The 72,089-nt window shown below is 34.7% G+C and overlaps 3 protein-coding genes and 1 non-coding gene across 5 annotated transcripts; 3 read left to right on the top strand and 1 right to left on the bottom strand.

Moving 5' to 3' along the window:
* Positions 1-13,996: 13,996 nt before the first annotated feature.
* On the bottom strand, positions 13,997-14,103 carry LOC145560991 (small nucleolar RNA R71). The gene has a single exon (XR_014093577.1). It is a non-coding gene; the product is annotated as a small nucleolar RNA R71 (small nucleolar RNA).
* Positions 14,104-22,539: 8,436 nt separating this feature from the next.
* LOC145557471 (uncharacterized) lies at positions 22,540-23,058 on the top strand. Its single transcript, XM_081618651.1, has one exon. The coding sequence runs from the start codon at positions 22,540-22,542 to the stop codon at positions 23,056-23,058; it is 519 nt and encodes a 172-aa protein (XP_081474777.1).
* Positions 23,059-23,103: 45 nt separating this feature from the next.
* Positions 23,104-24,006, top strand: LOC145557470 (uncharacterized). The gene has a single exon (XM_081618650.1). It carries the CDS (start codon positions 23,104-23,106, stop codon positions 24,004-24,006), a length of 903 nt encoding a protein of 300 aa, XP_081474776.1.
* A 4,056-nt stretch (positions 24,007-28,062) lies between these two features.
* On the top strand, positions 28,063-57,397 carry LOC145559588 (DNA repair protein RAD51 homolog 2-like). Of its 2 annotated transcripts, XM_081620994.1 has the most exons (12): positions 28,067-28,260; positions 29,037-29,150; positions 29,245-29,397; positions 31,179-31,282; positions 31,541-31,604; positions 31,685-31,740; positions 36,565-36,645; positions 50,873-50,932; positions 51,030-51,136; positions 52,445-52,561; positions 56,715-56,858; positions 57,087-57,397. In XM_081620994.1, exons 1-12 carry the CDS (start codon positions 28,177-28,179, stop codon positions 57,122-57,124), a joined length of 1,122 nt encoding a protein of 373 aa, XP_081477120.1. In that variant the 5' UTR covers positions 28,067-28,176; the 3' UTR covers positions 57,125-57,397. The 2 variants fall into 2 exon arrangements, with proteins under 2 accessions (XP_081477121.1, XP_081477120.1); XM_081620995.1 differs by lacking the exons at positions 31,541-31,604; positions 31,685-31,740 and having other exon boundaries at positions 28,063-28,260.
* The last annotated feature ends 14,692 nt before the right edge of the window (positions 57,398-72,089 follow it).

Genomic DNA, 72,089 nt, shown 5'->3' with positions numbered 1-72,089 from the left:
GATGTCGACACGAGTCCCGCAGCGCTCAAATGAAATCAGCATACGCCAAGCTGGCCCAGTCATAAGTCCCGATCCGGTGTAGATCGCGGACGACAGGAAGGTAGTAAAGCAGCGCCCTACTACCCTTGTCGGGGGAGAATGTCCCTGACAGAAAAATAAGTGCAAAGATGCGCACCCGCTGCTCTCGGGTAGTCGCATCATCGTCAAAAGTCGCTGCTAGAGTCGAGCGGCGAATCCCCCTAGCGCTGAACTGAGTCGACTCTACCTCAGCTCGAGCCCAAATAGCAATCGGACCCAACAGCTCCTCGACCTCAGGAGAAAAGACGTCGATCCCGCTGTCGAACGGCAATGGCACGGAGCTAAACTCCAGTCTTGTGATGAGACTGAAGTCGGTGGGAGTGACCATCATCTCAACCCAGGGGAAGTGGAAAGTGTTGGTGGTGTCCCAAAAGAACTCCACCAGAGCACGAACTACATGGTGACCCCCACTAGAGGCAACCATTGCCTCGGAGGTCTCAAGCAGCGCAGTAAGACCGCAAGACTCCCATAGAAGTCTCGTCTGATCGTCTCTGGCGATGTACATCTTGTACAGATCGCCCAAGCCGTCACAGCCAGAACCATGACAGCGCGTCCTCCCAACAGTGATGCCTCGTCTCACCCTCTCAGAGATGTGGTGGACAGGAGAAAAGTACAAGGTCCGCTCATCCCACTCGGGGAGTCGACCAAGCGAAGTGGACGGTTCGGCATCGTCCTCTACGGGCTCGTGCTCCCGTCGAACGTCTCGGGACCGTGAACCCAAACCTCGCTGTCTAGCCATGCTACATTGTGCAGAATTATCACAAATTAAGGTTCTATAGTATCTAAGGTTCGCCTAGCCGCATGATACTATGTTAAAAAAAAAAACAGAGTACGTAGTACTAAAACAGAGCACAAATTCAAATTGAGCATGCACGGCATTTTTCAAGCAATCAAACAATTTCTTGCAATACTATAGTAATTATTGTGACAAATTGGACAAGACTTGCTAGTAAAAACATCAAGAACAAGCCACATTATTTTCCCGACCTTCATAGGTCCAACAATGGCAATTTGTTCATTTCTTCACCAAATTGAGTCAAACAAGTCTCAAATTACTCCCAAGGCAATATATAAACATAATCAAGCAATTTCATGGCATAAAATTTGATAAACAAAGAGAATTAAGCATTCTAAAATTCGAATTTTCAAGAAATTCGAGAATAACCACATGCAAAATTCATTAAAACCGGTGTAAGTTTGAAGGAAACTTACATAGATTGGGAAAATGGATGAAATAAGCTTTGATTTGCAAAAAAATTTGAGCGAATTTGGTTGAGAAACAAGCAAGAACGGATCAAATGAAGTTCTGGAAATTCTCGAGCAAGAAACACGAGCAACAGCAGCGGAAATGAAAAAGAGAAGGGTATTTAAGGAAAACCCAACTCTAGCGCCAAGCGCCAGACCTTGGCGTCAATCGATAAGCTTAGCGCCTGGCGCTAGCTCCAGCGTCTGGCGCTACAGCTAGATAAGTGGCGCTGACGTTATTTCAGCGGCGCCAGAACATTCAGCCACTCAGTACGGTTGTTCCAACTTTTTGCAACATATTTTGGGTTCCTTGGTACGCCAGTTAGCCCCTCTGAGCAATTTGACACGATTTTTAGTAATCGGCTTGATTACATAAAGTGATCGACCTGATGAAAGATCGTCTCACTTAGCTTAAAGCGCCTAAACATTGGCTCATCGCAAAAGGCACCGACATACTGGTTCATTCGGAAAGGCACCGACATATTGGTTCATAATTCAGCAAAAGGCACCGACATATAGGTTCAAAGCAGCAAAAGCACCGACGTACAGGCATAGCGGAAGCAAAGTTCAAGCGAACTTTTAAAGATCGACAAGCGGAGGTCTTCGGTAATTTCCTTTGGATAATTATCGCAACAAATGAGGGTAGTTTCAAGCGAGGATATCTTCGGCAGCGTTCCCTAGCATGCGGAGGTTTGTCACAAACAACTGAAGGTGATTTCAAGCGAAGTTGTCTTCGATCGTGTTACCTAAGATGTGGAAGATAGTCACAAAGCGGAAGATGATCGTTTCAAGCGAAGCAATCTTCGATAGTGTTCCCTGGCTTGTGGAATATTATCATGGCGGAATTGGAAGCAGTTACAAGCGTAGCAATCTTCAAGCGGGATGGAGTTCTCTAGCTTGCAGGAGGTCATCAAAACAAAAAGGATACAGCAGCAATTCGGTTACTTTCAGAGACGTGTGCTCGACGGTGCAAGATATGCGTTTCTTAACTCTTTTATCTGTTTAACTAACGCTAGTTTGCAAGTATCGGTGTTGCAAGAATGATTTAGGATCGCAGAACGTTCTGAGTCATTCTCCGTCCCTATCGCTACTTTGACTTTTGTTTACGAAACTTGCGTTTCTCCATACTCAGTCAAAGTGGGGGCTTCTGTAGACACCCATTTCTGTCTCCCCAAAACCAAACCCAGTGATGAGTGCCTTTCACGTCGAATCATAATCGAATGAAGTGAAAGTGTGGAAAGTTTAGTGTTGCGGATAGTTTTAATTTCTTTTCTCTTCTCTCTGTTTTTGAAAACCTATTTTTAATAAAACAGCCAATATAGTTTGGTTGGTCCATGATATGGATCCAATAGTAGTGTAGTTGGATGGGGCTTGAAAAGACCTTTCCGACGATATATTATAAGCCCAATTCCGATGAATATTGAGGAAGTTATGGCCAATTTACCGAACTGGGCCAATTTGAGCCTCATATGCGGCCCAATGATCTAGAGGAGGGTCTAATATAGATTTATCATTCCTAATGCAATTAGGAATGGTTTTAGTCTTCTAGATTCTTCTAGAAGGTTCTTTTCATTCCTAATTCAATTAGCATAGATAAATTGACTTTTGTTACTTTTAGAGTTTTAATCAGAATAAAAAAAGTTTTTGAGGAAAATACGATTTTATCCTCCCGTACGGTCAATTTCTATCTGATTTTAAGAAAACGCGTCAATTTCTTAGTCAGCGCCAAACGCCAGCATTAGCATCTGACGCTACGCTTGGCGCCTGGCGCTGTAGCGTCAGGCGCTAGCGTTAGCGCCTGGGCGCTAATGTCTGCGTCTGGCGCTAACCTTGGTTTTACGCGTCAGAACTCTGTTTTTGATTTTTTTATCTTTTTGGTTGATTTTCTTTATAAATAGCCTTTCAAAAAATCCGTTTTCATTCACCAATTCTCACCAACTCTCATCAAGATTCTCTTGATTACTCTATCTCTCTCTCTCTCTCTCTCTTCTAAACTAGCCTTCTCTCAAATATAAAAATTCCGCACTCATTAGACTTAGATACACCTAGCATTATTCGAAGTTGTCTTCGCCCTAGACTTGAAAGGTTTAACTTATGAGGGTTTGGTCCCAAATCTCTCTTTCAATTATTTAATTTAATTGTTGTTTATTATTTTCCTTGAAGTTACTAACGTGTGTATTTTGTTATTAGAAAGAGGTCTGAGGAATCCAAGTAAGTACCTTAATGGTTTTTATTGATGTTATTATGTAGAAATTATGCTTAGGTTGTTGTTATGATTCCTAGTATCATGTCTAGGGTAACTTTAATATCAAGTATGATTATTATGATGCCTTTTATGTTCTTTCTAATATTTATTCATGTTAGTATCATGTTAGGGCTAAAGCTTTGATTTTTAATATTTAGTGACATGCTAGGGTTTGTTATTAATCTTGTTAGTATCATGCCTAGGATCTTGCTATTATTATTATGCTTTATTATTAACATGATTATTTTTATAATTGTTATAATGATTATTATGATGATGATTTATTATGTTGCTTGATGCTTATTTATTGCTTGATCACGCCTTTTATGCATGTTTAAAGGGAATTTGTATTTGTAATCACGCTTAATAAGATAATTAATAATCTTGTTTAGGCTTAATTTTGATTATAATTCAAGTGATCGCCAATAATAGATTTATTTGTGCATTAATATTCAACCAACATAGATTAAACAGGTTTAGGGTTAATTCTAATGATGGCATGTTAGTCAAAAAGCGCACATGAATACGATCATAATAAAGTAGAGGCCTATTATTAGGGCAGATTCAATTTCTTTTAGGTTGGATTTGTACCTTCATCTCCGAACCCTATTTGGTTCAAGACCTTATGGAGTTGACGATATCTTGGATCGTTAAGGGTGAAACCTTCACTTCGTGAACGGTTTACAAGTTCCTAAAAAACTTGTTGGCGACTCTTTTTCTCTATCTTCTTTCCCTTTGGACGCCACCGTACTTTAGTGTATGATCACAGTGGGGTTCAAGCTAGGGATTAACGCTTGAAATATTCCCTACTGTAGATATATTGATTCAATAACAAAAACATAAAGAAACTTAAGAGAAAGGGTCAGAAATAGCCAAATTTTCAGAATTTGACTATTTCTAGCCTATGAAACACTTTTTAGAAGAATCTTAGAGAGAAAGAATAGAGAGAGGATAGCTAGGTTTTTTTTTCATAGTCTCCATTTTACTTTTACTATAATAATTTATTCACTCACTCACAATATTATATTACTATCCTTAAACTCCGTGTCTCCGTGCATTCCCAAGTCATGCAATAAAAATTTAAAAAAAAAAAAAAAAAAAAGGAGGGAATACTCCAAACACCTTACTTTCGAGGCGTGATAGGCCGCTACCCGGTATGGTCCATACCAAGGGACGAAAATAGTATGAAAATCAATAATAACAGTATAATAAAAAAAAAAAGCTCTTTTCTCTTTTCCACTTTCTTCATTGAAAATCTCGCTGGAATAATAACAACATAGAATAAAAAATAACAGTATAAAATCAACAATAACAACATATTTATCAATAATAACAGTATAAACAAAAAAAAAAAAAAAAAAAAAAAAAAAAAAAAAACCTTGCTACGGACCATACCTGGTAGTGGGCTATAGTTACTCCCTTAGGGGTGAAAGTAGTTTGGATAAAAACCGAAAACCGATCCAAACCGAACCTAACTAGAAATTCGGTTCGGTTTTTTCGGTTTTCGGTTTGGATTCTTCGGTTCCAAAAACCTGAAACTGAATTATTTCGGTTTGGATTCGATTTTGGATCTTAAAAACCGAAAACCGAAATCCAATCCGAAATGTTTAAGCCCATAGAGATTCCCAACCCAATTCCCCTACATATATATAGCAAACCCTAATATCCTCCATTTTTTCTGATTTTCGCCCACCTTCATTCCTCAGTTCCTCTACTTCCTCACCAAAACCCTTCATTTCCTCACTTCCTCCCTCATCACCTCACTCCGGCCACCGTATCTCACCACAATATCTCACTCCGGCCACCGTATCTCAGTTCTTTCCTTCAGTTTCGGTGTCTCCTTGTTCGAATCTTAGTTCCTTTCTTCAGATCTGGTGTTCGTAGACTTCGTACTCCCTCAAATTCGCGACGCGTCACCACCTTGTCAATTTCATCACTCACCACCACCTCCCTCACAACCGCAACAGTCAGTCACGGCCCCTTACCACCGCTCGTCCGTCGTTCTACTCTCACTACAACACTCAAAGGTAAGAGATCGAATTAATTTGCTTATGTTTAGAATTTGCTTGAATTTCGATTAAATTTCTCCAATTTCCTTAAATATTTTCGAGTAATTGCTATTTATTGACTTGAATTAATTAATCTGGTTATGTAGCTAAATTGTGTTTGCTAGTTGCTACTTTGATTGAATTTGGCCTAATTAATCATGGAGTGTTGTTGATTAATTTGGGTCTAGTTGATTGGAAATTATGATTGATTTTCTATGGATTTTTTAGCCCCTCAATTTGCATGTTGTAGTTGATTTTATATTTATGTTTTTATAATTTCTTTTTATATATATATGGATTTGTTCATTTGGAACCTGCATGTAATAGTAATATGTTTTTTGATTGAATTTGTTATTTTTCTTGGTTTTTTTGTTGTTGTACAGGAAGTTGAGGAGCTTGGAGCTGCCAAGTTAATTGAAGGCTTGAAGTTTCCATGTTTACTGTTGTTAAATTTTAAGTCCTTTCTTATGTTTGAAACTTAATTTTAATGGCTGAACAATTTTTTTTTTAATTATGTTTATTTCTTAAATTTGGCCAATATCAAGCCTCAAGACATATTATATTATTATGGACTGAATTTTTTTAAAAAGAAACTTATTATTGACTGGACTATATTTAGGCCAAAAATAACAGGCCAAAAAAAAATTCGGTTCGGTTTGGATTCAATTTCCAAAACCAAATTATTTCGGTTTGGATTGGATTGGATTGAATCCAAATTCGGTTTGGATTCGGTTTCATAAATCTGAAACCGAATTAATTCGGTTTGGTATAAAATCCAAACCAAATACCGAACTTTCACCCCTATACTCCCTTACTTACCGGGGAGTAGGGGTGAGCAAAAATTCCGGGTACCCGGAATTGAAACCGGAACCGGTTAGGAACCGGCGGGTCCGGAATCGGAATTGGACCAGGTGGTTCCAATTCCGGGTAATAAATTAAGGACCCAGTTATAACCAATTCCAATTCCAATTCTCAACTTTTTGGAACTAGAACCAGAACCGGTTGGGTACCCGGTTACCTAATATATGCTAAACTACATAAATTTTAAATAATAAAAATATGTTGAATGTATCTAATTTGTAAATTAAAAAATTATTATTAATATTTAACATAAATATAAATAGCTTAATGCATATATAAATATAAGTATTAACGCTAAAAATGAAACTAACTAAAATAAGAATTATAATTGTATTATATTTTAACAATTACATACATAATTGGGTACCCAGAACCGAAACTGGTACCTAGTGGTTCCAATACCAATTCCTAAATTTTAGGACCCGGTTTAGCCAATTCCAATTTCGGATCCGAATTTTAGGACCCGGTTCCAACAATTCCAAGTCCGGGTCCTAAAATTTTAACTGGGTACCTGGTTTGCTCACCCCTACCGGGGAGTATCCTTCTCTTTCTATCTAACACTCCCTGTCCGTGTAAGTGGTGTAACCCTTTAAAGATTATGGGGTGTTTGGTATGAGGGATAGGGATAAGGAGGATAAAAGGATGAGAAAAGTTTTGAGGATTAGTAAGTGGGATAAAGATAAAAAAAGAGGTTGTCCTTTGTTTGGTAAGAATTGAGAATTATATTGGGATAAGTATGAAAGTTACTTGACTACCCTTGTTCAAATTTCTCATCTTTCTTCATTCTTTCTTTTATTAAGGGTAAAAATGTATTTTACCTCATGTATTTTGTCCCCAACCCTTATACCATCTCCCTCTAGTTATTATTTTGGAGGGATAACTTGTATTTTTGTCCCTATCCTTCTCTCTTGGTTATCCTTATCCCCCTAAACAAACAAGAGAATATTTGAATCCCTTTCCTTTTTATCCCTATCCTCCTCTTTCTATCCCTCCAAACAAACACCTTCTTAGAGTAATACTTCCTCCGTTTCTTTTTAGTTGACACGTTTCTTTAGTCACGTTTGCCAATGCATAAATCTAAACGTTAATATCTTTGGTTATAGATAAGCAAAAATTATAAAAAAAAAATTGATATTTAGAAAATATATACCGTGATTAATTTAACAAGACCCCACATAATTATATTTTTATATTACGTACAAATCACAAAATACGGTCAAAGTGGATTGTGTGAATAGTGCTAAAGTCAAAACGTATCAACTAAAAAAACGGAGGTAATAAGAAACATAGATAGTATTAACTGCTAATTTGTTATGATTCCTTTTTTCCCATTTCAATAAAATAATTTATTTGTTAAGAAACATACAAACATGCATGATTGAATTGAATTTCACATGAAGTAATTTGAGGCTAATGTAAATTTTACTAAGTACAATTATTTGCATGTAGTACAATAATGTATATTATTATATTCATATATTTTGGCTATATAAGAGCAAGTTCACGTATTGTGAACTAAGTTAAAATAAGAAAGAGTTTTCTATCATTCTACTACTTGCTTCCTATCTTCATCCCTTCACAGATAAATACCTTATCATCAGTAAAAATATTTAACACGTTATCAGCACCAGTTTTCAGTCAGGTATAGTTATATCTACTTCCAAAAATCTATAACAAGTAATACTATCTACTTCTAAAATGTTTTGAGGAGTATGCTCTATAGTTGCCCATGTTTGGGATCCTCTATACCAGAAACTCAAACATTGACTATATATACACCACAAAAACGACGATGGAAAATTCTCTTACTTATGAATTCATTACTATCTTCCATTGCTTTATTCTTGTTATATTGGTTTTGTTTGATTTATGCATGTTACATGCTCATGTTTTACGTAAAGTATTAATTTTTAGTTATTATAATTGCTTATTAGTAATTCTACATGCATATTATTAACAAAATTGACAAAAAGATGCAGCCTTTGTATACTTATTATTTTCCTTACTTTTACATACTTTTTGTGATTCTTTCCGTTTTCGAACCCATGATCTTTTTTAGATATTAGGGCTCTCGGACCACTATGGCTTGCATTCCCAGTGTGATAACCCTTTACAATTATAAATATATATATTTGGACTATAATTTTTGTTAGTATATTAGATTATTATATGATATTTTTACAGTTGTACAAAACAGTAACGGATAGAGCTATCATTTTCTGACCCGAACCGTTAAACCCGACTGTTTTGAACTGATCCGAAAATGAACTGAACTGTTTAAACCCGTTTTTTTGGAAACCGAAAACTGACTCGACCTAATTTTTTCCAACCCGAAATTGAACTGAACCGAATTTGTGCAAACCGTTACTAACCCGGCCCGTTATCAAGCCTAATCGTTACAACCCGAAACTGAAAGCAACCCAAACCGATTACGTTTAAACCTGATAGTAACCCGACCCGTTTTAAACCGAAAACCATTAAAACCCGACCTAAATCGTTCCAACCCTTAACCCGTTGTGACCGAACCGGTTATAATCCGTAACCCGTTGTGACCGAACCGTTTACGACCCGTAACCCGTTGTGACCAAACCGTTTAAAACCCGTAAGCCGTTATGACTGAGTCATTTACAACTTGTTACCCAATATGTTTATGATCTAATCTGTTTCAACCCACTACTCGATAAACCCAACTTATTTATGACTTGACTTGATTATAACATGACTCGTTCCTACCCGTTATCTAACTAATTCGACTCGATAATCATCCGACTCAATTTTAACCCGATATGATTTAATTAGAAAACCGCTTCAAATTGGGTAAACTCGTTTTCAAACCAACCAAGTTCAATCTAAACCGATTATAACCTGAAACGATAATGATTGGACCCGATTACACCCGATTTGTTTTGAACCGAAACCCATTTTCGAACCGATCAACCTAGTTAAACCCAAACTGATTATGAACCGAACCAATTACGACCCGTCCTGATTAAGACCCGAACTATTTTTAACCGAAACCCACATTAAACGGGCTAAACCCGTTTTCAAACCGACCCGGTTCAACCCAAATTGATTATGACCCGAACCGACTAGAACCCGACCCGATAAGGACCCGATCCGAATAGAAACTGCAATTAAAAAAAATCAAACCGAACTGACCCGATAATTTTCAAAACCGACCCGCTTATTATTTCAACCCATTATAAACCGATCCATTATAACCCGAAACTGATAAACTCAACCCAAACCCAAACTGTTTAACCGGATTGACGCCCCTAGTAACGGATAAACCTACCTCTATAAAAGGCGGATTTTTCCCCCGATTTCACCACAAATCCCTTATCCCTTCCCACTTTTTATCCAAAAATCACCTAAAATTTTTATCACCCCCTTCTTCTCCGATATATCCCCGCCGACGGCACCCAAAACACCCACAACTTCACTTTTGAGGAAGATTTAAGGAAGATAAAACAATATTTCCTTCTAATTACGGCGCTTGTAGTTCTATTAGTATGTAGCAATATAAATTTTTGTCATTATGTATAACTAAAACTCACTTATTTTGTTGTTTTTAGTAGATTAAAAGCTTGTTTTTGTTTTATTATGTTGGCTTGTTGTTATTAATCATCATTGTATAATATTACCGTTATCATTATAATTATTGTTACTACTGTTATTGTTGTCGTTTTGCTTTTTCTTTTTTACAACTAACATGACTTATTTTTGCTTAATTACTCACAATAATATACCAAGGGGGGGGGGAAAGACTATATTATTTATGGTTTATTATTGATAAATTTAATTATTACTTATTTTATTAACCTAACTATAATTATGGAAGGACTAAACATATGTGTTGTACATAAAATTTATTATTATAAACTAATTATTACTTAATTTGCTGTAGTTAAAATAGGAGACCTTATGAAAAGACAATTCATTATCTTAAATTTATCTGGAAAGAAATTTCTGGAATGGAATGTAGATGCAATGATGAATTTGAAAGCTCAAGGCTTGGAGCACACTGTTAAAGAAAATAAAAGTCCCTCTGGTCAAACAACTGATGCTACCACTTCTGCAATGACAGTTGTAAAACTTATTACTGAACAAGATAAGGCAAAAGCCTTATTGTTGTTAAGGCATCATTTACATGAAGACCTTAAAACAGAGTACATGATGGTTGAAGATCTCAAAGAATTATGGGATTGCCTTATGAAATATTTGGACATCACAAAAGGGTGCTCCTTCCTAAGGCATTATTTGACTGGACGAATTTACGGTTCCAGGATTTCAAATCTGTAATTGATTATAATATAACTATACATGAGATAGTATCTTTATTGAGATATTGTGATCATCCAGTCATAGATGAACAAATGATTGAAAAAACACTCACTACCTTTCATGCAAACAACATACTGTTGCAAGAACAGTATCGTGAAAGAGGTTTCAAGGTTTAATGAATTTATGAGTGTATTGCTTGTTGCGAAACAAAATAGTGAACTTTTGTTGAAGAATCATAGTCTTAGACCAACTGGGTCTTTGGCCACTCATCATGAGGCAAATGCAACAAATTCTTATCCACCCGAGTCAAATGCTACACAAAGAGGTGGACGTGGAAATTACAATGGTCGTGAAAAAGGCCGTGGAAATTATCGCGGCCGTGACCGGGGTCGTGGTAGAAACAATTTTTAAAGAAACGGTAATTTTAAAAAATTTTGAAAACAGAAGGGACAGTCATCTGGAAGCCACAAACAGTACAAATTCCTTCGAAAGGAAAAGACACATGTTACAGATGTGGCATGACAGGGCATTGGGGACGAACTTGTCGTACGACCAAACGTTTGGTAGACCTTTACCAGGCTTCTGTAAAAGGCAAAGAGAAAAATGCATAAGAAAATTTTGTTAACAAAGAAAATGCTCCTTGTTCCAGCCTTGACATATCTGATTATTTCATGGATAATGCTGAAATTGAAAATGATTTCATCCTTGGAGAAAATAACAATGCTTAGGTTTCCCATCTACTAATGTAACATATATTATGTTTTAATGTATTTTCTTTATGTCTTGTATTTTAAATTTCTAATAATGTACTTTTAATCCCTATCATCAATAAAACTTTGTATGATAGTATTCTAAACTAATCTCAAATTTATTTTATGAAGATATGGATCAGCCTGAAGTTAGTTCTGAATATCAATGCCTTTTGGATAGTGGAACAACACATACTATCTTGAAGGATAGAAAATATTTTTCACAACTAAAGTTGTTTCAAGCAAATGTAAACACTATTTCCGGGTCAGCTAAATTAATTGAAGGATCAAGAAAGGCTTGTATAATGCTTCCAAATGGAACAAAATTAATAATCAATAATGCTTTATATTCGAGTAAATCTCGAAGAAACCTCATAAACTTTAAAGATGTACGCCAAAATGGATATCATCTAGAAACAATGACAATAGATCAAAAGGAATATATGCCTCACGGCAGAAAAACATGGAAAGAAACATGTATATGAGAAATTGCCAGCATACTCTTCGAGATTAGTATTAGGGATAAAAAGGCAGGAGAAGCTAAGGCTGGCGCCCGGTGACGCGCCCGACCGGGCGCGAGATTAGTATTAGGGATAAAAAGGCGCGCCCGATCGGGCGGTGCCTCGCCCGATCGGGCGCGTGTATTCATTAGTTGACGATTAGCGTCGTTTTAGTTTGTTTTAGTTTAGGATTTGTACGGAGTATAAATACTCCTCCGTAATACGATTTTAGGAAATCTCTTTCCTCTCTCTCTTTTTACTCTTTCTTTACTCTCTTAATTGTTCTCTTAGATTTCTTTCTCCTAAACCTTTGTTCTTAATCTACTCTTAATTCCAGATTTATTTTGGTAACGATTTCTCTTCTCTTAATCTTAGTTGTTTATTTTATTCCTTTCATCATGGCTTATTTTATTGCTTTGATTAGTTTAGTTTTTACCATGTGTGAGTAGTTTTATTTCTAGGGTTTATGGGGATCCATAAATAATATGAAGGGGTAATTTATTGTTGTTAATTATCAATGCTAGATTAATTTCCTATTGATTGATTTAATGCTATGTGACTAGATTAGGCCTGATCTTTTATGCATGAGTTTGACAATATTGATTCGAGATTCGACATATGAGAATTGATGTTTAGGTCTAGTTTCAATAGGCAGATTAATTTATAAATGGTTAAGTCGAGATTCGAGAGATGAGATTTAATACCGGTAGATTAATTCTGTGATTGTAATACGTAGCGAAAGCCCTTTACAATCTGGTTAATTGATGCATTGATGGTTGACTATTATTGATTATTGGTATTGCATGATAATTTCTTATTGAGTTGTTTTAACGTTTTACAATTACGGCTTGTAAAAGTATAGCAATTTTGAATTGATGAATCGAGCATATGTTAATTTGATATTAAAGGCTATTTTCAATGAGAACTTAGATCTAGTAAATTGCGAGAGCCTGTTAGATCTATGTTGATTAATAAATTGCGAGAGCCTGTTAATCATGTTATTTATGCAATGTCAATGATTGATTACTATGCTTTACCCTGGAGTATTATTTATTGGTGAACCTAATGCCCTAGATCCTTTTATATATTATTTTCTCCCTATTCTCAATCTTAGTAGTTTAGTTTCTTATTCAAATATAAATATTGGTTACTTCATAATCTAGATTATTTTAGTTAATTAGGAATAGAAAGACTTGTTTCCCTGTGGAGATCGACCCTACTTCCCTATCTACTTTAGTTAGAGGACTTAGGTATTTACTTTTGATTAGGGGATACGACTTTACCCTGTCAAAATTTGGCGTCGTTGCCGGGGAAACGGTTTTATTTTTATTTATGATTGTTTTTGTAGTCTAGATTATTTTCCTTTTGTCTCATAGAGCTTTAGTTCTCTTAGGCAAATCTCATATTTGCTTCTAGTTTTTGTTTATGCCCAGGTGTTCCAGATCAGGTTACATCCCATTCGATCCTGAGATCGAATGTTCCTTCCATAGACAGAAAAATCTCTACAAGCAAATCCTGGCGGATTCTGGTGATAATAACAATAATCACCGAGACCCTCCAACTGGTTCTAGCGATTCAGAGGTATCATCAGATCCAGAATCAGAGATGACGGCTCCAAAGAAGCTTAGTGATTATTCACAACCAAAGCTTACAGATTTTCCACATCTCACCCCCACTCCGGCTCTTGATGGGGTTCAATTCAAAATTAAACCTCAATTTATAACGATGATAGAGAGGAAGCAATTTAGTGGAGCCAAGGGTGAAGACCCAAATCTTCACATTGCCGACTATTGTCAATATTGTAACACCATCAGGCAAGCCGGGGTCACTCAAGACCAAATCAGGGAGATTCTCTTTCCCTTTTCTTTAACTGGAAAAGCTAAATTGTGGTTTAATGGCTTAAATAGAACTTCACTTGGTATAACTGATTGGGAAACTCTTGTTTTGAATTTTTATAACAAGTATTATTCTGCAGAGAGAACAGTCGTACTACGGAGTGCGATTCAGAACTTTGCCCAAGAAGCCGATGAGTCTTTATATGAGGCTTGGGAGAGGTTCAAGGACTTACAAAGAGAATGCCCTCACCATAATTTAGCGCAATGGCAGTTAATCCAAGCCTTTTATAACGGCATTGGAAATTCCTCTAGAATAATTTTAGATTCTGCAGCTAGTGGGAGATTTATGAATCTTAATATTGATGATGCAGGTCAGGTTATTGAAGATATGGCAATACACAATTCCCAATATGGGAATCCTAGAGGATTTGCTAACAAGGGGAAGCATAGTGTCGACTCTGTATCCTTTTTGCAAGCTCAACTGATCTCTATTTGCCAAAAATTAGATAATCTGAGTACTGCTAATTATTTTGGGTAGACCATTCCTTAACACTGCAGAAGCAGTCATAGATGTAAGAAGTGGTAAGTTAACATTATCAGTAGGGGATGATAAAGTTGTTTTTAATCTGAATAATGCCCTTAAAAGCTCCATGACTGAGGAGAAATGTTTCAGTGTTAATGTGGTTGAAAATTATTCTAACAAGCCCCAAGCTCTTGAAAAAGATCCCTTGGAGGTGGTATCTTGTGTTGCATCCTTTTCAGATGAGATAGACAAATGGCAGAAGGAAGTCGATGCAATAGAAAGAGCGCTTTACACTGTTGGTCTTGGTTTCAAGGATGAACAGGTGGAACCGATCGAGCAAGTTGTGCGAATCGAGCCTACGGTAAGTGTTCCGCCAGATCGAGTTGCAAGTGTTGAACGCAATGACAATTTGAAGCAACCCTCGATCAAAGAAGGATCTTTAGTGCGTAGCATTGAAGATCCCCCAGTCCAAGTCAAGGAGGATCCACCAGATAAGGTGATTTGGCGTCCCACAGGGTATGTCAGGAAGCTGCATCGCAGCCTGAACACCGCTAGACCGGGTGAGAAACCACCCGATCAAGCGTTAGGCTAAGGGTCCTAGATATTGTACTTGGCAAGAAGGTCGTGCGGGACCTAGATAAACCAGCGCTTTGCGGGAGGCAACCCGTATTTTTAATGCTTTTTAGACTAGTTTTTCTTTCCTTTTTCGTATGAGAGGAGAGATGAGGAAATTTAATGAGTTTTATGAGTGTTTTTACAGGTTTGAAGGAAAGAGTTAGCCAAATTTTGGAGAAAAGAAGAAAATAACAATTAGACGATTTAGCCTCGGGCCCGATCGGGCGAAGCTCACCCGACCGGGCGCGAGAGTAAGGGTCCAAAAATAAGTAATTACGCCCGACCGGGCGCGAAACTCGTCGTATACGGACTAAATTGTCCGACCGATCGGGCAAGCCTCGCCCGATCGGGCGCGAGAAGGGCGAAATTTTGGAGCTACAGATCGCCCGATCGGGCGAAGGGCGCCCGACCGGGCGCGAGAGTTGGAGAAAATCGGATCATTAGATCGCCCGACCGGGCGCGAAAGGATACGAAATCGGGTACATTAGATCGCCCGACCGGGCGCGAGAACCTACATGCAAAAATACTCCAGATCGCCCGACCGGGCGCGCGTCCGTCCGCCCTTTTCTTCTTCTTTATTTCCTTCTTTCTTCCTTCATTTCTTCTTACCTTCATAACTTTCTCTCTCTAAAACTCAAATTCTCTCTACCTTCTCTCTAAGATTTCTCCTCCATTTCTCATCCAAATTCAAAACTCTTTACATATTTGTGATCCTCTCTTCATCCTCTACATTTCCATATAAAAATTTTCAGTTTTTATTAAAATTAATTTTCCAACCCATTTTCTACCATGGCTTCAAAGAGGGCTAGGTCCATTTTCGGTAGGAGCTCCGGTTCGAGGGAGGAATACGACCCAGATTTGCAACTTCCATACTGGTCGATGATCCGCATTGCTAGCCGAGAGCAAAAGGAGCGGCTGGAACATTTAATCGGTCGTGAGGTAATCCCTTCTCGGTGGTTACACCGCCCTACCTTGGAATCATTTGGTTTGTTTGATTTTGTAAAACGATTTTTAAATGAAATTGGCATGAGAAAATTTGTTGATATGCACTATCCTACATTCCGAGAATTTACTTGTGAATTCTTGTCTTCTTTACATGTTGTTAGTAGTAGAAATGGGCCAAATTTATTTTTCAAGTTGAACAATAGAAATATTAGTTTAACTTTTGTAGAATTTTGTAAAATATTTGAATTAAATTCTGAACTATCTCACCAATGACATGCGGACTATAAAATGGGTGACATATATAATGCTTTGACTGGTTTGCCTACCCCCGACCCCCAACATGCTAGTACCAAACCTATTCACCACCCTGTCCCAAAAATCTGGCAAAGATTTGCGGGTTTGTGTTTTTTAGGTAGGGCCGAGCCCCATAATGCTCAATCTAACGAACTAGCTGTCATAGGACACTATGTGTATGGGTACGGGAAATTGAACATAGGCAGGTTTATAGTTCACCATTTGAGTAGGCATGCCACGGCCAGCACCACATCCAAGACCCCTATCCGTTTAGGTGGCCTTATCACTCGAATAGCAGTGAAAAAGGTCGGTTTTGCAGTGGACGGACCCCACCAGCTGACCAACTGTGGATCAGATACCTATATGACTGCTAGGTATTTTGAGGAGTTAGGGTGGGTTAGACCGGATAGCGAGCAGACACCCTTTTGGTGTATTCGGACTGGGAGCGAGCAACCTTTGCCCATTTTTCCCCTACCCAGTCCTGACTTGACCGCCTTCCCCCCAGGGAAACCTTCTTACACTTATGATGTTTTAGTTGTCAACGCTAGGGGGCAGGCACCACCACCACTAGTTCCACCACCCCAGCCTCAGCCCGAGGTGGCATTCTCTCCACCTCGTATGTCTCACTCCGTCCCTCATGTTGACTCTGACCCAGTTTGGGATCTTCAGAGTATAGGTCAGGCCTTAGGACGTATAGAGCATTCCCATACTGACCTTAGGAGGATGGTAGGCTCCTTAGACCAGAGGTTAGGGTATCTAGAGAGGAACCAGGGTAGAGCTCTCTACCCTATGTACGATGATTATGCTCGTCGGGGCAACATTCCCAACGACGCTATTCACCCTGATTGGTTTTAGCCTCCACCCCAGGGATACGATAGGGATCCCACTGCCCGTGGTATTTACACTGACTATTCTTCCTTCTACGGGTACGACCAAGACATTCCTTTCGGGGGACCGGCGGGGAGGAGTTTTCATGCTGATTATTTTGCTGGTAGCTCTTCTGGTACAGGTGGTGCAGGTGGCAGTGGAGGTGCGGGCTTCGGTTCGATGGATGAGGATGATCAGGACTAGTTATGCTGGGCTAGTTCCCGAGCCAATGAGGACATTGTCTGATTCTGGCTTGGGGGAGATTTTGGTTTTGGTATATTTCTTTTTCTCTTTTCTTCTATTTTTGGTGTGTTTTCTTAGGTTAGATTTCTTGCTTTCTAGGTTAGTTTTATTGCTTTCTTTTATATGAAAAATACAAAAAAAAAATTGAAAAAATAAAAAAATCCAAAAATACGTTCCAATGAATTGTAAATTATGATTCCTTGTGCCCCTTACTTGAGAAAATTGTTTTGATTCTTGGTATTTGATGATAGGCATTGTGGATTAGTTGATCATGATTTGATGTTTGATTGCCTTGAAATCTTAACATGCGTCAATTTTGTCCAACTACTTGTGAATATAGTGCTTGACTAGTTGATTAGGTAAGGAATGTGTGATAGTTCCATAGTTCCTGGTATGTCAATGAATTTGAGTTTTGGTTTGCAACTATTAGTAATATTTATATGATTCATTATTATACACATTAAGGAGGACGAAGGCATTTGTTCTTTTAGGTAGCCTCCAGACATTGTAGATACATTTGTTCCCTTCTTGCTACCCATGTTGTTGCCTTGACTTTTTGTTGTTTATCAGCCGCATTACAAGCCTATTTTGCCCCATTGGTTACTAGTCCCAAGCTTGGCTTAGGGGAGCTATTAGTGAGTGAGGTGAGGGAGTTTGTAGTGTGCTTATTATTTGCACAATTTGGGTGGGATTTGAGAAAGTGTTTTGTTGTTGATCATGTTTATTTTTGATGAGTTTGAGAGTTATATTTTCTTGAAAAAAAATAAACCATGATATTATGAAAAAAAAGAGAAGTTCAAAGAAAAAAAAATGTGAAGAAAATAAGTGAACTTCGAAAGAAAAAAATGTTCAAATGTTCTAGTTGGAGGTTGATTAAAAGAAAAATAATAGAGCTTCAATGAAAAAATATTCAAGTTTGAAAATAAAGTTTGTTTATTCACTCTACTTCTTCATTATTATATCTTATGAGTGAAATTGTAAGAGTTGGGATTATTTATTATGATTGGAGTATATTTGGTTGATGTTAGAGTTGGTTATGTAGGAGATGTATGATCATTATTTATTTTGATCATGGGTTTTATTAGGATATGGCTCCTTTAAGCATAGCTTTTCTCTCACTTATTCCCAAATTTATCCTACCCTTTACCCTAGCCTTACATTACAAGCTTTAAAGACCTTCCGACCTTTGTGCATAGAATTGTATGAATGTGAAAGTGTTGTTTATCAATGCAAGTTATGATTTGGCATATTTCGAGTCGACTAGTAGGTTGAGCGTTCATTGTTTTATACACACGAGAGTGTGAGTTGGGAGGGCATTGTTCACATAAAGGGGTTAGATGGAGAGCGATCGAGTACATCTTTTACTCGCCACAAAAATGAGAGTTGAGTGCGTGAGCACTAGTCTTGAATTCTATATGCTCTTGTGGTTTGCTCTGTTTGACAATTGTTAGGGAAGATTGGTAATTAGATGGAATTGATTGGTTGATTTTGAAACATGTTTATTTGATTTACCCTGGATCGTTTGTGTTTGATTTTTACTTTTGGGGTGAAGCATATTTATTGATTCATTGATGAGATCTTTGCTTAGGGACAAGCAAAGGTTTGGCTTGGGGGAGTTTGATGTGTCTGTTTTATATAGTATTTTACCCCCGTCCCTTGGTCATAATTACTAGTGTTTTTGGCTCTTTAGAGGCACTTTTATTACTATTTGGTGTTTTCTAGTGTTTTCGTAGATTTGGTTGACTTTTGCAGGAATTTTTGCTTTTAAAGTATTTTCCCGAGATATTTTGGAGCAATCACGAACATTGGAGAAGCACGACCAGATTTTATAGCCCAGGGCCGGTTAGAGCCATCGAACAGGTGATTAAGGGCTCAGTATAGGTGATACTGGGGCATTTGGACCTAGCATTCAAGACCGGAAGAGGAAACCCAGATTGGCCCAAAGAATTGGAGCCCAATCGTAGTCCAAATAGTGGCCCAAGTGAGCCACCCGGCCAAAGAGGCTGGCACCCGGAGGCGCGCCCGACCGGGCGGGAGAAGCTAAGGCTGGCGCCCGGTGACGCGCCCGACCGGGCGCGAGATTAGTATTAGGGATAAAAAGGCGCGCCCGATCGGGCGGTGCCTCTCCCGATCGGGCGCGTGTATTCATTAGTTGACGATTAGCGTCGTTTTAGTTTGTTTTAGTTTAGGATTTGTACGGAGTATAAATACTCCTCCGTAATACGATTTTAGGAAATCTCTTTCCTCTCTCTCTCTTTACTCTTTCTTTACTCTCTTAATTGTTCTCTTAGATTTCTTTCTCCTAAACCTTTGTTCTTAATCTACTCTTAATTCCAGATTTATTTTGGTAACGATTTCTCTTCTCTTAATCTTAGTTGTTTATTTTATTCCTTTCATCATGGCTTATTTTATTGCTTTGATTAGTTTAGTTTTTACCATGTGTGAGTAGTTTTATTTCTAGGGTTTATGGGGATCCATAAATAATATGAAGGGGTAATTTATTGTTGTTAATTATCAATGCTAGATTAATTTCCTATTGATTGATTTAATGCTATGTGACTAGATTAGGCCTGATCTTTTATGCATGAGTTTGACAATATTGATTCGAGATTCGACATATGAGAATTGATGTTTAGGTCTATTTTCAATAGGCAGATTAATTTATAAATGGTTAAGTCGAGATTCGAGAGATGAGATTTAATACCGGTAGATTAATTATGTGATTGTAATACGTAGCGAAAGCCCTTTACAATCTGGTTAATTGATGCATTGATGGTTGACTATTATTGATTATTGGTATTGCATGATAATTTCCTATTGAGTTGTTTTAACGTTTTACAATTACGGCTTGTAAAAGTATAGCAATTTTGAATTGATGAATCGAGCATATGTTAATTTGATATTAAAGGCTATTTTCAATAAGAACTTAGATCTAGTAAATTGCGAGAGCCTGTTAGATCTATGTTGATTAATAAATTGCGAGAGCCTGTTAATCATGTTATTTATGCAATGTCAATGATTGATTACTATGCTTTACCCTGGAGTATTATTTATTGGTGAACCTAATGCCCTAGATCCTTTTATATATTATTTTCTCCCTATTCTCAATCTTTGTATTTTAGTTTCTTATTCAAATATAAATATTGGTTACTTCATAATCTAGATTATTTTAGTTAATTAGGAATAGAAAGACTTGTTTCCCTGTGGAGATCGACCCTACTTCCCTATCTACTTTAGTTAGAGGACTTAGGTATTTACTTTTGATTAGGGGATACGACTTTACCCTGTCAATATTAAATTAAGGGAGATAAAACAAAACATATTGCCCCAAAAATATTTTTCACACATGATCTGCAAAAGGACGAGGAAATAGATATCCAGCAAATTCAATCTTGTGACAATCTTGCTGACCAGTTCACCAAATCACTTCCTTCGAAGAAATTTGAGCAGTTAGTTCACAAAATCGGAATGCGACATCTTCGTGAACTATGCTGAAATCAGGGGGAGTATTATATGTACTGCACTCTTTTTCCCTTCGATAAGGTTTTTATCCCATTGGGTTTTTCCTGACAAGGTTTTTAACAAGACAATTTACCAAAGCATATAATACAATATAGTTGTACTCTTTGTCCCTAGCTATGGTTTTTATCCCACAGAGTTTTACCTAGCAAGGTTTTTAATGAGGCAACTTGTACCCCATTCCATGTGAACGTTCAAAGGGGGAGTGTTGAGAAACATACAAACATGCATGATTGAATTGAAGTCCACATGAAGTAATTTTGAGGCCAATGTAAATTTTACTAAGTACAATTATTTGCATGTAGTACAATAATGTAATATATTCATATATTTTGACTATATAAGAGCAAGTTCACGTATTGTGAACTAAGTTGAAATAAGAAAGAGTTTTCTATCATACTACTACTTGCTTCCTATCTTCATCCCTTCACAGATAAATACCCAGAGGCGGAGGGAGGGGGGGACAGCTATTCCCCCACTTTAAAAAAAAAAATTAGATTTTTTTATTAAAAAAAAAAGGGAAAAAACAAAACTTACGATTTACGAAAGTAACTTACCCAAGGCTCTGACAAAACCAAACCAAAATACAAAAGGAAAGTTTGATAGTGACATGACATACATTATATTAAATAAAAAATATAAACAATAAAAGCTACTAAAAGACAAATAATAATAAAACATAAGAAAGTACAAAACAAATGTAATTTCCACAACTACGCTGACGTACTGCCGGACTCCGAGTCTCCGACAAGGCGACGACTACACTGCTGCTGACGCCGGCGCCGCCACCACTGCACAACTGGCATCCCATATATTGCAAAAGCCAATTTTCTTTGGATTTTTCCCCAATTCATTGTAAGTAACTTATAATTTTAAATTAACCCACCAAACCCTAAATCTTATTTTAATTAAATTGTTTAAGTGCTAATTTTTTTAATTAAGTGTGATTTTTTAATTGTTTAAATTCTGATTTTTTTTTTTTTTAAATGGTTGAGGTTGATTGTTTGTATTCCAATGTTAGGCTAGGGTTCTCAATTCTCAAATTGTTCACTTTATAAAACTATAACTTGTTATTTGTATAATTACATTAAATTGTTTGGTAATATTGATTTGATATGATGGCAATTGAATTATTATTGTTTCATTGTTTTTATTTTTATTCATTTAATTAGGACATGTCAAATAATTCACCTAATTCAAACAATAATTCTAAGGTAAAGGGAAAACAACCCGATCTTCGACAATTCTAGTTTATCAGAATGAAATCTCAAGGAAATGAACCCACTTCATTTAGATGAAATCTCAAGGAAATGAACCCACTTCATTTAGCCCCCCCCCCCCCCCCAAACTCAAGAAAATGTTGAAGAAATTGGTGGTGCAAGTACTAGTAATTTACCACCGGAGGAGGAAGAATTGATATATGATGTTGAACTTCTTCCTCATGATCCGGGAAAAAGAATGAACATAATGGACTATCTCCAAATCAAAGAAATGCGGTGAGGAGAGCTTACATTCTCAGAAAACCTTGCCAACCAAAAACTCACAACTTTCCTTAAAGACAAGCGGGAGGTTTGCGTCGTTTTAGTGTGAATTGGTTCAACAAATGGGATTGACTTGAATATAGCATTGAAAAAGATGCCGCATTTTGTTTTGTATGTTACTTGTTTAAAGGTGAAGTTGACAATAATATGGGAGGTGATGCATTTGTTGATGGAGGGTTTAGGAAATGGAATAAGCCGGAAAGATTTGAGAAGCATGTTGGTGGAATTAAGAGTGCTCATAATCTTGCTTATGAGAAGTATGTGAACTTGAAAGATGGGAAAAATAAATCAATTGTGAACATATTTGAAAAGGCAAGTGAGGTGATTAAAAGCGAATATTATATTCGCTTAAATGCATCTTTAACTTGTTTAAGGTTTCTTTTGGGGCAGGGTTTGTCATTTCGTGGGCATGATGAAAGTGATGAGTCTTATAATAGGGGTAATTTCATTGAACTATTGAAATGGTTAGGAGAAAAGGTTGAGGAAGTAGGTGATCATGCTCTTGAAAATGCACCCGGAAATTGTCAAATGACTTCTCCCTCGATCCAAAAAGACATTATTAATTGTTGTGCAAAAGAAACAACTAAGTGCATAATTGAAGAGCTTGGTGATGATTACTTTGTTATGTTGGCCGATGAGTCAAGTGATGTGTCTCAAAAAGAGTAACTAGCTCTTGTTTTGCGCTTTGTTAATAGAGATAGTGGAAAGGTAATGGAGAGATTTTTAGGCATTGTTCATGTTGGTGATACTACCGCTTTATCTCTTAAAGATGCAATTTTGTCACTACTTGTGGAACATTCATTGAGTCCATCTATGATAAGAGGGCAAGGTTATGATGGGGCTAGTAATATGATGGGTGAAATAAATGGTCTTAAGACTTTGATTATGAATGATAATCCAAGAACCTACTACATACATTGTTTTGCTCATCAACTTCAACTCACACTAGTTGTCGTTGCTAAAAGAAATGATAGTTGTGGTTGGCTTTTTGAAATACTTGCAAACTTGCTGAATGTTGTTGGAGTTTCTTGCAAGAGAAGAGAAATGATTCGTGATAGTCAAGCTCAAGAACTTGCTCAAGCATTAGAAGTGAGGGAAATTTTGAGTGGATCGAGTTTGAATCAAGAGCTTGGTTTGAAGAGGCCCGGAGGTATTCGTTGGGGATCTCATTACAAGTGTCTTGTAAATATCATCCGCTTGTTTTCTACAATTGTTAAGGTACCTGTTCACATTGGAAAGCATGGTGCATCGGAAGATAAGTTCAAAGCTCAAATTGTTTTAGGACAATTAGAGTCATTTGATTTTATTTTTGTGGCTTACTTAATGTTGACTATGTTTAGCTACACTAATGGTTTGTGTCTTGCTTTGCAAAGAAAGGAGCAAGATATTGTAAATGCCATGGAACTAGTTACTTTCACAAAAAGTGTGTTGCAAAAAATGAGGGAACAAGGGTGGGAGACTCTCTTAAAGAAGGTTACATCATTTTGCACTAAACAAGACATTGATGTTCCCACCATGGATGCTCTTTATGTTCCTCAAGTAAGAACACGACGGTTTGTCGAAAAAGCAACAAATCTACATCATTTCGTGTTGAAATGTTTTTGGGGTAAATGATTTGCATCTTCATGAACTTGACAATCGATTCAATGAGAGAAGCATGGAGTTACTTACTTGTATGGCTTGCTTAAGTCCTAAAGCTAGATAACTTTTCATCTTTTGACAAAGAAAAGGTACTCAAACTTGCTTCTTTTTATCCCGAAGAATTTTCAAGTTTTGATTTGATGACTTGAAGGTTAACTTGATATATTCATGGGAAATATGCACAATGATGAAAGATTTCAAAACTTGCGTGATCTTAACTCTCTTTCCATGATGCTTGTTAGTACCAAGAAGGATAAGACATATCCTTTTGTTGCTTATCAAGTTGATGTTGATTCTTCCCGTTGCTACGGCAAGTGTTGAAAGAGTGTTTTTCGCAATGACAATATGTCAAAAGTAAGTTGCGAAATAGCATGGGTGATCAACTTGCATGGGTGATCAACTTATGAATGATTGTTTGGTCACTTTTATTGAGAAGGAAATGTTCCTACAAGTTCCCGATGAAAAAATCATTGATCGTTTTCAAAATATGAAGACTCGAAGGATGCAATTATAATTTAATATTAAACTTTATGTAATTTTTTTCATTTTTTTAATTGTAGGACTAATTATATATTGTGGACTTTTTAGTTGTAAAATTTTAACTATAAAACTATCTTTGCGTTTATTTTTTTTTTGTCAAATGATGCGATGTTTAGTTGTCGTCCCCCCGGTTATATATTCCTGGCTCCGCCATTGTAAATACCTTACCATCAGTAAAAATATTTAACATTATTGTATTTATTTATTTTTTAAAACCTCCCATTTCAATAATATTGTTACACCGTGGAACAAAAAAAAAGTAGCTACCAAAACCCTAGCCTCCTTTTCTCTCTTCTCTCTTCTAAACCTAGTCTCCATTGTCAATTTTAAAGGGGCTTCCATCGGATTTCACCGGTGGAAAGCCCCAATCTATATTTACTTTTAAGCCTTTTGTTTTAGGTTACAATAATGTCTCCCTCGAAAGAAAGAGTTTCTCTCCTTTGAAATACAAGGTTTTTTCGATCTCCTTCGAAAGACAAGGTTTTTCGTAATCTTTCGAAAGACAAGATTTTATTTGTGCTTAATTTGGATTCGGGTTACGGAATCAGTACAAGAATTTACTTTCTTACAAAATTGCGAAGCGACGACGGATCCACTCAAAAAGTTGTATGAGACAACGAATCGAAAATATGCCAAATTGTTATATTTATGTATTTGGATTCTTAGCCCTTCTAGATGTCGTATGGCTTATATTAATGAAACTAGCATAGTGCCCGTGCGATGCACGGTTTATAAATCAAATTATTAAACTTGTAGGAAAAATAAAAATAAAAACAAAGGTAATTCATTTACTATTAAAGGACTTGGTTACTATTGGTCAATAAAAAAAAATTAAAGGAACGTTATTTGAATTGTATTTTATGTTATTTGAATTTCTTTTAATTTTTTATAATGTTATTTTATTAATTGAAAAATAATTGAATAATACCCCACATAGCTATATAAGAAGTGGACTAATTTATTTATATCTCCTGTTAAGAAAAAACTAAAATTTTCTTATCATATCATCCGCATCAGTAGCTACAATCAATCTAATATATACATGTTTTATTTACCCGTCACACTCATTAAATCTATAGACACAATAATAACCTTATATTTGACCTACCAAAGCATATATTTTCCTAAGTTAACCATTGTGCCAAAAAATATATATTATATAATAGTCACATATATAACCAACAACTGATTAAATATAGTATACAACACAAATACTTCGTATATAGGTATGGATACTGATAATTTTATATAAATAAAATATACGGAGTATATATTACTAAGATTTATCCCTACCTTAATTATAAAAAAGTTAACAAAACTCTTATAATAGTGCATGGACATTTATATATCTAAAAATGTTCTTTTTACATATATTTTCCCCCATTTAATTTTAAAAGCCTTAAAATTGTCTCTTGAATTCGCTAAATTGATTTAAAAGGTTATGTTTATTTTAATATTTAAAGCCATTTACTATTTTCATTTCCTTTTGTTTTAATTTTTCTATTTAGAATTTATTAGACTATTAGGTTTCAAGATCGAAGTCAATATCTTTTTACCGTACAACCACTAAATCAAAGTCGCTCAACTAAAGTTTTGGACATTGCATAGCTACACAACATCCAACACATTTAATGATTACGTGCAAATAATTTTAATAAAACTACGCATTCGATATAAGTTATTAAACAATTTAACTATATATACATTTTGATAGGTTTATATATTTCATATTAACAAAAATTTACAAATGTTATTATTATATTTTGAAAAAAAAAATTAGACTTTGGAGTTTTGTATAAGATAGATAATGGATAAGTTAATTCCCGTCATATATGCATTGAGTTTTGGGTGTTCTATCCGGTTCACCCTTTGGGCTAATCTAGATTTGAGGATCAGTTCTAGGTTATTAGGTTCCATTCCCCTTCCGATTGTTGCTGCAGGGGAGCGAACACAGGTCCTCCCTACCTAGTGTAGTCTCAGTCACCACTACACCAACAACCAATTGGTGTAGTGGTGATTGGGACTACACTTGGTATGGAGGACACGTGTTATAAAATATTATATTATATACATATACTTTTTTATATTATAAAAAATATTATATTATATACACATACTATTATAGTTAAAAGTATTATTATGTACTTCCTCCGTTCTTTTTTACTTGACCCGCTTTGACTTTTACACTATTCATCATTCCTCCTTTGACCGTCTTTAGTGAATAGTATGCAAGGAAAAATATATTCATGTAAGATCTTTTTGAATTCGTCTCAATAACTACTATCATAATATGCCAATTTTACAATTTTTACTTATAGAGAATTAAAGTTATTGATTGTTAAAGTTTTGCATTGGCAAGCGTGATAAAAGAAACAGGTCAAGTAAAAAAAACAGAAGAAGTATAAAACAACATAAACTATTGCACATGATTGTTGTATATCTAGTATAGTACATAAGCAATGCACGATTTTTAAATCAAAATGTTAGTTTTTCTAAAAAAAAATTCATAAGTAATAGCATTATTATTACGAATATTACAATTTAAAACACAAGTAATAGTTATAATATATTTTTTATCTGTCCCTTTTCCTTCAAATGTCTAATTCAATTTAACTTTTATTCTTCTTGTTTAGATTGGTTATTGGTTCATTTTTTATTTTTTATTTTTTATTTTTTATGCAAGAAAAACAAAAGGTCATTGTAAAAGACATTGTATAGAAAATGAAAGACCGATTAAAATTAAATTTATGTTCAAGATTATGTATTTTTTTTCCAAAACAACATTTCGGCTCAGCATTTAGTATTTGTCAAAGAGTACAACAAACGATAAAAGTAAATTTTACACTATTTTGTATTTTTATCAAAAACTTTTGTATTCATCCGATTACTTGAATTGAATTTAGGATAACTTGTAGACTATTTTGGGTAACTTTTATCAATAAATAACTTTCATTATTATAGGGTAGCTTTTATAATAGGTGCACAATATTTTCTTGTACATCTAATTTTTTTAAAATGTTTGTATTGATTTCATAATTGACGTCAAACTAAATTTTATCGATTTTATTTAATTTTCATAAAAAAAATATTAGCCTTTCAAAATACGAAATATTTGTTTCCTTAATTATGCCACTTTAATCATACTGCTTCAAATTAGTTATTATTCTTTAACTTGACTATAAATAAAGATTGGAAAGACTTTATGGATTATTTGTAGTATTGGAAAGTATATATTTATTATAAAAAAAAATTAAATCAATATTTATGTTTGGAAATCATGAAAATCTTATGTATGTATAGAAACTTGTTTTTATTGTTTGAAGTTTAACAAAAATAACTATGCTTGAATATGTAAAGAGTAATTATATAGATATATTTTATACATAAGATAAGCCAATGAGAGAGTGACATTTGTCATCCTCACATTGAGGCGCTTGTCTTTTAGTATAATATATATAGATTTAGTGTTTTTTCCAAAAAAAAAAAAAAAAATAATATTGTTACACTGGGCGAAAATTTTACTTACCTTATGACCATTTCCTACAAGATTGTAGGGTTTATATTTGGCGGGAAAAGCCATTGAATTCGGGAGAATTGAGGAAGATGGCGAATCGGCTTATCAGTGAAATGTGTCTTCCCAACTCAATTGCCAACATCTTTGCAGCCCGTAATATCAAAACTGCCAAGGTCAGTTGATGATAATTATATTTCCAGTTTTAATTTCTGAAAGTGTACAAAATTTCTAAAATCCCTCAAATTGCGCAAATTTCTTGTAAATTTTGACGATTTAGCTTTTGGGTACTTTTGAATTGTTACTTTAATGGTGTAATTTGAATGATTTTTTTTTTTTTTGGGGTTTATAATTTGCGGAATCTGTTAATTTTTTGTGATTGGAAAAGCTCGATTGATTGATTGTTTGGTTGTTGATGTATAATGTCAAAAAAAGGATTCGAATCGTGAGCCAAAAACCGATTTATTGTATGTAGTCTTTTAAAGCTGATGATTTTGATCTATGTACTTGGGGTATTGCTAATTTAGGTGATCTTCTAATCACTGAATGTTCTTTGGCTATCATTTCTAATGTAAAAATTTTGATTGAAATATCGGCAATGGTGCTGATTTCCCTTGATTTTAGTTTAATTTCATCCTTGAAAATTACAGTAAAATTTTGTTTATATGCACTCTATTTACTTGGACTTGGGTACACGTGTTGGACATGGGGTATGTATCTAAGTGTCATACCCGGTAATTTTGTGAAAACTTGCATGAGTTTGGCTGAAAATGAATTGTCGAAACTCCAAATATTCACACTCGTGTACGATCCGACATTGGTACTTGATGTGAAATGAAGAGTCCAAATTACTTAACACCATGGCTGAAACAATCTTCACTTGTACTTGATAGAAATTTCTATTCATGGGTTTGATGGCTTTTTTTTTTCTTTTCTTTTTACCTTCTTCTAGGATGCACTTTCACTAACAGAATTTGAGTTGATGGAGTTACTTGATGTGGGGTTCACAGAGGTGACATCCGCAGTTGCGTACATCAGTGAAGTGGTCTGCCCTCCCTTTGAAACTGTAAGCCTATGGTCCTGACTGTATTTGCTGTTTATTTTATAGTTGATTTGCTTTGTATCATTCTTATATAGCCCTTTTGAAGTTTGGCTTTTAGGCGTTATCGCTTTTGGAGCAACGAGTGCAAAACGAACACTTGGCTGGCCATCTTCCTACAAGACTAGAGGGTTTAGACAAAGCCTTGTGTGGTGGGATTCCATTTGGCGTTGTGACTGAGCTGGTTGGCCCAGCTGGGATTGGAAAAACACAAGTAAGTCAAACATAAATGTGATTCTTTCAGTCTTTCTTTTAAATAGGGATGATATATCACATATATTTGTACACTTGAGTTCTTATATGACTTTTTCTGCTTTAAATGCCCAAGTTTTAGAATGCTTTTACTAATCTATTCTGATCAAAGTATTATTATACATTAATACTTGACCAATGTATAAGAAATCTCAAGGCGCGCTAAAGCGAGAAGGGTTCCATTGCGCCTGGGGGCGCCTCTTTGTGAACAATTAAAACATTTTGGCTGAAATTTGCTTTAGATGTGCCTCAGGTGTGCCTTGTGCGCTTATGCTGCGCCTCATGTGCCTAACCTGCGCCTAATCACAGACGCCTCACCCAGACCAAGTTAAGAGCTTACCACCTATCACTTTGCGCCTAAAGCGCACTTTTTCAAACACTGTATTTAACCTTAAGTTGCTTATACAACATCTCAATTTTATCCTTTTTAGCTGCTTTTAGGAATCTATTCTTTTAGTAATTTGTATGGATTCAAATTTTAGAAGAAAAATAGTTGAAGTATGACTGAACTTGGTTTTTCAAATATTACAAGGTTTTACAAGGTTATATTATCAAATCAAAGATTGTTGTACTAATCTTTATGAAGTTGATTTTTAGAGAGAATAACGAGAGGTTTAGAATACAATGAAATTCAAGAAGGAAGATTAGTAATGGAAATGTGTTAAAGGAAAGAGAAAAATTAGGAATAGGAGATGGATTACAAAAAGAATATTTGGACTTTTTTTATTTTTTTTATTTTTAAATGTGGTGTCTAAGAACAATCTCTCGGATTGGTAAAAGGTTTGGATTTTTCTCTCTATACTCTATTTTTCTATGGGATAATTTGATCGAAGTCAAGAATTATCTTGAGAGGAATGTTTTAGAAGCTCTAGAAAAAAAGTCAGGCATTCTACACAGGCACACAGAAGGCTATCTGAATACTTCATGCTTGTTTACCCACTTTGTAAAACATAAAGTAGGATGGGAGGAAAAGGTCTATTACTCGAAGCAAGAGATCCGCGAACAATCAAACTAAAGATGGGCTTTTACCAAATTAGATTTAATTAGAACATCTAATGACTAACATTTTTTTAAAAATTTGTAATTGGTTTTTCTCTTTTGCTTTAGGATGTCTTGATGTTGATGTTTTTAGGTCAAAAAAAGGTTATGTACACGTATTTTTTATCCTATCATAATGAAATTATCAACCTCAAATTTTATTATAGGGGGATTTGATTATACTAGACAATAGCTAAATTTCTCAATATAGCTAGTTAGCAAATACCCAAAATTCTTTTAAGCTGATTTGTTGCTAAACTTGTCATCCTTCACGAAATGCCTCAAGGGATTGCTTTTGTCTTTTTCTAATCTGGTATAGTTTGATTTTTCCCATGTAATTTGTAATATTTTAACTTTCCATTCCACAACTCAACAGAAAACTATTATCCACTAGGAGATTGTATTAATTAGCCCCCTTATAGTCAATTGTACTTTGAATACATGCAGTGTATGCCATCCGTTCCACCCCCATGAGCTACCTGTAGACTGACTAAATGCATTTATCCATACTCGTACTGGAATCAATTGACAGCTAACGTTGGTCTCATTATAATTGCATTGCTTGAGTGTATGATAATTTACCACTATTTTTTTTAAGGGATAATTTACCACTATCTAATACAATGGCCTTATGATTTTCCATTATATCATAAAAGAGAAGTGATGCTTAGGGAAATATCTGACTGGTTTGTGTTCAAAATGCAGTTTTGCCTGAAGCTGGCATTACTGGCTTCACTTCCAGTGAGTTGTGGTGGCTTAGATGGTCATGTTATTTACATTGATGTGGAGTCCAAATTCAGCTCACGAAGGTAGTTGAATTACATTTTATATGTTATCTTTCCAATGATTAGTAGTGATCAGCTTTTGTTTTGACTAAAAATTCTAGACGGAAGCATAAACTCATCTTCTTGTGTCTCTAGATTCAGAAATCTATCTTAAAAAGATAAAAGAGTTATTTTTAGGTGTATTGTGATATACTTTCATGTGAGTTATATTTAAACAAGAATTTAATTTGCTATCCTAATCTACAATATTCAGAAATTGTTTGTTGATATTTAATACTTCAGGATGATAGAGATTGGATCGAAAAGTTTTCCTGAAGTATTTTATCGTGAAGGGATGGCGAAAGAGGTAAAATGGTTTGCCACTTACATAATGTGGATTTTGGTGTTAATGAAGAACTAGCATTGACCATCATATTTTGTCCCTAGATGGCAGGTAGAATTCTGGTGTTGCAGCCTACATCGCTTCTTGAGTTTACTGATAGGTACTTTACTGGAGTCATGTTGGAATTAAACCAGTTGCTGAAAATGTACCTTTCTTTTTCATTGGACTTGCTTTGCTACCCCCTCCGTCACTTCTCCGAGATTATGTTTGGTTTTTTTACACGGATACTAAGACAAAAGACTTTGGGAGTATATAAAATGAGAATACTTGTTTTGGGAAGAAAAATATTTTGGTAATTGGAAATATTTGCTTTGAGAGGAGGTAAATATTATGGTAAAAGGAAATAGTTGCTTTAAGAATATGTAATTATTTTGATAAATGGGAATAGTAGATAATATGAGGGCAAGTGTATTATGAGTATGAAAAAATGTGGGGTAAATGTGTAAAATTAGTATTCTATTTCAGGAAAGTTTAGAAATGTAACCATAAAAAGGAGACGGAGGAAGTAATATGATATGAGCTTTGCCCTAGCATTGCATGTTGGCTGGTTAAGATGATCTGAATGAAGATAGGTGACAGTAGAAGTGTTGGTTTGTTGGACGTTATGACATTAGTCACGTAACTTGTTCTAAAATATATTTTCTTGTCAGCTTTAGATATGTGAGCTTATCGATTCTTTAAGGTTAAAAAAGTCTGGACTGTTTTGCGGTTTATTATCTTATATTTCGAAAATAATTTGACTCTTTGAGGTATTAGAAGGATTCCTTTATTTGGGTGGAACTTGAAAGTTAAATTTTTTTTTCCCTTTTTGGAGAAGCACATGGAAGGGGTGGGGGTGGGGGTGGGGTGGGGGGGTGGTTGTTACTGATGCATGAGTTTATTATTGCTTTCAGTCATGATTGGAATATTAGAAAATGATGTTAATCATGAGATGCCGATGGAGAAAATATGATATGAGCTTCGACCTAGCATGCATGAGAAAAGCGAGAAATACAAGGAACATGAGAAGAAAATAAATAGAAAACCCTATTCTTTTATGGAAAAATTGTCAAAAATAATACAAACTTTACCTATCCGCTAAAAACAAGTTGAACTTTTGATTTTTTCTAAATAATACAAACTTTGAGAAGCATCTGCTTTAAACAAATTATGACTTGTCGGCGACTTGATTAATAGGTACATGGAACACATGTCATTGTCTTATTGGTTTGGCAATCTAATTTGATTTTTAATTTTTTTAAAAATATTTTTAATGTTTAAGAGATATAAAATTACATATTAATTATTATTATTAATAATTAAAAAAAAACCAGCCACCACTTATTCTCGGCGCTCAGCTCTCCGACAACCTCCGGCCGCCGACGCACTAGCCACCTCTACGGCTTTCCAGCGACCCCCTTGCCGACGACCCTACTGCCTCGCGCCGGCAACACCCCCCATCCCTACCTCCTCCCTCTCCCCTTCCTGAACCCGTATCCTTACCTCCTCCTTCTCCCCTTCTTGACTCCCGAAAGTCCCACTCATCACGAAAAACCCACAATTTTGAATATTCTACTCTTTCTTCCCTTCTTTCTTTTCTCTTCATATGACTCTTACCTCTATTTTTCTCTCTCCTCTACTACCTTCATCTTCACTTTCCATTTTCTCTCTCCTCCAATAAAATCTAATTTTTCAAATTCATAATTTTCCGACGTTTTTCGGCGACGATTTTGTGATTTTTCGATTGATTTTTGACTGATTGATTCTTGATTAGATGAAGTTTGGGAAGATTTTGAGCAATCAGATCGAGGAAACGTTGCCCGAATGCCGAGATGAGTTGAGTTTTTGTCGTATAAATGGGGAGGGGCAGTTTCTTGGTTTTTTGTAGGGAGGGAGGGGATTCCGTTGTTGGTGGTTCGGGGGAGGACAACGGCAAGGTAGGGTTAGCAAGGTGGCTGGGTTGGTGCCACCGGGTTTGGGGGAGATAAAGGGCTGCTGGTGGTGACTGTTGAGGGAGGAGGGGTTGCTGGTGGTGATGGGATGGGTTTATTTTTAATTATTTTTTTGAATGGTTTTTAAAATTATTTTAATTGTTAATTCACTGGTTAAAGTTTTAATTAACAATTAATTAATTTCTTAAATGATTTTATAAAAAAAATAAAAAAAAAAATTTAACCGGCTATTTAGTTTGTAGGTAAAATATCTCGTTTAAAGCGGATGCACCTTAAAGTTTGTATTATTTTGAAAAAAACGAAAGTTCGACTTGTTTTTAACGGATGTGTGAAAGTTTGTGTTATTTTTTACAATTTTCCCTTCTTTTATTTGTTACGTGAACATAAATTATAGGAATCAACATTAGTTGTTATTGAAAAAAGGAAAAATTAAAAGTAATAATCTCAATTTTCATGTACTTTGTTGCAATAATCCCAACTTTGGATTGTTCTGGAATAACCCGAACTTTGGGGGTTGTTGATTTTCTTTAATCCCAAAAACCGTTGAATGGTTGAATGAGTTAATTTTTTATTTTTTTATTTTTTTAAAAGTGGCATGTGTACCAAGTTAAATGGTTAAATTTTTTTTTTTTTTAAAAAAAACCAGCCAAACCCTTGACGCCTGCCACCAGCCACAAAACCTGGCCGGCCACGAAACCTGGCGGCCACGAAACTTGACCGGCCACGAAACCTATCCATCCACCTAACTCGTCAACCGTGCTCTAGCCACCAACACCATTCGAAACTCTCTTTAAATCACCCCCCAAACCACTTGAAAATCCCTTAAAACCACCTCCACCACTGCCGAACCCCCAAAAGCTCCTCCCCCACCATCGAAAACCCTAGCGGTTTCGGGGTGGTGGGAGGAAGGATTTGGGGGTGTTTTGGGGAGAGAGGAAACCGACGATGTCTGGGGGGAGTATGGCGGGCCGGCGAGAGAAGAGCGCAGTGCGGTGGAGGTTAGGGTGGGCTAGTGGGTGAAGGGGAGGTTGAGTGGTGGTTTTGTGATTTTTTTTTGGTTATTTTTTTATTTTAAAATTTGGACCAATCTTAACACGTGTTAAGTGACCTGATATAATAGGTCATTGGCTTTTGTTGACCGGGTAGTGATTGAAGAAAATCAACAGCTCCAATAATTTAAAGTTGGGAATATTATTTCTATTTTTTCCTTGAAAAAGTGTGAACTAATTTTTTATTAGCTTGTAAGTCATTATATAATTGTAGAAGTGTAATGTAGAAAATTTAAAATCACATCAAAAAACTTTAGGACATATTATTATTTAAGAAAAGTATTCAAGAAAACTTTAGGACATATTATTATTCAAGAAAAGTGTTCAAGAAAACTTTAGGACATATTATTATTCAAGAAAAGTTTTTTTTTCCCCCCTTTTATATCCAAGAAGCAGAGGTGACGTATAATTTTTATTATGTATTTTTTGATGTATCGATTTTATATTATTTATTAGATGCTAAATTTCCACGGTGAGCTATAACAATAGGTTTTAGTTGTGCGGTGCTTTCAATGCACTAGAGCTAAAATCAATAATTTAGATGCTCCGTGTGTCTCGTAAAATACTTCCCATTTCTCTCTTATTGCTTGTGCCACAAGAATTACCCATTTCTCCTTTTACTTAGGTTCACATGATGTAATGGGTATAGCGAAAGAAAAAGGCTAAGTGTAGAACCTTGATGAACTCCAATTGTAATAATGAACTCTTTCGTCTTCCCGATAGTGGTTTTCAAACTTGCACTAGCTCCCTTATACATGTCATTAATTTCGCGAATTGTCTTTTCTTGTTAAAGCCCACCAAAGAATCTCCCTTGGTATCTTATTGTAAGTCTTCTCTAAATCAATAAAAAAAACCATGTGTAAATCCTTTTTATTCCCATAAATATACTTAAGTTGTCTTATAAAATGGATTGCCACCACAATCAATCTTCCAAGCATAAATCCAAATTGGGTTTTCGTGATCCTTACACTTCTCCTTAACCTTTGTTCTATCACTTGCTCCCAAAGCTTCATAGTATGACTTATTAGTTTGATCCCTCCCTAGTTAACACAATTTTGGACATCGCCTTTGATCTTTATATAAAGGTATTAAAGTACTTTTCCTCCACTCTAAAGACATCTTATTACATCCCCAAATCCTTTTGAAAAAAGTTGTCAATTCCTCTTTCTCCCAAACATCTTCAAACCTCAATAGGAATGCCATAAGGCCCAACCTCTTTCTTCAAATCCCATCTTTTTTAGTGCCATTTTGAACTCCCCCTTTTGAATTCTTCACATAAAATTCCGATGAACCCTATCACGAGGGGCACTTACATCACCAATATCTTAGGTTCGATTGCCATTGAATAGGTTATCAAAGTAAGACCTTCGTGTATCCTTTATTTCCTTGTCTCCAAGTAGAACTTTTTGGTCAATATCCTTCACAAACTCATCCTTTCCAATATCCTGTGTCTTTTGATCTCTAAACATATAATAATAAATTTTATTCTTTTTGATTGTGGTTGATTCAATCTCAATTCTCAACATATATTTTCAAAATATTATTGTTTTAAATTTTTATAAAAGCATAGTTAATAATGGTGAAGGGGGTGTGTAATGTGTTTTGTCAAAATGATGCAAGTATTAAGAAACAGAGGAAGTACTTAACAAAACCCCACCACTAACACTCTCCTAAAACTACGTCCTCAAAAGAAACAAGAAGTTTTTTTGTAGAATTGGGGGGGCGGGTGGGGGGGGGGGGGAGTTTTGTGTGAGGCTCTCAACGTAATTAAAACAAATTTTTTTTTTTTTCACAGCTTTTGACTTCCAATTTCATGCTATCTTCTGCTATACAAAAGAGCAACCCTCATATGTGTCATTTTACCCAGTTTAGGTTATCTACTTTATTTTACATTAATGAATATACTACAATGATAGACTAATGGGCTATGTATCTGTTTCCCAGCTTGCAGCAAATAAAGGTTTTATTGCTCCAGAATAAAGCAAAGTTGCTTATCATTGACAGTATGGCCGCTCTTCTTTCTGGGTAATTCCTCTTTTACTTTATTGTGTCTTTGTACTCCTATGTTTAGTAAATCAATGTGAAAAGTTGACGATCTTTCTTGTAGGTTGAGTCATATACTAAGTTGAAGTTCATTGTTAAAGCCATAAATAAGATGAAATTAATAAAGATAACTCATCTTAAAATCCTTTTACATATGTTCAAGGGGCTGTTGAATATTGTTAGTGGTAAAACTTGCCAATTTGCGTACTTTTTGGTCAAGGAGCAGGTATAATTATGACTTTAAGGAAAGAAAGAGAGGGAACTAGCACCTTTTGTGCGTTGCATAAGAATTATTTTGGTTATCCACTACTTATCAACGCTTTTGTTGTCATTTATTGAATGTGAGTTGCAGTTGCACCTGTGTTATATTCATGGTATAAAGTTCAAAGGGGTTTTGTAAGCTATGCGGGTTGTATGACGTATAATTTTCAATTTACTTATGTGTACAGCCTTTTCCCGACTCCGGTATTGAAACTAGTTTGGGCAATGTTAATTTTAAGGTTTTAAACTATTGAAGTCTCTTGGAAGATGTAAATAGAAAAATAAAATAGTAACAAGAGAGAAGATATTTTTATCCATCTTGCCTATTGTTTTAAGAAATCTTTAAATGTCATTTTTTAAAGATTGATGAAGTGGTTGGGTATACAAAAAAGGGAGAAAAAATTCATTGATTTTAAGATAAAGAGAATATTTTTTTTTTTTTTACAAGAAGAATAAGAAGATTCATTTGAAACTATATAATAATTGAAGATATGTGTTTATTTTTTTTAAAAAAAGAAATAGTTGAGAATGCATAAAGAGATGACGTGTATTAAAAAGATTTGGTGATTGTTACGTTTACCATTTACACACACACACACCAAGTGTCTGCGCAAAACTAAACTAAGTGTGTTTGGGGTGTGTTTGGGCTGTAAGTGGTTACTTTTGTGCAAGGCCGTCTTAATCATTTTGGAGCCCTGTTATAAACTTAGAAATTGAGCCCTAATAATATTTTTTAACGAAAATATTATATAACAATATTTTTAAGAGAAACTGAAAAACGCAAACTACTTTATTTAAAGGATTGTAAATATTATCAAAATACAATCTCAAATTATTAAAACATCAAACTATTTAAGTAGAGCTATTAATCTAGCATTTTTTTGAAGCAAATTCATCAACAATGTCTTCATATTCCACCTTCTCCAAAAAATTATTTTCAATTGCTATCAACGTTAATCCATTAAGTCTTTCTTATAACATCGTAGACTGGAAGTAAGATTTCAACAACTTCAATTTTGAAAAACTTGTTTATGCAGAAGCAACTGTCACAAGAATAGTCAACAAGGTCCTCTAAAAAATTTTAATATATCAATAGCTCCCATTTTATTTGCAGGCATTGCAGGAAAGATATCTCTTAATAACTTTAACTCCACATATAGTTCCTGTCCATCAACATCAGATTGCCCCTTATGCTTTAATGCTTGCTCAAAATGACTATAACATGACTTTAAGGTCGCATCATCCAATGATTCTAACTTTTCAGAATTAAACTTGAAACCAAATATACTTTCATACTCTTGATATTGCTCAAATCTTTATTTCCTCTAAAAGATTCCTCCCCTCATAACTCAACTAAGGAATATCAAGTTCTCATCAAATTGTTTTTTGGATGAAATATTGGATCAATATTCAATTCAATAACAATTTCTTTAGCTTTATTCAAAGCAATATCAAATCCAGTAGTTTTCAAAATATGAAATCAACTCCTTTATTTTTTCCATACCATCATCAATAAGTAAATCTTCTCTAAAATCTGACATTTGACATTTATAGCTTTGACACTATCTATACGACTGTTTCGACGAGTGGATGACAATGATTTTGGAGTGAACACTTTTACATTATCTTGTAAAATTTGCCATCTCTTAGTAGAATTAGCAAAAATTGTCTATATGCATTGTATCTTGTATGACTCCAAAAAAATACAGCTTTATTGCAAGAGAGAGCCATATCACACAATGTCAAATTAAGACTATGACAACCACAAGGAGTATAAAAGACTCTCGGATATATATCTAAAAATTTCTTTTGCACATCTTGATGTTTTCGTTTCATATTTGACCCATTGTCATATCCTTGTTGCCCGTACATTAAATATATCAAGACCAAGATTTTTCAATTCTTTTTGTAAAACATCAAAAAGTCACTGACCGGTTGTATCATTCACATTTAAGAATCCAGAAAAAGATTCATCAACACTAATAGAATTGATAGATTCCAATTCTTTTTGTAAAACATCAAAAAGTCCCCGACCGGTCGTATCATTCACATTTAAGAATCTTAAAAAAGATTCATCAACACTAACAGAAATTGATAGAAACATTAGCATAGGGCACTAAAATTTTTAGGGCCCCTATTTTTGGAGCCTAACCTAGCCTTAAGAAAAAAAAAAAAAATCTGAACTACTCGATCAATGAAAGGCCATATTCCTCCATTTACTCCCATAATTAATCAAATGTGTAGATTCATCTACTATATACTTCGTAAATTTCTCCAACCTCCAAATTTCTGAAATTTTTTCCTAATCTTCTCTCTCCCTTTCTCATCCTTCCTATTTTCTCATTTAATTTCATTGTTTTACCCCCAAATCATTCAATTTCCATTTTCAACGCTTGTTCTTCAACTATAACGGGAATGAAAATTATTTTCTCAAATTTTAAATTGCTTTCAATGGAAAGATTAATTTCGTGTTTTCCACAATTAAACCCTTAATTTTCATTTATCAAACGACTAAATTTTTTACCCTCTGTATATTTCTTTTCAATCTCCTATTTTTTTCATTAACCTTTATCATCATACTCAAATTATATTTGAAAAAAAAAAGAAATTCATAGTAAATTGGATATAAGCTAAGTGGTTAAAAGAAGTCAAGAAGATGAATGCCATGGAATTGCTGAACTGACTTTAGTGAAGTGGCGAAGTGGGTTGCAGCAAGTCGTCAAATCGACAATTTAAGTTACAAAAAAAAAAAAAAAAACTGTCAATTTACCCGCTTTTTTCAATCCTTTTTACATTTTTAATTATAGTTAATTGTAGAATTTGTTGTTTATTTTTGTTGAATTGTTTATTTTATTATTATTTTCTAATCAGGCCTCCCAAAAGAAAGTATGTTACTAGTCATGATAAATGTATGAAGAAGAAAAAAAATGGAAGAGTTAACTCAATCTCAAAGAGGAGCTCTTGACAAATTTGTAATAAAGGATCCACAAAACTTTGTTGAATATCCAAATGTTGATGTTAATGCTGAAATTGTTGAAAATGTGATTGTTAATGAGAATATTAATTTGGATATTCAAAGTCTTGACCCTGAAAATTGTGTTAATGTTGATGTGCCCACTGAAAATGATAATGTGGATGAACAAGATGTTTCCAATAATGGTGATGGTGAGAATCTGAATAATTTGTTTGATAATGATGAAGATTATGATACAGAGGAAAATGGCAACATTAATGCAAAGCAACCAAACCAATTTTGAATATTTTTTTGATATATTGGATCCAAGAAATTGGGATGCTCTTGAATCGAAAATGATTGATTTAGTAGTGATAAAAGGCCCTAAAAGAGATTATTCCATTGTTAAGGGTCCTAAAGATAAATTTTCTAGACGCTTTATGGCTAATTTATATACTAGAGTTTTATCAAATGGAGAAAAATGTGATAGAGATTGACTTGTTTATTTGAAAGAACTTGATAGAGTATTTTTGTTTTTGTTGTAAAATTTTCAAAAAAGAAATTGGTAGAGAACAATTGACTAATGATGGTTTTAGTGGTTGGGCACATATTGGCGAGAGACTTAAAGAGCATGAGACGAGTATTGAACATGTTAAGAATATGACAACCTGGTATGGTTGCGTCTTAGGCTCCAAAATAATGAAACTATTGATAAAATGGCTCAAAGACTAATTGAGAAAGAAAAGGATCACTGAAAAATCTTTTAAAAAAAATTCCGGAACAGAGAGAGAAGCTCTAACCACTTGAGCTATCCCTCACTCTCATAGTCTCGCCTTTCGTGGTTTTAATGAGAAATTGTATTAAAATAGCAATGGTAATTTCTTTGGCTTGATTGAAATGTTTTCTTTGGCTTGATTGAAATGTTAGTTGAGTTTGATCCAATTATCCAAGAGCATGTTAGACCTATCACCAATGATGATGTTCTCTTTCATTATCTTGGGCATAACATCTAAAACGAGTTAATATATTTGCTTGCTTTTGCAATTAAAAATGAAATTTTAAAAAAACCAAACAAGCATAGTATTTCTATGTGATACTTGATAGTACTCCTGAATCACCGAGAGCAAATGTTTTTTTTTTTTTCAATGAAATTATCATTTAACAATATATTTAAACGAAACTAAAAAACACAAACTACTTTATTTAAATTGTAAATATTATCAAAATACAATCTCAAATTATTAAAACATCAAACTATTTAAACAAAGCTATTCTTCTAGCATTTTTTGAAGCAAATTCATCGACAATGTCTTCATATTCCACATCTCCAAAAAAATCATTTTCAATTGCTTTCAACGCTAATCCATTGAGCCTTTCTTGAAACATTGTAGACCGCTGCAAGGAATCAATATTTAGGGGAAGGGTACATTAGTCATACTATTAGTAGTAACTTGGGGAATAAGCTAGAGGTTTGTTAGGGGTATTTTCTATAAATAGACCTCATTAGGAGGAATAATGATCATGTTGAATATTGTTGAGGTTATGTCATTGGGAGAGAGTGAGCCTCTCGAAAGCTCATATTAGGAGAGAATCCACCTCTCAAAAGTGGAATTATCCTTCTATTAGTGTAGTTCGCCTATTATCAATATAGTCATCATTGTTCTTCCCTAATTTCTGCCATATTTAGAGCTGTAATCTGATCAGAAACCATGCTAATTCCTAGCAAATGGTATCAGAGCAGTTCGGTCCTCGGTGACCTTGCCGGAAGTCAGGTGAAGGTGCTGGTGAACAGTGAGTTCTCTGACATGTTCTCACAGCCAGAAATTGAGGCCAAGATAGATGCAATTACAGATCGATTGTGCCAGAACATAGAGAAGATTTTTGAGGATGCAATTTCTCGGATCAAATCAGGGATAGGTGTAATTCAAGAAGACTTCGAGGAAGAAGAACAGGAGTTAGCCACCTCCGAGTTGTCATGTGGTGAGGAGGAACCTGCATCACATGAGACAAAGATGGTGGAGGAACTGGAAATCTCCAGTTCTGACCGGTACTTCTTCTCCGGCGTGAGCGGCCTCTCTAGTGGCGCAATGGTGGAGAAAGCTGATTTGGAGATAAACAGAGGTAATCAATACTTTTGCTCTGCTACCGACGGCCTATTTGGTGGTTTTCGCAGTGGCGCGGTTGTTGAGATGTCGGAGGGAGGACTTGAGAGTTCAACAATTTGGTTTAGTGATGCTAAGACAAGTAGATTTGGACAGTCTGAGTGTGGTGGCGGAGGTGGAAAAGATTTTTCCGCTGGTAGATACGGTGGCCGGAAAAGTAGTGGTCAAGGAGGTGTTGCCGGCGAAAAACAGAGTAATGGATGTATTAGTCTTGCACGAGAATCGCCAAGAGGAATGTTCGATCGTGGTGGTGCCGGAGGGAGCGGGTCTGGTGGTGGCCCTGGTTTTTATGCCGGTGGTGTTGTAGGTTGTTGGAGCAGTGAGTGTGGACAAGGGGCTGCTAGTGGGCCAGAAATTATGAACGTTGAGTTGTGTAGTGGGGTGAGGAATGGTGATTTCTATGGTGGATTTTCCGGTGGTAGTGATCTGGACGGAGGTAGCTTGGTCAGCAGCCGTACAGGGCCCTTGTTAAGCGGCAGAATCAATGGTGGACATCTTGAACTGCTGCTGCTTGGTGTTTTCCAGAGGTGTCTAGAAAGAGAGGGGTATGAGGGAAGCTTGAGGGGGTCTTTGGTTGGCTTGGAGAGGAAGTCAGAAATGGAATATGCTAGTAAGGGTATTTTGGGTAATACCACTTATAGCAAATACAAAGGATTAAAATCAGCTTTGGTCACCTGCTACAAACGTGATGAAAGGCCAGCAGACTAACCCAAGTACAAAGATGGGCTTACTGACTTAAGGCCTAACTTTCCTTCTCCAACACTCATTACCCAATTAGTCAATTACCATTCTCTAGCCTTTCACCTCATCCCTTCACTTCTTACACGGCCCAACTCTTTAACCCATAAAAGCCAGCTTTGTATTTCATCAATTTCTGGAGATAATTGCAGCCCACTGTTGCCGAGGTCGAGAATCGTAGCCGAGGTCGGGAATCCAGTTCCGATTATAAACCACCTTGAGGACAAGGTGAAAGTTTGAGCGGCGGGTAATGCAAGGAATCAATATTTAGGTGAAGGGCACATTTGTCATAGTCTATTAGTAGTAACTTGGGGAATTAGCTAGAGGTTTGTTAGGGGTATTTTCTATAAATAGACCTCATTAGGAGGAATAATGATCATGTTGAATATTGTTGAGGTTATGTCATTGGGAGAGAGTGAGCCTCTCGAAAGCTCATATTAGGAGAGAATCCACCTCTCAAAAGTGGAATTAACCTTCTATTAGTGTAATTCGCCTATTATCAATATAGTCATCATTGTTCTTCCCTAATTTCTACCTTATTTAGAGCTGTAATCTGGTCAGAAACCATGCTAATTCCTAGCAACCGCAAGTAAGATTTTAATTTCAATTTTGAAAAACTTCGTCCTATAGAAGCAACTGTCACATGAATAGTTAATAAGGTCCTATATGCAATATTTACATTAGAAAAAAATCTACATCTGCCAAAAATTTTAATATATCAATAGCTCCCAATTTTTTATTTTATTTTATTTATTTATTTATTTATTTTTGCAGTAGGAAAGATATCTCTTTATAATTTTAACTCCACATATAGTTCTCGTCCATCAACATTGGATTGCCCCTTATGCTTTAATGCTTGCTCAAAATGACTATAAAATGACTTCTAAGGTCGCATCATCCAATGATTCTAACTTTTCAGAATTAAACATGAAACCAAATACACTTTCATACTCTTGATATTGCTCAAATCTTTTATTAGGAAAAACTATAGCCTAATAAACAAGAATAATAAAATTATTTCCTCTAAAAGATTCTTCCCCTCATAACTCCACTAAGGAATATCAAATTCTCATCAAATTATTTTTTTCTTCGAATAACACGCTTTTGATGAAATATTTGATCAATATTCATTCAATAACAATTTCTTTAGCATTATTCAAAGTAAAATTAATTCCTGTATTTTTCAAAATATGAAATCAACTCCTATTTTTTTCCATACCAACATCAATAACCATATCATTCGATTGCAAAAGCTTGTTAACCATATTAATTGTAGACAATATTTCAAACCATATAATTATTGACATTAAAAAACTCAAAATCACCTATATCATTTGCTGCCAAGGATTCTGCTTCACTACTTAATTTAGAATCGAGATCCGTGTCTTCTTTAAAATCTGACATTTGACATTTTATAGCTTTGACACTATCTATACGACTTTTCCAACGAGTGTATGACAATGATTTTGGAGTTAACGCTTTTACACTATCTTTCAAAATTTGCCATCTCTTAGTAGCATTAGCAAAATTGTATATATGCGTTGTATGACTCCAAACAAATCTTTAGCTTTGTTACAAGAGAAAACCATATTAGACAATGTCAAACTAAGACTATGACAGCTACAAGGAGTATAAAAGGCTCTCGAATATATAACCAAAAATTTCTCTTGTACACCTTGATGTTTTCCTTTCATATTTGACCCATTGTAATATCCTTGACCCTGTACATCAAAAATGTCAAGACCAAGATTTTTCAATTTTTTTTGTAAAATATCAAAAAGTCCATGACTAGCTGTATCATTCAAATTTAAGAATCCTAAAAAAGATTCTTTGACACAATTAGAATTTATAGAAACATCCACATATCTTATTATTAAAGACATTTGCTCTTGATGACTAATATCAGGAGTACTATCAAGTATCACTTAGAATTACTTTGTTCGTTTGATTTTTTTTTTTTTAAATTTCATTTTTAATTGTAGAAGCAAGCAAAAGTATTAACTCGTTTTGGATGTTATGCCCTAGATAATGAAAGTGAACATCATCATTAGTGATAGGTCTAACATGCCATGGGGTAATTGAGATAATTGAATCAAACTCAGCTAACATTTCAAAGAAGCCCAAAAAATTGCCATTGCTATTTTGATACAATTTCTCATTAAAACCACGAAAGGCCAAATTATGAGAGTGGGGAATAGCTCAAGTGATTAGAGCTTCTCTCCCGGTTCCAGAATTCTTTTTAAACCGTTTTTCCAGTGATCCTTTTCTTTCTCAATTAGTCTTTGAGCCGTTTTATCAATAGTTTTATTATTTTGGAGCCTAAGACGCAACCGTACCAAGTGGTCATATTCTTAACATGTTCAATACTCGTCTCATGCTCTTTAAGTCTCTCACCAATATGTGCCCAATTACTAAAACCATCAATAGTTTATTGTTCTCTACCAATTCCTTTTTTTAAAATTTTACAACAAAAACAAAATACTCTATCAAGTTCTTTGGAATAAACAAGCCAATCTCTATCACATTTTTCTCCATTAGATAAAACTCTAGTATATAGATTAGCCGTAAAGCATCTAGAACATTTATCTTTAGGACCCTTAACAATGGAATAATCTCTTTTAGGGCCTTTTGTCACTACTAAATCAATCATTTTCGATTCAAGAGCATCCTAATTTCTTGGATCAAATATGTCAAAAGAATATTCAAAATCAGTTTGGTTACTCTGCATTAAACTTTATTATCTTCATCATTATCAAACAGGTTATTCAGATTCTCACCATCACTATTATTAGAAACATCTTGTTCATCCACATCATCATTTTCAGTGGGCACATCAACATTAACACAATTTTCAGGGTCAAGACTTTGATTATCCAAATTAAAATTCTCATTCATGATGGGTGTTAGAATGGTTGCACATTCCACACTCAATCATACACATTTATAAACAAACATCCTACAAACCAAACACAATGATAAGTAAGAGTTCGGTCCACAAGGAACGGGATATGGTTGCTAAAGATCTTAACACTTAAGCTAATTCGAAGTCTTTAGTGATTTGGGGTTCGTCAAGAAGACAAACAAACTATGGTTCTAATTCAATGGATTAAAGACAATAGGGAATAAGATCCACTCAAACAAGATAATTAGACAAAGAGGGAGTAAAATAGATATGAGATAGCAAGGACTATATTTAAAATCAACCTCATGCAATTAGGAAACAACTCATACTACTAAACTTAGATGCCTTGTTTAGCAATAGAAGATACATAATCAAATTGCAATAAGTAATGACATACTCAATTCACATTTCCATGTCAAACTAAGCATACTATGCTATCAAGCTCCTAAATCAAGGGTAGCTAATCCTATCATGAAGAACTAACAAGCAATCTCATACAATCAATTTAATTGTAATACAAACATCAATACTTCTCCCACATTTGCATAACTAACCAATAGGCTGAGCTTCACCCAACCCCTAGCAAAGAGGACTACTCACAACTCATCTTAGGTGACATGTAAACAAAGGTTAGGGTTCTAATTACTTCAATAATTGGGGAAAAGTGATTAACTAATAAATAAACTATCATCTAACAACAAATTATCAAGAACTGAAGAGATTCAAGTAACATGCAAATACCAAATAAAATCAGAAATTAAATAGATGAAGGTGGAAGAAATTACTAATTGAAATTTCAAATGTTGTATACAAAGTGCCAAATCTTGAGTATAATCCTTGAAACTCACCATTACAATGATTGGATTGATGAAAACTAAACTAGATTATCAAAGTGGATTGTTTCAAACTAGGAGGAGATGGTAATTACTATGCTACTGTTGTTTGTCTTCTAAATGAACAAAAGGGGAAGTATTTATACTCCCCGAATTACATAGTTTAATCCGTCAAAATAAAACGGATTTCCATCGAGGAGCGCCTGGCTTTAGAAGAAGGCGGATTCAAATATTCGGGGAGGAGCGCCCGCTCCAGGCTCTGCACTCTTCAGCTTGTGGCAGATTTAATCTTCAAGGGGAGGAGTGCCCGCTCCAAGGAGGGTGCACGCCCGCTCCTGCCTGCTTCACCTTGAGGCAGAAAGTTTTGGAGAAGCTAGGAGCGCCCGCTCTAGCTATGGAGCACGCCCGCTCCTCACATTGAGTCATAAAACCTGCAAAATATAGACAAACACAAACAAAGAGAGGGCAAGGCCGAGACACAACTTTTATATTTGTTCCGGGGTGTAACCGAAGTGATGATCATGGGCCAACCCTAAGCATCTCAGTTAATCCGAGCATAAGAGAGTATGAGAAAATAGAAGAAATAGGGAAAGTGAGAGAGAGAGAGTCATACTATGTGAATTGGTATTTATAATACTTTGTAATGTTCTTACTTTTTTAGGTTATAGGCTTGGGCTAGTGTGCTTTTATTAACTTGCACGGTTCATTGGTATGTTGAAGGCATTTATATAAAGTAATGAGTTGAGTCATTATATATCCCGTACAATTAGCCCCCAAAAGTGGATGCGTGCAATATTCAAAACGAGTTAGAAAGAGGGGAAAGGATGGTAAAACCGGGTTAAATTCACCACAATAAATGGTCAAATAAACCACTTATCAATTAACAATCACATTTTCAACAATTTCAGCATTAACATCATGAAGATTTGGATATTCAACAGTAATTTTTGGTTGTTTTATTATAAATTTGTCAAGAGCTCCTCTTTGAGATTGAGTTAATTCTTTAATTTTTTTTTTCTTTTTCATACGTTTATCATGACTAGAAACATACTTTTTTTTGGGAGGCATGATTGAAAATTAAAAATAAAATAAAATTGCAATAGTATAACAAACAACCAAACAATTCGACAAAAAAAAAAAAAAAAACAACAAATTCTACAATTACTCTAATAGTTGAAAATGTAAAAAGGACTGAAACAACCGGGTAAATTGATAATTTTTTTGCAACATTAATTGCCGGCTTGTCGCAACCCACTTTGCCACTTCACTAATTCAATTCAGTAATTCCATGGCATGCATCGTCTTGACTTCTTGTTAACCACTTAGCTTATACCCAATTTACTACGAATCTTAATTTTATTTTATTTTATTTTATTTTTAATTTCTCAAATATAATTTGAGTATGATAATAAAGGTTAATGAAAAAGATAGGAGATTGAAAAGAAATTTATAGGGGTTAGAAATTTTAGCCATTTGATAAACGAAAATTAAGGGGTTTAATTGTGTAAAACACGAAATCAATCTTGCCATTGAAAGTAATTCAAGATTTGAGAAAATATTTTTCATTCCTGTTGTAGTTGAAGGCAAAACATTGAATATGGAAAATTGAATAATTTGGGGGATAAAACAATAAAATTAAATGAGAAAATAGAAAGGATGAGAAGGGAAGAGAAAAGGTTAGGAAAAAATTTCAGAAATTTGGAAGTAGGAGCAATTTACGAAGTATATGGACATGAATCTAGACATTTGATTAATTGTGGGAGTAAATGGAGGAATATGGCTGACTTTCAGCCTTTCATTACTCGAGTAGTTCATATATATATTTTTTTTCTCAAGGCTGGGTTGGGCTCTGAAAAAAGAGGCCCTATAAAATTTCGGGGCCCTGTGCTAACTGCTAAGGGCCTGTTTGCACATGGCCTTAGCCGGGCCTGAACTTTTGTGTGGGATAAGGAGGGGAAAAAAAAACGTAAGATGTCCTAATGTAAAATGGAAAAGCAAAAGTGTAAAAAACAAAAAGGAATAAACAAATGTTGAAAGTTAAAAAAAAAAAAAAAAGATTTAAGTATTTGTAATGATGATTGATGAAAAAGGAAAAGGTTGGGTATGGTGAGGTTGTGAATTTTGATAGCCCTATAAATTTTAGGAGAAAACTCATGGATACTTATACACTAGCAGTGGGTGTTGTAATGTAGTGTGTACCATTATTTAGAAACTATATGTATTGATAATGAGGCCTTTTAAGCAATAGATGGTTATGTCTTCCCTGCTCCTTACGGGGTCATAAGAGCAAGTTGTTCCGAAAAGAACAGTCATTAATGAGGTAAGAAAAGTTGAGATGGAGAAATTTGGTGACTTCTACCATCTGAATAAAGGCGGCAAGTTAAGCATGAGCTAAAGGGTTACTTTATTTTAGCAATTATGGTCTAATACATTATTGAATTTACTATATAGGGAGTAGTTGATTCTTGGCACATAAGCGCCCTATGTGCATCCAATGAATTTACTGCCCACTTTATGGCTACTTTCCCAAGGAACTTTGTTGATTCTGAACTTCGTTTGCAAAGAAACCAGACTTATATTTTGTAAACAAGTTGCAGATCTTTACAAAAATGTTTTAGAAAAAAAGATGAGTTGCTTGTGAGCCAAGTTATGGTCTTTAGTCCAACTATGAGTCTCAAGGGAGTGAGGATAACCACTCTGACTCATAGCCCAAACTCAAGTAACTACTCCCATACATGGTAAACAATCAAGAGTTTTTTGCACTCCCTTGAAGTCTATAAAATTGGTCAGTACAAGAATTTTAGACTCCAATTTATTGATTAGTATTTGTCAAATTTTGGTTAAAAATCTGATTTGATTGTGTTATTGTAATGGGAATAGTTGTATAAAATCCTTCAGTGGCTTACTGACACTTTATCTTTTTACCAAAATAGTAAGCTATTGACGCAAGTCACTTTTTTGCTAGGCGTGCTAGAAATTGGAAAAAGGGACTTGAGAACATCTAACAATCAGCTTAGTCTTTTCTTTTTTATAAGAGTTCTACAGTGGGGGGGGGGGGGGGGGGGGGGGGCTTGAGGAACAACCCTTCAAATTGCAAAATTTCATTTCATCTTCAGGCATTTCCCATTTGCCCACATCCCACAGAAATAGAAAGGGCTGCCAAGTATGTGCTGCTTAGGACTGTTAGGAGCCTTGTTCAATTAGTGCTCACTACTGGTGAGCCAATTTCTGTCTTGTTTTGGTAGAGATATTCTGTGAGATGTTCTAACTTGTGTCTGATGAAATAGCTGTTTATATCTACTTCATTTACACAGTGTATGAACATATAATTGTGAATAAAGAAACATTTGGAAGATCCAGCATAAAGCAGAATACGCTCTGAGAAAAATGATGAACTTTCAAAGCAAAACTTCTAAGCTCTGGAAAATTAGACATGCTATCGACAGTTAATGATGGTTATATATTAAGAGATTAAAGACTAATCAGGACGAAATTTCTTATTTCACATATGGATTCTAATGACCCTGTAGTTACATCTTGCATATGGATTCTTAAATGATTTCTTGATAATTGGAGACAATTTAAAAGTTGGTCTGTCTAAATTCTTTTATATATATCCGTTGCAGTCTACTAGTCTAGAAAGAGACTGCTGATTTTTAACAGCAGTGATTTATTTCCAACATGTATAACCTGGAAGGATTCTGTATGTATTATTCTTCCTGAAAAAGTGCTATGCTTCCACTATTTTAGTCATCTAGTATATCTTCGCTTATAGTTCTTACCCACGAAGGTGGTATGCTCTATACTCTTTACAGCCATGCCTAACTAAGATGGTATAGCACATACGCACAGACTATAGGCCCATGTATGATTGTATGTATGTATCGTGCATGATGCATATTTATTGGATTTGTGTTTACTGAATCATGGGTACATGCATAATATTCATTTGGATAATAAATGTTGTGATCGAGGTAAACTCAAATTAGAGGAAGCATGTCTCAATGCAAAAAGCCCTTTTCTCTCATTACAAAAGATAGATACTCTAGGTTTGTCCATACTAGGAAGGAGTAAGAACCATTCATGTGATTTAGCTAAACTACTTATTCAGTTAATGATAAGGATTTAGGTGGCTTTATTCAAACCACTGAGACCAATTTTTGAGGATGAGTAAATGACTTGTGTTACCCTCAAATTATATTGTAATGCCACATCTTAGAAGTTGCCTTAACTGTCAGGTTGAAACATTCATGATCAATTTATTTAAAATCGGGGTCGGGCACCTGTCCCAGTTAATTACTTGTTTGTTGGTGCGTGATTTTTATTAGTTCAAGTGCTCATATAATATATTGTTGTGTAGGGAATATGAGCAGACAAATCCTAGACAGCATGCACTTGCATGGCACATTTCATTCATCAAGTAAAATTTCCTTGCCTATTACCTATTTCTGAACCCCTCTTCTATATTGTTTTTTACTCTGAATTGCTGAAATTAAGATTTACCATTTGATATACAGATCACTAGCTGAGCTCTCACGGATACCTATTGTTGTGACAAACCAAGTTAGATCACAATCACATGATGACTCTTTGTTTTCTTTCCAACAGACTGATGGTACCAATTGTAAGTTTTTGCTGTTTAACATTTTGAAGTCTCCATTATACCTTTTAAGGTTAATAATGATATAATGTCATGTTTTATAACTAAACATTGTCATTTTTAGGTAATTATTATGCGTGGTCATTGATAAAAATCTCATTTGAAATTCAACGATATTATGAAACATATCAATAACTGCGATATCCACATATCTTAATTCAATTTTCTATTCTCATAACTGCAGCCCGAAATAGAGCAAATCTGGTTTCTGTGCTTCATAATTTTTATGCAAATCTTACATGAATGGATAGCCCTTGAAACAAGTTTTTCAATGATATATCATAATCCCAATTTCAATTTAAAACGAAGGACAACTGATCAAAATACTAAACTCGGTAAAAACCGATACCCTTGCCCTAATATGGCCATATCTTAAGATCTATGATTGATATTGACCTAATTTCAATTGGGTTGGAAAATAGACTTTCAAAGCTTTCCAACGATATATTATTTGTCTTAATCTAAGTTCAAAATCGAAGCTGATGTTAAAACTAGAACCGCAAAAAAACTGGAAAAGAAACGCCTGAAATTTTCGAAACTCTAGGTGAGAAACGCTTGGAATTTTTGTTTTGTTTGGCTTCCACCCAAATACTTAAAAAAAAAAGAAAAAAAAACCGACTTTAAGTTCGGTGATGACTTTGCCCTTGGCTGGTTGTGGTCGTTGGTGGTTTTTTGGGATTTAAGGATGTTAGTTTGAGTTAGAGGGGTGAAAAGCATGGAATGCACGTGAGGGTATGTTAGTCCATAAAATGTGGGTGTTACCTTGTAAAATGCAGGCGTCGTTTAACAACTTCCGGTGTTCTAATATTAAGCTCCCTTGAAGCCCTTTAATGCAGGTTCAGCAACTGCAAGTTTCTGACTTAACATTGTATATAATGAATGTATTTTCCTTCGCTTTTTCAAAGTAAAGAAAAAGCAATAGATGTATGTATCCAATTTAAAATTAAAACCATAATTAGTTATATTGCCCCTTTGCAGATCTGCAATCACTAAACTTAATAACTTGTAAACTGTACAGTAACTATTCTGACGAAAAAGAGGGTGTTTCCATATAAGACACCAAACTTATTTATTTAATTTATTATTATTATTTTTTTTTTCCAATTTACAGTTTTGTATAAACTTTTCTGCATGTAGTGAGTCTACTCTCTCGCACCTGTTGGTTTCATGAATTGCTCACTACTCAACTGGAAAATCACCTGTCATCATAATCCATCCATCCCATTGCCTGTTGCTCCGTTTGATATTCATAGCCATTTTTTTTATGTGCAGTGCAGATGCAGACTAGACCAGACAATCTTACAAGATTTGACACTCATCTGATTGCTGCTTTAGGGATTCACTGGGCACATGCTGTAAGCGTAAGGCTTATCCTTGACTCGAGATCTGGTACGCTTGTCATTAAGTGGGTATAGAGTGTTAGTTTCAGTGATGGAAACCCAGATTTTAGAATTTATGTAAGATGTGTTAAAAATTTATATATAACAAGTGATTTATTCTGTTTAACGTATCTGTTTGTAACAGATCTACTTTTTAGGACTTTAGAATAATTTCATTATCAGTTACTCTATCTAGTTAAAAAAAAAAAAAAAAACTACGTCGTCTTTCTAATTGTTAGAGCCCCTAAGAGAATCGTTTTGAAGGTGTTGGTCTGGGTTGCTAGAAAAGTTAGAGGCTTATGAAGGACTTCCTAAAAAAACTTATATTATCAGAGGTAGGTAGCTGTACACTTGTAGATGATTGTATAGGGGAAGGACTTGAAAAAAAAATGATTTATTAGGTTTTCATGGGATGAATGAGAATTATTTATGGTCATTTATAATAAAATTTAATCCCAAAATGTTGTGTTTGGAACTTGGGAGTTGGGACAACCATGTGTTATTGAGTTTTTTGATAATTTTAATGTTTGGGACTGGGCAATTGATGAAGAATTGATACAGCATAAACTATTGTGTTTCACTCAATGATCAAATTTAATATTTCAAATGAGTTATTTCTGATATCAGATACGTATACATTAAAGAGATTTCTAGTAAGGTTAAGATTTGACATGCAGGGAATAACCCCGTTAGAAGTGTGAATCTCTTTTAATGAAACTAGATCTTAGTGAAATTCATTACTGGAGCAAATGAAGAAGTGTGAATCTCTTTTAATGAAAGTAGATCTTAGTTAAATTCATTACTGGAGCAAATAAAGGATGTCGATAAACTAGCATTAATAAAATCTTAAGCCGCATAACGTAGCCTGTATTTTTAAGAAAAGAATAAGGAGCTTAACATTAAGAATAATGGCTTGGCCACTTGGCAATATTTTAGAGCTCACTCTCTTTTACAAGAAATCTGATGACTAGCTGCGATAGTTATATATTGCTAAAAACTAGCTTTAAAATACTAAGTAGTAAAAACTGGGCCAAGGTGGTGGATTGGTGGTGTTAAAAGAAAAAAGAAAATGCACAACTGAAGTTTGTTTGACATTGGACATGAGAAGATAATTATAATTGCTTTAATAGAGGAATGATTTGGCTGGGATGGCAGCAGTGGATATGCATTTTATCTCTAGCTCCTCTATATTCATGCATTTTGAAGTAAGGAATAGACATCAGCGTGTTGCTTCCTGTTTTACTGCTATATGTGGTTAATCAAGCCCTTGTGGAGCATTCTTCAGGATTTTGGTTCTGATATTATGTAAATTAAATCAGTGGAATCCTCTAGCTAGATGGAGCTCGGAGGTGATTTCAACTTCATATCATCTTTGATGAAAGAGAATGGAGCTGTACATGAATGAAAGATCTTTAATGAGTGTATTGATAGTATTGATTTAAGTTTAAGTCCTATTAAAAGTTTAGGATACTATAACTCTCGGTGTAAAGGGCAATAGTGATGGGAAATTAGCTAGTAGAATTTGCTCAGGTTAGATGCAGAATTTTACCGATGTTGTATTATAGTACCTCAATCTCTCTATTTCTGATCATTCCCCACTCCTTTCCGCCCCCAGTACTCCCCTCCCCCTTTTTTTTAGTTACTTCTATCGGTGGAGCAACGCCTTTTAAATTCTTGAATTACTTAATCTTTCATAGTAGATTTGGTGAAATTATTTGTGCTCCTTTGAGTGATGTCACTGTCAAATGAAGCCATACCTGAAATTATGGCTCAAATTAGACAAAACCAAAGTCTATTTGAAGACCTTGCATTCTAAGGGTTTTGCTAGCACTATTCAGAGAATTGAAAGGCATGAGGTGATTTGGAGGAAGTTCAGGCTCAGCTAGAGTATGTTGATAGTAATTTTTCATGTAAAAGAGCATTGTTGCTGTAATCAACTGAAAAAAATGGTGGAGAGTTGTAGAAATTGAAGAAATTTCTCATAGGCAGAAGGCTATAATTTCAATATTGGTGAATCTGATCATAGGTTCTTTTCTGCTGTTAGGAAAAGGCAGAGTGAATGTAAAAAAATTCTCTATAATGACATTGGTCAAACATTGATGGAATCTGATGAAGTAACAGGTTTAAGAAAACTTCAAGGTAATAGCTTACCATTGGTTCTTACACCTACAATTTGAAGTGGACCTAGGTTCAGCTTTGAAGCTAGAGGAAAATTCTGATAGATTGTCATACAAAGTAAAATTTATTTGGCTATGATGGGTATTGGAGTTTATAAATCCCCTGGATTAGACGTTTTGAATACTGTGTTTCAAAAAAAGTTTCTCTTATAAAGTCTGATGTGTATCATAATGTAGATGAAAATTTTCATTCCAAAACTATGCTCAAGTACACGGACTGTGCTGAGTATTTTGTTTCTCGATGGCCATAACCTGTGTAGATTTAAAGATTTTAAACCAATTACTTGCTGTAATGTGGTATAGTGGTTACTAGTATCTTTGTTTTAAATCTTGGCCTTTAGATCATAAAGGATTATTGGGGATTTTCTAATAGTTCATCAAGCTGGTTTCTTCAGGGAAGCACAGTAAGATAATCTTAAGAAAGCATACTACTCTCTTGAAGGAAATTTTTTGCATGAGGTTATGTTGGGGCTTGGTTTCCGAAAGTTGTTTGTTGACTAATTTTTTGGTTGTGTCACTACTTTCTACAGTATCCTTATCAATGTAAGTCCTGTAAAGTTGTTTTCCTTTTGAAGCTAAAAAAGTTTTGAAAGAATTCAGGGGATAAGCACAAACTTCGCTTGTGATGCTCTTTAGAAAAGCTATCTATCACATCTAGCTTCAAAGAAATAAGATGACTTTCAGTCTTTCAGAGGTAACTGTAGGAGTCCTGTGGCTATGTTTAAAGATATATTGTTTTGAAGTTTCTTGTAGAACTACTAGTCAGCAATGTTTATTGCTCAAAATTTTTGTTAAGACTGTTGTTATTGAGCTTTAGTAGGGTCTATGACTTTAGGGATGCAGATGAAGAAGTGATTTTGCTTGGCCCTGCGTAGAAGGAATGAGCTTAAATTATATTAATACCTTTGCAATAAGCCTATTTTTGCGGGGTTTTTTTACGTTATTTTTTATTTGTACTTGTACCCCTTTGATTTTATTATTATATTCCTTTTATTTGCCCTAAAAAAAAAAGAAAAAGAAATAGCATGGTGAACTATTTTTAGAAATGGTTTTGTTAATGACATGAGAGGTAATGTCAACCAGGCTTAATATAAATTAACAAATCAAACCTAGTACAAGGAGAGTGGAAAAGCCTGAACCAACCTCATCCCTCCTATGGCTATCAACACCAACTCACAAGGGGCACCATCCTGTCCTCAACCATTACCCAACAATAGGGGTGTTCATAAATTGGTCGACTGAATTAATTGGTTCGGTCTTCGGGTCTAGAAATTAATGTTTCCTACTTTCTTGTCTTCGGTCCTGTTTGGTCCAAAACCCTATAAAAACGATCTTGGACCGGGCCGAGTTTTTGCTTAAAATTATGCGTAAAACCTTAAATAATGGTTAAGATTATCTTTAAAAAGGTTAGAAAACTTTAATTGTATGAGCTTTTTTGTACTAAACATAAAAAAGACGTTAAAATATAGTTGAGCCTTTACTTTTTTCACGTTTTCCATAAAATTATTAAAAGTTAAGAATTTTTTTAAAAAAGTTTTTAAAGAGGTCTGTCAGTTGTGGACCAATTCTTTCGGTCCAATCCGGGTTTGGTCTCAGCTTAATCGGTCCGGTTTTTAGCTCTTGAAATTTTAATTTTCAATATTCATTCTAGTCCAGATCGGTCCGGTCCGGTCCGGTTCGGCCTTGGACCAATGAACAGCCCTTGGCCAATATAACTCCCAAGCCCCAACTTTGTATCTCTAATCCGAACAAGCGAGAGAAAGGAAGTAATGGTAGATCTTTAATTTGCCAAATCATGAGCATGATTTGCGGAAGTATTTGGCCTGTGATTTGCCAGATTTTGACCAATCACTGTTCAAATGTTTGTTTCTTCTGGTGAGGAGTTATGTGCTCTTCCCTGACTCCCTCCCTCTCTTTGGCTTGCTTTGGAAACTTATTGCAGGTCTTCTACTCTTATGTCTAATTATCTTTTATCTTAAAATGCAGGTCAAAGATACATGAAGATTGCAAAATCTCCAATGTCTCCACCTCTGCAATTTTGTTTCGAGATAACTGCTTCCGGAATTTCCTTCTTAAGTGATGATGGTGTCGAAGTCTCAGGGCCACAAATTAATGCAATACACTCTCATGGTCAGTTATTGTCGTTTAGATAATGGCCTCACAACTACTGGTTTCAAGGCTTTAATGAACATATTACGCTCTCTATTAATAATTTTTCTTTGATATGTTATTGGCAATTTGGTGTCATGGAACAACTTATGATTTACTTCATGCATGTCTTGAGAATTCCTCATCATCTCTAATGTATCTGTCCTAGACTGCTTGGGAATTATCTCTGAACCATGTCAATGTTTTCAGGTCACAGCGACATTATCTATTGCGGTGATACGTGTTAGTCGAATTCTTTTGCTCAGAACAATGCCCTTTGATCAGTAATGGGTAATTTGAAGCACTTATCTAACTATAAATCTGATCTCTCCAGCCTTTCTTAATTAATCCACTTTGTAATCATGCATAAGATGTACAGAATATTTTTAACTATAATTTGCTGTTGTGATTTTGGATGTCTCAGACAACATACGGAGTAGTCGGTCAATTTGTTGGTTCAGTCCATGTTCGTATATATTATCCTACCTAGAAACTACTTTCATTTAATGGTTGAAAAACCAAAGAGAGAAACTTTTATAGTACTCTTTCCACTTTCTTTGTTTCTTTTTATTTGACACGTTTTTTTAGTCTGTTTTCAATGCACAAATTCGACTATATAAGATTGGGATCCAATGAGAAGAATGATAAGGATGAAATCTGCATAAAAATTTTACTAAATGTGCAAAATTGATTTTCAAACTAATAAAGATTTTGATTTTTCAGGAAAACTAGAAAATGTGCACATTATGAACACAATTTATGCACATTGAATTTGGGTCTTTTTTTTTTTTTTTTTTCACATTTAGTTCAAAAAATATGTACATTTAGTTCAAAAGTAATGCACAAAAAATCCTTCTCATTTTAAGAAACTTCGCAGTTGACTCCAAATATATATACTATCTCTGATTTTTTTTTTAGTTGCAACTTTGGAATATTTTATATCTCACAAATAATACCCCAAAGTTGCAATTAAAAAAAATCGGAGGTAGTATATATATAACAAAGTTATAATGAGAACTAAGGCTATAATAAGAAATAAGAATTAATCTAGGCTCTTAGATCATGTTAATCGGACAGACAACATGATTCCCGTGTCATTAATGACATTTTTGTAATATTCAACTTTACAAAATGATTTCCAGTTTTATTTCTAAAAAGTAAATGTAAAATTAGTAAAAGTAAATGAAATTACCTTAAAAGTTTTTATTTAATTTTATTATTATTTTTTTTTTTTAAAAAAAAGAACACTAGAAAAAAAGTTTTAAAATTCGCTAAATTATGAAAATGTCATTAATGAATGCGAGTGAGATGTGAGCCGTCGGATGTAGCGTGATTAAAGGCTGATATTGGTTCCTAGTTCCTATTATTCATCTTGGTTATCACATGATCTCAATTATATATATATATATATGATAAGGAGAAGACGGGAAATGATTTTGGCACATCCCTATGTGAGAACACAGTTTTTTATATTCTTCTCACATATGGGAGTGCCAAAATCAATTTCTGGAGAAGACCCATCCTAGAAGAGAGGATGTAAAGGAATCCCTCCTAAAATGTTCTTGGTGAGATTCAACCTCTTGCCTCACGCCTAAGTTAGAGAACTAGCCAACTACTATAGCCAGGCTCGTCGCTGAAGCGGGGCAGCCCGCCCAGGGCCCACGAAAAGAGAGGCCCCATTTTCATCTTTATGTACAGGAGAAAGCTATATAAAATTTATAGATGTAAATATCAACATTAGTAACTCTGTATCATAGTGGTTAAGTTAAGTTGTTGAGCTTTAATGCGTCTCAAGAGTCGGTGGTTCGACTACCATGAGCCCTAATTTCCTTTTTTTTTTCCAAAATTACCCTATATATATATATATATATATATATATATATATATATATATATATATATATATATATATATTCATAGTTAAAACTAGATTATTTGCTCAAAATTTTTTTTTTAAAGACTGATAATTTGTTCATATTAAAGTATATATATAAAAAAATTCTCTTCAATAACAAAAAAAAAAAAAAAAAAAAAAAAAAATTACATATTATAGGGCCTTGATTTATTCTTTCGCCCTTGGGCCCCCGAAATCTCAAACTTGGCCCTGACTCTAGCCTTATATCTCCAAATATTATACTTTCTCCGTTTATTTTTAATTGCTACAGTTTTATTTTCACGATTTTGTAGACAATCTTTTAAGTAGATAGAGAAAGACAAATAAGAGGGATCCATGTAGGTAGGAGAGAGGTAGAGAAAAAGAAATGTCATAAATAAAAAGTACTGCAACTAATTAACAATTTCCAAAATAGGAAAGTGTAGCAATTAAAGCGAAAAGGAGGAAGTAATATATTTAATTACCAAGAAAAAAATTTAAAAAGTTGATGTATTGAAAATACATATTGCGACAAATTTATCAAGATTTCACATGACTATATTTTTCATTACGTATAAATCATGCTCAAAGGCAAATGTGTGAATAATGCTGTAGTCAAAACGTGTTAAGAAAAAAAAAGGAGAAAGTGTTTGATGGTTTCATGTTGACTATTTATTTATTTATTTATTTTGAAACATTGACTATTTATTAGTCAAATGTTTTTTATAAAAGAAAACAAATATTGACCAAAAACTCACATAAATATATATATAAAAAATATGTGAGACAATTTTATATGTTTCAATATGTAGTTTTATTAAATTAAAATTATATAATTTTTATTAATATATAATAAAGTTATTCATGGTGAAAGGCGTCTTAGAGACCATGCAAATTCAAAGTAGGACTATCAAATTGAATCAGAGGGAGTACCAACTATCTGACATCCTACATTAAATGATCCCAACTTTCAAATAACTAAAAAGGTCCCGACTTTGAGGAAAGTCTATCTATATTAGGCTTGTGTTAGTTGAGTATTTTGTTACTTGCAAGCACTTACATTAAGGCTTCATATGGTTTGATGTAAAACTAGTGGGTAACCCGGGCGTTGTCCCGGGTTGCTATTGTTGTAGACGTGCAGTCGATGAATCTTGTAAAGGCTTTTCTAAACTGCAATTGTCTTTGTCAAATCAAAGTTATGCTATTTTGTAAGTATCTTTTTTTTTTTCAATGAACCTTCTGGTTTCACTTAATGCGATTACATATATATATATATATATATATATATATATATATATATATATATATATATATATATATATATATAGTTAATACTCCCTCCGTTTTTAAATACTTGCTCCACTTTCCTTTTCCGGCCGTTTTTAAATACTTGCTCCATTTCCTTTAATGGAAAGCTTTTACAATATTTAATTCATTTACTTGCTCCATTTCCTTTAATGGAAAGCTTTTACAATATTTAATTCATTTCTCACACTTAGTGGACCCAACATAATGCTCTCTCTCCTCATATTCTTCCACTACTTTTGCTTTTTACAATTTTTTATTTTTTCAACTACCCCACTACCTCCATATTTTATTACTTTCTCCAATTTCTTCTAAAACTCCGCGCATGGAGAAATGGAGCAAGTATTTAAAAACGGAGGGAGTAATTGGTTTAGATGGTTAAATAGTCATCTTTGTTATAAAAGAGGTTAAGGGTTTGAATCTCCTTATCCCTATATATATGGAGTAATGTTGGTTGATTGGGTGATGTGACACTGTTTGAGTGATGACGTGTAGTCGTGAGATGTTGGGAAGATGACGTGGCACAATAAAGAAAAGAGATGGCGTGACACATCGACGTTCTTAGGAACATTTTTTAATAGATAAGTATAGATGTGTAATGGAAAATGACTTTTTTTTTTCTTTCCATTTTGCTTTGTTCGGTTTGTGAAAAGGTGGAAAAAAGTTTCCTAATGATGGAAAACATTTTCTCTTACAAAATAAGGGAAGCTACATCTTCGTCCCTTTTCCATGCCTCCTTTTTACTTTTCTTTCATCCATCTTAACATTTCCAACACTATTATTAATTTCTCTCTAACCTTACTATTCTAACTTATATTAAGACCATATTTTGGAAAGTGATTCCACACTTGGGAGTTATAAAAATATAGGTCTATTCTAACTTATATTAAGACCATATTTTGAAAAGTGATTCGAATGATTTTATACATCATTCTAACACTCCATCAAACCTAAGTTTGATAAATACTCATTTTCAAACTACGACACCTGTTTAATTGGAAGAACTTCACTTTCAATTAACAAAATAGGACAATGATGACAAACACTAAAAAAAAATGGAGAGATAACAAGAATACACATGTGAAAGTTTGCTCATATTTTAATATGGTTGTTGAAATAAGTTGAAAATTTCAACTTAACTTCATCAATCTTGGACAAAAAAGTCACATTCAATTACGAGCTACCATTTTCTTTCTATTTTAGATCCAGTTTTGAAAATAATATGATTAAGTATTTTGCCTACTAGAAAAAATTGCTTCATTTTATTTCAAAACAAACTTTCATTAAATTGGACTCTCTCCAAATTTTGAATTCTAGTTCGAAATAACATGTTTCTAATAAAAAAAAAATAGTCTTCAAAATTTCCTTTCTGAATTTTTAATTCATTTCGCCAATGAATAAATTTTCAAATTCGCAATAACCTTTTGGATAATACATGTATATACATAAAGATTTCCAAAAGGAATGAACTAAGATTCGACCTCTCCTTAACTCAAACTTGTTCTCGCCTAGTCATCCGGTTAATATTGGCTTAGGGATGGTAAATGAACCACCTACAAGACCAAAATCAAAGATTGATAAGAACAAAGAAAATATTTGATGATCTAAAATCAACTTTGACAATAAAATTATCGCAATGATCTTTACAAAAGTTTAGACATTAGGTAAAGATTACTAAACCTTAACTACAATTGTTTTTGGTTTATAAAACTAACAAGGAACTAACTTTCTTCCTTAAAAATGACTTTAGCTAAAAGGCGTTAGCTATGTCATTCTCCTAAAATGTTCTCAAAACACAAAAACATAGTATACATAGGCTCATTCCAACATCATGATGATATGAATGGCCTAAACAAAAGCAAGTCATTAGAATTACCCCAAATTGGGGACTCCAAGACTTATGAAATAGCAAGAATGCGCATAACCTGACACATGGGGGATCCAATATCCACAATAAAAAAAAGAGATATTCATGCCATTCGAGTTACTTTCGAGAATCACCTAAACTACAAATAGTTTACGTAGATCTCGAGCCTTACAATTTTCAAAAGCATCTCAATGGTTCAATAATCATTTTGTTCCTTTGAAAACTAAGTTTGCAACTAAACTTGGCCATAGAAACAAACTACAAACATATCACATATTCGAGCCCATTTCAAGTTCAACTTCAAAAACTAATCTTAGTGCATAATTGTTGATTCAATACTTCAATTTACTCTAGAGATTAGAGAGTATGAGTAGTATAGAGCGAAAGAAACAAAATCATGAGTATCAAATAGAGTCCAAATGTATACAACATGCCTGCTCATACGAAAGTTAAATACTCAATCATTCATCATAAAAATTGTATCAAGAAACTTTATTAACATAAGACAAACAATTTTATGAATTAGAATGTATAACAAAACACTCCTAAATTCTAAATTAAGGATCTTCATTTTAATTATTCTCCATTGTTGCACACATTGGAATTTCACAAGGAGGATAACATCTACTTTCTTGAGCTTCAAATCAGTACAAAATTTGAACTCAAAAGAAAGAATTCGAAAGTATCAAGAATAGAGGAAAAATTTGAAGAACATTTCATTTTCCCTTTTACTTGTTCTAATGAATGACCAATATTACTAGACTTAGCAAATTTCCTTTGTTAAAACTATGAATGGTCGAAAACGATTTTTAACACACTCGTTTAAACATTTCAAAGATCCTAGTTGTTGTAACAATCAGACAAAACACGGGATTTCCAGACCTAAACAACACGAAAGGGTCTAATTATTAAAAAAACAAGCAAGTTATCGAAGTCACCCAACACTGGGGACTACAACATTCGAAAATATAATATGGGGGCTTACAAGCTCAAAATATAACCAAGCTACACCAGTTCAATGATGTCTTCAAGAATTTCCTAAACTAACTAGTTTGGTGCAAATCTTGAAATCATAGTTTTATAAGTGAATAATAATAACTATCGGTTATTTTTATCATTGTTAAAACCAATTTTGCAACTTATGCATGAAAAAAAATAAACATGAGTCGCAAGAACAATTTCATGCTATTATCAAAGTTCAAAATCTCATTTATAATTTTAATGCATAATTGTTGTTCTAAACAATTCAATTTACATTAACAAGTATAGTCTATGTGAGCAAAAAAGAGAAATAAAGTTCAAACACAAATTCAAAATTAAAATGAACAAAAGAAAAACACATATATGCTTGTACATGCTCATACAGGATCAATGCTTTACCACTTCACATGAAACTTGTTGCAATATACTAAACATGTCACAACAAAACAAACAAATTCATGAAAACAAATCGAATAAAAAACCCGAACTTCTAGTTACGATTCTTCATTCAACTTTCTCCATTTTATTGACCAAGTTTAAAGACTGGTAAAATAAAAGGAGCAAGATTTACTTTCCTTAGCTTCAAACGACAACCAAAAATGGAAAGAGATCAAAATTGGAGAAAGAGGAGAAGAAGAGAGTGAGCTGCAGATTACGCTTGTCCAGCTCTTTTTACTTATTAAAATGTTGCGCGCAACTCATCAAGCTACACATGGCATCTCAGCGCAACCTACTACGTTGCATGCGGACACTGGTCACTTAAAAGACTGGTACTCAGATTTTGATCCATTTTCCCAACGGTTTTGTACGTTTTTAGAAGTAATAACGCGTAAATTATCAAAATCTTTTAAAATTGCTTTGCATCAGTAGTTTATTTTCTTCTTTGTTAGCTTTTTGTATCATCCTTCATGCACACCGTGCTTTGTGCCTTCCCTAAGCATACGTTTTGGACGTTTTTTCGTGAGCGTGTCTTAAGACGTTTCGTTGTGGTGCTTTACGTAAAAGCTCCCATAGACAGGTTTGTCATTTTACTGTACTATTACTTTAGAAATGTCACGTTCTTTTCTTTCTTTTTGGTGTCCACAGAAAAAAGGATGGCGTTATCATACAACGTAAAATTGTATGACGTAGGTGTGGCGTAAAATTTCACCTCTTCATACCCAACGTGATCTACCTCTCGTAACTAAAACAGTAGAATTCCTTTCTTTCTTTAGGCGTTAGCTAAAACGAGTCGACTGATGCGCCGAACCATTCGAGAACATACACTTCTTGATTAGAAGCAAATACAACCGTTAGTGAGCTTACTGGCTTACCGGACAGTTAGGGTGTCCGTCCACCCCCTGTATAAAGAGCGACATGCGATGTCACATCTATTTAGGCACGTGACACGTGTTTTCGTCTTGTGGACAAACTGCTGAGAGAGTTGCCGATTTTCTTCTCTCACACTAGATTTGGATATATGTCTCCAGTCATGAGACATGTATTTATATCTTGTGGACACCGAATAGTGCGTTTTGACAAGCGAGTGTCAAGAACTTTATTCACGTGGTAGGCTATGAATGCCGAAACACCTCCCCTTTTATCATCTTTTTAACTTGTTAAAATTAAGCTAAAGTTTCAATGACATATTGAGAGACTTTAGATCAACAATGCAATGATCGAGAGGATATCATCCCCTTTAATCCTTTTTAAATCGATTTCTTCTCATGACTTGACATCACCCAGGACAACCTTTACTTGTAAAAGCGTTCTAAATTTGCAAAGGATCAATTTAGATTCTTTAGCGTGTTAAGACTAGAAAATGCTAATTTTTTTAGCCTTAATAGCTACTTGTTTCAAACACTTAGGAAATCAAGGATCGTTTCGACCTTAAACATTTTTGAAAGATTCTCTATTCTTAGGGAACTTTGCAGAATGAGTCTCGGATCTATTTCCTTGAATACTTTTATCCTCTTCTATTCCAAACTCGATCATAGTGGGGGCTAACTGTAGACATCTACTTTTGGCGTCCTGTCCCAACATGAAATGCTATGACGATAAATAAAACCATCTTCTTGTTAGATCAATGTGAAGAATACTTATGTATAACTAATTAAATCGTGAGAACACAAAATTACTAGCCTAACCCAAAAGCAAATGAAATTAGGTCAATTAACTAAGCCTGGTTATAATTAGGCTTGAGCCCGAGGTTAAAACCTAATTACGACGAATTTAGAGGAGCCTAAGTTAAAAATCAAAGCTGTCATAGAGAAATTCGCGCGCATCTCAATGAGTCGCGCTGGTTTGGCACGCGCAACTTAATCGGTTGCGTGCTACACCCTACGCAACGGCTAGTGATGCGCTTGCGGAAGATTTAGAATTTCATAAAAATATAAAATTGAATCTTACCATAATACTGCGCGCAAGATGTTCAGTTGTGCTGCCCATAGCAGCGCGTCCAAATTACTTACGCTGGGATGTCGCGCGCAACCCATTCAGATGTGCGTGACACCTGCTGCGGCAGAATACTCAAAACCCCCAACGCATCCAATCCCTATAAATAGAGGCTTAATACGAGGCTCAAAGGGACGGAAATTAACCTAAAACTCTGGCAGAAACTATATGAACTTGTATGCTACCAAACCCTCTTGTCCTAAACACTCACCCCCTTTAATACTTGTTATTGCGGTGGAGGTTCCCGAACAAGAAGGATTCCATAAGTATTCTAAACGGAGATCTAGCAAAGAGAAGTGGTATAATCCCAAGCACTTAGATCAATCACCATTATTTTCTTGTTTAAAACAACTTTTAATTAATTTATTAGTGTTGTTTGATCACTTTAAACGAAATTTTAATTAATTAATTCCACATAGTATCTTTTCTTAAATAAATAATAGAATTGAATAATTAATTGTTGATTGACCACTTAAGACAAGGCGAATATTGTTTATTTTGTTCTTTTCATGAATATTAATTAAATAAGAATAACGACTCTTGCAATGTAATTCCTGCATGATTGACGCGTGTAAAAAAAATCAACTAACTTAATTTTTAGGTATCACGTTGCATATATTGTTTGGTGATGAAGTTGTGAAAAAGGAAGAGCTAGTAGAGGTCGTACTAGGGCTAGGATATCGATTCCCCTCTAAAGGGAACATTATCTTGGTACCTTCGCTCCTGAACTCATTTCTGGTACACGTAGACCAATTTAGGCATGGGAAAACTTACGATTCGTGCTAAATATCCCTTGAACTGTACTTGGGAGAAAGGCATGAATGAGGTTTATGAGTTTTCCTAAAACTCATTGGTGACTCCTACTTGTTTCTTATATAAAAGCGTGCTGAAAGAATCAATTCTAATTCAGGGTCCCCTAAAACAGTCAGGAATTCAAATCATAATACACCCTAAAAAGTATAAAGGGCCACGTTTTTGGCTTTTAAAGCTCCATGGGCATTTAAGGAGAAAGATCCCCTACGATGGGAACACCCTCCTTACAGGTTCATAAAAGAGGGAAAAACTCAATCAGGAAGATTTTTCCCAAATTTCCTACGCGTAAAAAGCCTATGTTTTTGACGCATTACGGATGGTCTATCCAATACGGACCTTTTTAATGCTTATGCCAATAATGTTAATCAAAATTACGCACATGAATACTGATAAGTTGTCGTACACCTGTCAAAAATAAATTCCTAACAAAACCAACTAACAATGTAGTAGGATAAGTAGGGTCGAATCCACAGGGAGATGGTATTAATCTAACCTCTAAGAAATTGGAGAAACTAACCTATGTCACGAAATTCAGATAGAAAAATAGTCTAAATTAAAAAAAAAGAAATAAAACAATTAATAAAAAGACCTAGGGTTATGGTTCACCATGTTTATAGTTCTAAATCTATCAAAAATCAATAACAATTCAATCAATCAATTGTCTAGAGCAATTGCTAAGCCTACGGTCGGGTCTTAACGCTCTCAATTCAACATATGTAGTTCGGTCGCTAACATAATCAGAATTGCTAATTGTAGGTAAGCCTCTAAAAGTAAGATCTTTCGATTCAAACTCTTATTTACATGAATTAATCAAACAATTGATCAGGTTGCAAGATTAACAATAAAACACTATCAATTAGAGAAATCAATAATCAAAATATTAATATTATCAATCAAGATTCCTAATATAAACATGGATTCCCGAACCCTAGAAATAAACTACTCAAACATGGAAGAAATAATTAAAAACTAAATCTAATAAAGAAAGCATAATTAAAATAAAGAAATAAAATTACCTCAATGAATTGAAATAGTAAACCCAAGAATCATCCATGGAAGAATCCATGGAGATGCCATGAGAAACTAGGGTTCAAGAGAGAAAACTAAAAAAACGTAAAATAAAAAGTAATAAAAGGCATAAGGGAAAATAATTATCCCTTGAGTATTTATATTATCCTAAAACTAATCTAAAAATAATTAAAGAAAAGAAATAAGAAAATATAAATTACATAAGTTGAATTATTAGTGGACGATAGAAGATGACGTGGCCCGAAGACTTGTGACGATGTGAATGAAAAAGCTACTCGAGGCTTCAAGGCTGCTCGACCAGACCTGCGGGCGCAGGCTGGTGGCCGCGGCCTGGCAGCAGCACCTGTTGGTGTCGAGTGGTCGCGGGACAGGGGCGCAGCAATTATCCCACGGGTGGCTGACAGCATCACTTGGATTCAAACGCCTATAACTTTTGTTTTAGAAGACTTTTTGGGGCGTGTGACCTATCATTGGAAATCTCTTTAAGTCTAGTTTCCAACGCAATTTGAATCGCGTCAATCCGATCTGTAGAACTTGAGTTATGATGAAAAGAGTGGACAAAGGTCATTTTTGCCACTTTGTAAAACATCGTTTTTCTTCGTTTCTAACTCAAATTCATTTCCGTAAAGTACATAACGACCCTTGTGAATGTTATATTCATTCCTCATGCATGTTAATCTCATATTTATCTTCCATCAACACATATCCTTCATTGAGCGACCTCGATTCATCGACATTTCATTCTTTTATTGTCCGTTTCTTCCAAAACTACTCCGAAAGTGTTCAAATGACTATGAAATCACCTGAAACATTAAGAAAAACACAAATGGAGCGTAGTAGAGCACAAAACAAACAACTTATGCATTTGCGACCTAAAAACGACTAAAAGACCTAAAAAGCAACTATAAAACTAGCATAAACGTGCCTATAAACTCTATATAAATGTGATTCATCAAATACTTAGAACATTTCGAGTCTCAACCACTCATTCTAAATTATTGCCAAAATAAAATTTTGGAATTAAAATAGAAATCCTCCCCAGTGGAGTCGCCAAAAACTGTAGGGAATATTTCAAGCATCCCACACTTGAGCCCTGCTGTGATCATACACTTAAGCATGGTGACGTCCAAAGGGAAGGAAGCTAGAGCAAAAGAGTCACCAACAAGTTTTAGGAACTTGTAAACTGTTGATAGGGTGAAAGTTACACCCCTTCACGATTCATGAGATCGCTAACTCCATAGTAGTCCGGAACCATGACTGGATATTTGGGGATGAAGGTACAAATCCAACCTAAAAGATACTGAAACTTCCCTAAGTAGGCCTCTACATTATTCTTCTCATATTCATTTGCGCTTTATGACTAACATACAATCAATAGGTTAACCCTAAAACCTATTTAATCTATGTTGGTTGAATATTAATGAACAAACAAAACTATTATTGGCGACCACTTGAATTAAAATCACATTAGCCTAAATAAAATTATTATTTATCTTATTAAGCGTGATTACAAGTACAATTTGCCTTTAATCTTGCAAGAAAGGGCGTGATCAAGCATTAACAATATTATGAAGCAACATAATATTATTGATACAACAAATCATCATCATAATATTTTCAATCTCATCAAAGCATTATATTATTATTAGCAAGATCCTAGGCATATAACAAACAAAATTAATAACAAATCCTAGCATGTCACTAAACAATAAAGATCAAAGCTTTAGCCCTAATATGATACTAACATGATAGAAGAAAATAGGAAACAACCTAAACATGATACTAGAAAGCAATAAATAACATCCTAACATGATACTAGGAATTAATATAATCTAAGCATGCTTTCTAAATATATATAACAATAAAACAACTTACTTTGTTGCCTCGTATCTCTTTCCATCAAAACAATACACACGTTAGTAACTTCCAGGAAAATATTAAACGGTAAATCTAATCAAATAATTGAAATAAGATTTGGGACCAAACCCTCAGAAATTATCAACCTTTCACGTCTAGGGAAAAGACAACTTTGAATTTAGCTAGGTGTGTCTAAGTCTCGTGAATGTGGTATTGTGTTTGTAAAAAGGCTAGGCTAGAAAGAGGGAGAAAGAATAAGCTTTTGCTTAAGAGAGAGAAGATAATAGATGATTGTTGATGATCATTATTGATGATTGAAAAAGGGGTGATATGACCTCTATTTATAGGGAAAAAAGAGGGTTGAAGGATTAAGAAAAGAATCTGAATTCGAATCGGAATAAAACTCGATGGACAACAGTTTTTGCGGTTATTGTTTTTATCATAATTTTTTATCAAAAAGTCCAAATAAGAAATATAATATGTCATTGGTAATATCTTGAAGTCTACTTTCCAAAACAATTTGATTCAAATTAAAATATTTAGTAGAATAAAAGATATAACCGAAATAGTGGAAGGGTGTTAGTTTTTGATAGAGTTTCGTATTTGCTTCATATCTTTTTCGCTATAGTTTGGAATTAATATTATAATATATTATTATTGGAAACACAATTTCAAGATCTATCCAACCATATAAGATTTGGATAAAAATTATGAGGCACGATAATAATATTTGATCATCTTTGAACGTCTTTCATTTCCAATAGAATTAGGACTTAAAAAATGAAAGTTTTATTCAATTTCAAACTCTTTAATCTTATCTTTTCAAAAAGGATAATTAATATATTTTAGAAACTTATATAAGATTATAATTAATCCTAATTACTTTAGGAATGGGATTAAACATTTGGACCCTCCACATGATTATTGGGTCGTAGGTAAAATCCTATTTGGGCCCATTTTAGTATTTTGGCCATAACTTTCTCATTATTCATCGGAATTAGGCTTATAATATATTATTGGAAAGGTCTTTTCAAGCCCCATCCGACTAAATAATTTTTGGACCCATATTATGGACCAAAAAAACTGGACTGGACATTTTTCATAAACCGGGTACGAAAAGAAAGATATTCGGAAACAAAAAGAAGTATTTTTAATAAAAACTAGTGCATTACGAGACTCTTTCACATATCACCTTATTCGATAATCAATGAAGTGAAAGTTATTTATCACTGGGTTTGGTTTTTGGGGAGACACAATCAGGTGTCTACAGAAGCCCCCACTTTGAGTGAGTTTGGAGAAACATAGGTTTTGAAAACAAAAGTCAAAGTAGCGATAGGGACGGCGAATGATTAAGAACGTTCTGCCATCCTAAATCATTCTTGTAATGCCGATACTTGCAAACTATCTTTAGTTAAATATATAAAAAAGTTAAGAAACGCGTATCTTGCACCGTCGAGTACACATCTCATGGGTAACCGATTCTTTTACATTTGTGACAATCTTCCTCAAGCCCGGGAAATATTGATGAAGACTGCTTTGGTTGTGTCTTTCCTCAATTTTTTGTTGTGGCAGTCCTTTCACGTCTCGGGAATTCTATCGCGAACTACTACGCCTCATGCAATCCACTAGACGATAATTTTCCACGCCTTGGGAATTCTATCGCGAACCACCTCGTCTTGAGCGTTTCACTTAATGACGGTCCTCCACGCGTTGGGAATTCTTATTGTGAACCACTACGTCTCGAGCGATCCATAAAATGATGGTTTTCCACGCCTTGGGAATTCTTATCATGAGCTTCTACGCCTTGTGAAACTCACAAATGCATGATGACAAATTTTCTTGCCTCGGATAACATGTCGTAGACTCCTTCGTCTTGAGATGCCTTCTGAATGATGATTTTCCACGCCTTGGGAAGTCTAATAGTTTTACAGTTTCCATGCCTTGAGAGTCCTGTCGTGAGCTCTTACGCCTTAAGTAGCTCGCAAGTGAAATTCCACCACGCCTTGGGATGCAATCGCTAACTTCTACGCCTTGGGAAGTGTGAATCAATAGACAATTTCTCTTCGTCTTGGGAAATTAAAACTCGTCTAATAATTATGAGTCTCTTTGCCTCGAGAAACTTGTTGTATGAGTCGTCCATGCCTTAGGACACAATCAATTTTTGTGGAATCAAATTTATTTTGTTCAACAACCTCCATATTTTAGGGAACGCTGTCAAAGATTGCTTCGCCTTGAGCTATCTTCTCAAATTGGGTGACAACTTTCTCATCCTAGGGAATTTTGTCTAAGACCCCTACACCTTGAGGCGTCTTCTCAAATTAAGGTGACATCTTCCATATCTTTAGGGGATATTGTCGAAGACCACTACGCCTTGATTAGTCTTGTCAAATTCTCTCATCTTCATGCCTTGGAAGTGATAGCTTCTCATGTCTTGAAAAAACTTGCGTATTTTGCCTTAGACCTTAGTGAAGATCACTTGTTCGTCTGGGACTTATTGCACCTGCATCTATGTTTTGGAATACAGGACATTACTGATGTTTTTCTTAGGTTTGACCTAAATTTTGTTGTGTTTGACTTGAGGTTGACTCAAGGTTTAGTGTGTTTGACTCTTGTGTGACCTAATGTGTTTTGACACATGTGTTAGACTCAGCTCGATGTGATATGACACGACATGACTTAATGTGCATGACTCGTGTGTGCATTGTCTTGTGATGTGCTTGACTCAAAATGCAGAAAAGAAAAAAAATTTCCGTCATTTTTGTGGAGGGTACCGACTTTCTCCTGAAAAAGAAAGACGTGAAAAAGAAGGAGTGAAGTGTTTGACAGTGCATATTGAATGAGTTTAGTCAAATATATGTGCTGATGTTATATCTCATGGTGCAAGGATTGTAACATCCTAGTCTATCTCAATTGTTGACTTGATGATGAAAGTGTTTAGGTAACTTAGGCACGGATGCTAATCACTTCATACTTTGTGTTGCAATGATGATTGCAAGTGATGAATGATTTTGATATTACCAGGCATGCTTCAACGTTGTGTTAAGATTTCATGAAAA

This window comes from Chenopodium album, chromosome 9 (genome assembly GCF_948465745.1).
Source record: "Chenopodium album chromosome 9, dcCheAlbu1.1, whole genome shotgun sequence".
Lineage (NCBI taxonomy): Eukaryota > Viridiplantae > Streptophyta > Magnoliopsida > Caryophyllales > Amaranthaceae > Chenopodium > Chenopodium album.
Note: the sequence above shows the minus strand (reverse complement) of the source record. Positions and strands in the feature narration are given on the sequence as shown.

Excerpts from the sequence above, each read along its gene's own strand:
- LOC145557471 (XM_081618651.1), top strand. The coding sequence starts at position 22,540 with ATGGGAGGTGATGCATTTGTTGATGGAGGGTTTAGGAAATGGAATAAG.
- LOC145557470 (XM_081618650.1), top strand. The coding sequence starts at position 23,104 with ATGGAGAGATTTTTAGGCATTGTTCATGTTGGTGATACTACCGCTTTA.
- LOC145559588 (XM_081620994.1), top strand. The coding sequence starts at position 28,177 with ATGGCGAATCGGCTTATCAGTGAAATGTGTCTTCCCAACTCAATTGCC. Across the intron at positions 31,605-31,684 it reads GTGAAGGGATGGCGAAAGAG|ATGGCAGGTAGAATTCTGGT; the intron begins GTAAAATGGTTT and ends TTTTGTCCCTAG. Across the intron at positions 51,137-52,444 it reads ACAGACTGATGGTACCAATT|TGCAGATGCAGACTAGACCA; the intron begins GTAAGTTTTTGC and ends TTTTATGTGCAG.